We start from the raw sequence: 72,089 nt of genomic DNA, 5'->3' as shown, positions 1-72,089 counted from the left end.
GCATGCTGTACATGTTCACTTATTGTTGCAGTTAACTGCATTGCATCACAGTGGTCACCATGGTGGCATATCTGAAGGGTATGTAAGAGTTCTGCAGTATAACTAACAACCTGTCAGTGCAAGATGTGTGGACAGAGATGAACATAATGGTGGAACAAATGGCCTACAGTAAGGACATGTCTGAAACATTACCCTTATACAGTGGCTACAACAGTGTATACACCACTATTACAATGGCCACTGTTCCTGATATAATCAACAGCAAATCACAATACCATATCGATACCGTTTACAACCTGTAATGTGAGCCTAACATGAGCAATGAATGTGTAATATGGAATCATATGTTAGGACAACAAATATGGGGAATACATACCTTAACAAACACTAGAACCATATGTGTGCACACACTCCAAATAACATATTGTGAAAGCAGTTTGTGATGTGCTGACAGCATTGACTTTTCTTGAGTACACACCTTCCATCAAGTACAGGGCCTCAATGTCACACCAAGTTATGGTCTGCTGTCCAAGAAGTATATCCATGACATTTGCCCACTCACCTGCAACAGAGGCAGCCATGACTTGCACACATCTTACAAACCATGAAATGTATCCCATATCCGAAAAGTTGCACTCAGGAGTGGGAAAAGTAGCCTTACCTCACCATTGCATATACCATGGCAAACAGTGCAGACAGTCATGTATGTGTGTATGAAGTATGGGACAACACTGATGTAGAAAATAAACAGATGCCCATCCAAAAAAGATGACAAAACATGTTGAAACTGGACATGGAGGCTGCCCAGAAACATACAGCAACACTGAGGGACTTGCATGAATGTCTAGCAAGTACTGCCTTGTGCAGTACCTGTGCCGACAATTGCCTGGATTCTGCATAAGTGTGGCCTATGGGTTAGGGTAATCAGACGGAAGAATTGTCCCACAGGATACATCATCCAGGGCTCTCTACAGGTAGCATAAGCATAGCATCAGATATGCCAAAGGCATGTGTTGCAATGTGTAATGGTGTCATGAGACCAAGGCTCAAACCAACAGACAGTATTCATAAAGATGCGTGTGGTGCACAAGCAACACTTCACTCCATCTCAGGGTCACCATCCCCAATATTTAGCTTGCTGGTGCCAGTGTACATCTTTAGATTTGCTGTTCATTAGCTGGAACTAGGCCAGCACACATGGTGTTTGGAATTTGGAACACTGCAAAATAACACTCATGTGTGGCCCATAGTTGTCAAGCATCTGCAATAAGGCTGAGGATGGGGAGGGGTGTTGGCTTGAAACACAACAGTGAACTGAAGCATACATCCAAAGCTTGCTAAGAATGGCTGTATCAGTACACAGTGAAGGCTATGAATTGTGCCAGACATAACCCTGACTCTACAGCAATAGTGAAGCCACTGTGTGACCTCCAAGGGCTATGCACATGAGCTGACCTTGCAATCTGTGAGAGTTGAGGGACATTTGTAGGGCAGAGTGACCAAATAATGGCAAGTGAAATTGGCCATGCTAGTATACCCCTTCCAGGAATAGTGACTGTTGTAGTTCACTTAACAGGTGCTTCAACAAACCATTCTGTTAAGGATGTGCACACTTATCCAAACCACATATTGTATGCATCTCATTCAGCATCTGCACAACTAACACATTTGTTTGATACTGTATTGGAATGTTCAGGTCATATGTCACATATCAGGTGTGTGTAATGTTAAGAAATGCAGTATTGTGGCCCCATTGCATATCACAGAGAAACCTGGCATGTCAACATGTGTATGTACACTCCTGATATCCACATTAAGCTTTGAAGGTTGTCAGTGTAATCAGATTTTATTGCACATACATTCACTGCTAATGATGACATCTGCAATCAAAGGACATTCATTAATTATTGACATCAGTCCTCATATCATCCCAGGTATGGGTAAGACAAACACATAGGGGCTATGAGCAAAAGAGCAAATATAACTGCCACACATATACACATTCAGCAATGGTGTGTACTCTTGTGAGGTATGGTGCACAGTACATGCCAGTGTGCTGTACATGTGCACAGCAATACTGTGTACATGGGTGCAGTGTGTTCCAGGGAAGGGTCATCACCTATGAACACAACTCATGCATCACAGATATGTCTAATGTTGGTAACAAGGATTGAGTATGGCTGCAGTGCATGCTGTTGAGTGCCATATGTCATGCATGTTGACTATTGGGTAATGAGAGGTCTGTGTAATATTTTGTGCCACCTCACCTGTAAGTGTGTGTGTGTGTGTGTGTGTGTGTGTGTGTGTGTGTGTGTGTGTGTGTGTGTGTGCATACAAGTAAACCATAATGTACAGATCTTAATTTACATTTCTTGTCTGCCCCTCAGAGGTAGTGAGGTGGGTCAGGTTTCCTCCTGCAGGCAAACTGATGCTAGTGTCCATACAGACTCTGACAATGATGATAGGCAGAGTGAGGTGCAGGCAAGGTTATCAGGGGCTGAATCTGAGCCATTGGTTGACATCCCATTTTTATCCACCCCATTCCTGCACACAGTCACAATGCCCATACATACCCCATCACCAGTGGCCATAGATGAGGGACAGTTGGCACGTGGTGGCATTGAACAGGAAAGTGTGGTGACTGTGGCAAGTGTGTCTGTACACAGCAGCCATAGCTGGATGACCAGTGAGATACCACAGAGGCAGATGTACAGGGGTGCTCATAGGATGGCTGATGGCCATCATGCCTCTGGCAGAAGTGCCACAGCAGGTGTCACCAGGCAAATGTTTCAGGCCATCATGGAGGCACAGGCACATATGGAATGTTACACCAGAGATAGTCTGAGGCTCCAGAGGGCCACTCTTCCTGCTGTACATGACAAGATCCATGATCTTGCAGGTGTCCACCATTATTTTGCAGAGTTCATGGATAGACGGTTGGGTGAGATGTTGGGAATCCTCGACTGTGTGGTGTCTGTCATAGAGCATGTGATGTGAGTAGGGCATCGGCCACGTGGACGTAGGTCAGCATCACCAACAGATGGAGGTCTACGTGGAAGAGCAACAACTCACAGCTGTTCCTGTATTGGCAGTACAAGCACCAGAACTGCATGGTGGTGCTGTCCACACCACAAAGCAGCAGCCCATGTGCACATGGTCATGGCCGGTCCCAAGAAGGATGTGGATCCTGCAAACAAGTGTCATTATCAGGGGAGAATACCATATCTGTGCTTCTGCCTGGTAATGACCGTGAAACCCCTGACAGGCATAGTTCCTGTGTCCATGGCCAGACATGGTGAACTGTACACCTTGCCATGTATGGTCGGCAGCTGTCCAACAAATTCCTGTATAGGGCAGTCTCATGGCAGAAATGTGTACATATATAAACACACATCACTAACACAGCTAGTGCACTTCCATACCTGCACACACCACATTTGCACAGCCCATTTAATAAAGAGCCCCCTAACCCACATGCATGATGTTAACCAAATGGCTCAGCCCAGGCCTCTGGAAAACCCACAACACACACTGTGCATACGATGATACCTGTGCCACATCCCTATCATCCATACCATCAATGCAGGGACATGCTAATATGGTTCTGATGCACAGGGTGAATGTACTAAGGTTTAGAAATGTAATGCTGTTTAACGTGCTTTCAGCTAGAATGATTAATGCTTACACATCAGGGTGTGTAGCTGTCCAGCCATAATTCATTATAGCTGTTATTAACACTGACTGATTGTGGTGTCCATAATATAGTCTGTTTGTGTTCTAGGTGTCTATGTGTCAGCATGGTGTTTGTCTGCTCTTCTTTCCTACAAGGGGTGCGGCACTGTGGTGACACATTGACTGTGTCATATCCCAGGTACAGCTGAACACAAGTAACAGGTCTATATAACAGTTACTGCATGCGCCACATGGCTGATAGGGCTGTGGGGTGTATACAGGTGAGTGCATGGTGGCTGATGTGAGCAGCTCTTCTAAAGTGAACAATGGTAAGTGTACTAGGTGGCACACACCAAATGTTTATGAATAACACATACACAGAGGCTTTGGTGTTGATGCAATACACAGAGAATACTGTTCATATGGATGTACTTCATTTTGCAGTGAAAACATTGTGGTCTATGTAATTCCACCAAGACCAAATTGCCAAAACATCACATCAGTAAATAATCAGTCTGCCAGTTTAATGGCATTGACAATGGTACTGGCAGGGTTTATGTCATCTTCCCTAATGTACTGCAAACCTGGATTTTGTAAACATAGGTGTGCTGGTATGGGTGGCACAGCCCCTCACTTTGGAGGGTGTGGGGTGGTGTAGAAACACACATAGTGTGATTAACAACTACTTAACCTGTTAACATAAACTGTACAGTATAGCAGTACATTAAGCAGGGGGATACTCATAACAATAAGCCCAGTGTGGGTGGCTGTGCCCACAACAACCATACCTAACTATATATACCAACTCCAGTATCGCTGTACAGCTGTACAGTGTGGAAGAGGGCATTTACACATCCACTACTAGTTTTGATGGAATGTATTTCCACAAGATAATTGCTTTGAAATGTTACCTTTTACCAGTTAATTCTCGGACAAATGATCTCCTGAGACATATATTTCCTGAAAACTGAAGTAGATCCCTTCTCATACACGCACACTTACTTGGCAACACTGAGAGTAGAACCCCTACCTAGGTACTTATTGCTACTAATGTGTTTGGCCTTAATTGCACACACCACAGTGCTTTTAGGGTGAGGTGTGTCTGAGTTTCCTGTTAAGGGAAGAACATTACCAGGCCTTGTACAATATGGTAATGGGGATGTACTGGGTGTTAATGAACAATACACAGTATGACTTACTGTCATATACACATTGACAAACACATACAGTCATAGACACATTTTACAGACCTGGGTTTAGCAGTGCTAATTACCTTGTCAGTGAGTCCATTCTGTTACAGAGTTTTTGCAGACAGCACATGCATCATTGGGCTGGCTAGTGTAATCAGTTATCTATATGGCTGATGGTGACAGCAGTACTCATACAGGGGAATTTGGGACATGTACCGGGGGTACCATGGTGTAAAGACAGTATACCCAGCACCCATACCCCACATTGGATATTGTACTCACTGAAACCCATGATAATGCTCTGACATACCCACAATCACACATTGACCAGGATTGAAATACAAACCCTTGTCTTTCTAATCAGTTCTACTACAGGGATATGCATTTATTGCACATGCCACAGGGATGGAAGGGTGAGGGTTTGTCATGGCTCTCCTAATGTCAGCAACATCACCATCCCTTATAATATATGGTGAGGTTTATTGTATTTGGAGAATGTGGCCTCAGAATGCTGTCTCCTACAAATATGCACACTTACACACAATTGCACAGACATACACACTTGCCAGGACTCAGAGGGTGACCCACGCCTATCTACCCATTTGTAGAACAGTGTTATGCTGATACTGCAAGCTCCAGGTAGCCCATAGGGTGAAGAGTGTAACAAGATACATTTAATGTCAATTACAGCAGCAGCAAGCAATGGGGGGTGTAGTGGGTGAGAAGGCCCTCAGAATATTTTCAACTACAAGTTTACAAACACACAGACATTGTTATTCTCAGTAATGCACACTGACACATTTGTCAGTACTGAGGTCCATAGGTGTAGGTGTTGCTAGGTGTGTACCAGGCTAATGTCCATGGAGAGATGAGAAGAGTAGGGCATGTGGGTATACTGGTATCATGCCACCTGACATTTGTCAGCAGGCCATCTATCAACCAATGCCACTTGAGAGATCCCCAGGGTGACAGTTAAATTCAGCATCCAATCATCTGGTTTTCTCTTGCAGAGGGCAGTGAGGTGCTCCAATTGATATGTATGCAACATATATTAAATAATATGGCCAGTGTCTGGGTTAGAGACCTACACCCAAGCATTTTCTGTTGACTGTGGTAGTCTGGTTGAGGTATCCATGGCATGTGGTACATACAGGGTGAGATTTCCAAGCTGTGGCATTCATAACACAGCTGGGCAGACATGTCAGTGTCAGTCAATCAGAGATTGCCTGTAAGCAGCCAAGATGGATACCTGACATCCGCACATCTGTACAGGGGTCAGACAGAAATTAGCTAGCCAACAGGTTATGCATTAGGATGACTGTTTTGACAGATAGACGTCTGACACTGATAGGTAAGCCAGTTCTACATGACAGTAGCCTTCAATGACATGTCCTAAACACATAATAGTCTGCAATTAATATCAACATATCAGATCAATATCCAATAGGAGATACTTAATAACATACAGCTCACGCACCAAGAACACGATAGTCAGTACTCAGAGTCCAGCTTTGCATGCAGGGTGTATGATTCCAGTACTACAATCTGTAATCTACTCTTACTTGGAAAAGCACTGTTAAAACTAGTAATGTAATGATACAATACATGCAAGTGCAACTGCATATAACCTGGGATACTACCCATGTATGAAACACATACTAAGAGAAATTATTGTGGTACTAAACATGTATACTCAGGTGTCCCAAACAGTATACTCACACCCCTTGCTACTGTAATGACAGCACATAGAAGCATGTTATGTACATGGAATTAAATACACTTATTAAAGATGTCATTACCCTGCTATTTTATCAGACTGGAATGTGATCACTGGTTACCAGGGCTGAGCTATGCTTAGCAGGTGTGAGCATTGCTTAAATGTAAATGCTAAGCAGATTTCCGCACTGGTAAGCAAAGTTTACATGGTGTAAGTGCCTTTTCATTTAACAGTACGTTAGCACTGCTTACCGTCACGCAAACCCCCACAAACCCGCTTAAAGCTGCTCAAAACTGCCTTACCCACTCTGTATCCAACAGATTGTCCTGCCTAGCAACAAAATAAACAGCCCTTGAACACAGGACCCTCTAGACTATAGTCACAGCACTTAACCACTAAACCATCCAAGCTGTACAAATGTCTGTTGCTTGTTCAAATATATCATTCCGTACACGTACTGAATAGTAGTGAACAACTGCTTTGACTACTACAATTGTTCAGTACTTGTTAGTGAAAATAGTGTTGAATCAGTCATATTTTTATATCTAAATATACACATCAGATAAACATGGTGGGATACATCTGAGAAGGTATATACAACACTCATGTTTACACATATCAAGGATATGGATATATATATATATATATATATATATATATATATATATATATATATATATTTATATATGCATATATATATATATATATATATATATATATATATATATAGATATATATATATATATATATATATATATATATATATATATATATATATCTATGTATATACACACACACACATATATATATATATATATATATATATATATATATATATATGTATATATGTGTATATATATATATATATATATATATATATATATATATATATATATATATATATATATATATATATATATATATATATATGTATATATATATATATATATATATATATATATATATATATATATATATATATTGCATTTGTAAACTGGGCTGGTCCAACTGGATATATTTCCATTTTCAGCAGAGAATATATGTATATACATAGAAAGATAGATATAGATATTTATAAATTTATTGTATATATAACATATGCCCATAACATGTAGTGGAGTCATACCTCAGCACCATAACTCACAACCTGTTAGTGCAAGGGAATGTAATGTAAGTATTGCAGTTATAAATGTAGAATATTGCCACAGTAACAGGGGTTGTGTCAACAGACGTGTAGGAAGGCACTTCTGAAACTGACATGTACGCCATCAGTTACTGACAGACATAAAATCATCATAGTGAACTAACACACAAATCACAGTAATGATCCTGGGGAATACAGCAGAAATATGAACAATAACTGTGGACAGTTTAAAAGAATCTGGTCAGTCCAGAGGTATACACAGAACTCTTTAGTGCAAGATGTGTGGACCAAGCCTGACGAAGGGGTTGTTTACAGCCATGAAAATGGGGATATAACACAAACACTGTAGTAGATAAGTTCACTCAGTTGATGCATTCACACCCTCCTGTCTGTCCTAACACATATTAACTGGAGGAGCAGATGTCTCAAGCCCACATACTTCCCACTAGTTAGTGGCATACATCTTCAGAGCATCCACTGCTTTTTCAGAAATACACAACACGTATGGTGACCAGGCAACAGTACATCTGACAAATATCTGGACATAGCATCACACTAGGTAAATACACTGAGCTGCTAGGCATATCACCAAGCACTGTATAAACTACAGTCAAACTGCCACAACACTAACCCAAGTTTCCTATGGGGGAATACACATGTAATTGCAAATATAGCAGGCATTACTGGCATGTAACAGCATGAAGTAACAGACACCAGTGTGAAAGTGCATACCCACCACCAGTCTCAACACAGTCACAGTCACATTATGGTAAGCCTAATTAATAGTACAGTATGTGGACTGTATGAACAAAACCATCCTCATATTTGCCGCTCACACACTAATCCTACATATACTGGCCCAATTCACAGTGTAGTCTGATGCCTATGGGACATGTCTCAGTCTGGCCCTACAAACATATACGCTGATAACGTACCAGAAACTGGAGCAGCATGCAATGTCAGAACAGGACCAAGAACACTGACATCTACCACAGTCTGTACACAGGCCAAGTAACATATTCACAATAAACTGCTACACATTACTGACACTCTGTCAACAATCACCATAAGTACACAGACCTCACTACTGTACAGACTACAACAGAATGTCCAGGTTTTGTCCTCAAATATAAGGCTTACTATACATAACATGTCTGGCAGTCTAATATATGACTGGGTTGTTATCAGGAATGATGTCAGTAAATAATGATATACTGTACATATGCACCTCTTACTTCATGACGTATGGACAAAGGGTGACAGCTTGGGGGGCAGAGGCACAAACACAGGGCCAATATTGACATATTGCTGTGATAAACTGAGAAAATTGCTGGTGTAACAGGGTTTGTTGTGACATATCTAAAGACAGAAAATGTGTGCATAACACAACACATCTAAGACTCCAAACTCTGGCCAGTCTGCAAATAGCCGTATAGGTGAGAGTTTCCTCAACCACATAACACTGTCATGCCAGATTTAAATCATGCAGAACAGCCATATCCACAGAAACTCTGTTAAACCAACATTACTTCAAATATAGAACAGCAATACTTACATTCTGTCCCCATGTCTGGAACATCCCCCTCTGGTTTGTTGGCCTGTCTCCACAGTGTTTGTTGTAAGAGGTATTTCCAACTACCCTCTGTGATGCTGTTTGTCAGACAACCACATGAAGTCCTGCTCACGGTGAAGGAAATGGGCCAACACCCACATGAAGTGCTTAGTTATAGTTATAGGAGTGTGCTTCCATGCAATTGGCTATAGGAATGATACCACAGCTGTTCCACATGCAATTAGCAAGTGGGGGACTCCAATTCGTGCACAGGCCATCAGCTGATCTTGAGCATTACCTACAAAAGTCAAGCTGCTGCCTATGAAAAACAGATGTATTTTTCCACATCTACCAGAGAGGGGGAGAGAGAGAGAGAGAGACAGAGAGAAAGTAAGAAAGGAAGAGAAAAAGAGCCAAGCGTGTTTGTGTATAATTTGTGGGTGGAGAGTGGTATCTGGGTATTATAATGGTTGCCTATATTGTTTCCTTTCAATACTGTCACATAGTAATTGCACATGGCACTAGACATTTATTGCTGTTGATTGCCTACAACAACCTCTACAGTGTTTGAAAACTGTTGGCCTTGTAATGTGGACATTGGGACATATAGGTCCTCAATATAATAATGCAGCAAAATCCACACTGCAATGGATGCTGTTATTACACAATCACCCAAGCATCCACAAAGGATACTGATGACACACACACACTTATCAGTCCTGAGTTTCAAACCCCTACCTGGCTATGTATTGCTATTATAGTGTTACGCAGTTATCGCAAATGCCACTGAGCATACTTGTTGGAGAACTGTCCAAAGGTTTCTTTGTAGGTGAGTGACATCAGCAGCAGTGCTAAAGGAGGGGTAAGGGAAGTGTGAATGTCCACAAAATCAGGTGTCAACAAAACCTCACACACACACACTCTCTCACCCAAACACACACATTATCACAGTTGCCAGGACCAGGATTAGAACTCCTACCAAATTAGTCTGCTACACTACAGCATTACACAGTTATCACAAGCACCACAGAGCTTACAGAGCTGAAACATGGCCAAAGGGTTATTTCAGGGTGACTGATATCAGCAGGTGTGTTAAAGTAGGGCAATGGGAGGTGTAGTGAGTATGAATGGCCTTAAAATCATTCATCTCCACACACACACACACACACACACACACACACACACACACACACACACTTACCAGTACTGAGATACACACACACACACACACACACACACACACACACACACACACACACACACACACAGTTTCACAGTTGCCATGTCTGGGATTTGAACACCTATCTAACTAGTTTTCTACACTATAGTGTTATACATGCACCACAAGTGCCATGCAGCTTATAGGGCTGAGACTTGGCCAGAGGGTTATTTTAAGGTGACTGACATTAGCAGGAGTCCTAACATGGGCAATGGGAAGTGCAATGTATGTAAATGGGCCATAAATCATTCCTCTGGAAACACACACACACACATTCAGTCACACACAGCTTTACATGTGACAGGACTGGGTATACAAATGCTACATGAATACTTATTTATACTATTGTGTTACACAGTTATCACAAGCACCACAGACACTATAGGGCTGAGGGCAACCAAAAGGAATGTCTACAGTGATTGACATCAACAAATCATGTGATATCGGCCAATTGAATGTGTGGTGGGTGGGACAGGCCTCATAATGGAAATCTCTCTGTCACTGTCTGTCTCTCTCTTCCCCACATCTCTGCGTGTGCATGTTTGACATATTATAGTGTGTTGGCCTTGGATATGTGTGAGTATTCCTTTCCAATGTGGGTGCAAAGCATGAATGGTGTACAATGTGGAGTGTGTGCACAGACATCTGCGACTGACAGATATGTATAGTCCACTGTGTTGTCAGGCATGGGCTTCATTTCTTTAAGTGTAGGAGCATGCCCAGTATGACCTTTTGTACTGAGTGTGTGAATCCATTCCAGGTAGGGTTGTACTCCAGTCCAGGGTTTGGTGTTCTGCACCTACAGCTAGCAACCTGTTTCTGCAAGATATCTGTAGATAGGTTGATAATATGAAGTCACAATGGGCGGCAGATAGTGGGATACTGTAACTATTGCTGTCTGTGTTGCTTGTGTTACATGGTTGGTTTTAGCAGAGATATTCAGACATATGTACTGTTTTACACTGTGATGTATTATGTCATCAACCAATGACAGATATACTTATTTCCTGGGAAATACAAGATGAATGAAGCTGTGTCCAGTATTGTGATCTGCAGCCTACATATTCTTGCACACTCATGTCATTCTGGAGGGTTGGCTGCAGACATTAGCTGATGGATCTGTGTAAATGGTCCAGCACCTTGGTACTATGGTGACTGAGGATCCCCTTCTTGTACATATATCGACGTAGCAGAATGGCCATATCCTGCTCTGGCCATACATCTCAGCTGTACAGATTCACCCAGGTTACCCAGAGGCAGGGCTCATATATCTGGCCAGTTCCCCTTCACATTGTGTTTTATGAGCAGGTTTGTAGCCACCCGTTACTGGGTTTGCAGGCAGGGGTAGTATGGGCACACATCAGAGTTTCAGACTTCACACACTCCATGATGTCCATGCTTCTACATCCCCTCACTCTGTTATTCTATCCACTTTCTAACATTGTGCGAGCAATATCTGAGAAGTATCCCTATAGTTGGCCCTTCATCCCAGCAGTATTTAGGGGTTGGTCCACAGTTCATGCAGTAGGACATGGTGGGCATGCTACTGGGATTTGTCAACATGGCCTTGCATTTGTGTTCTGTTGACTGTGTTATGTTGTTAGTTGGGACCCAATGAGATACCATACATTGCCACTACGGGTGAGGCTCAGACCTTTGACAGAGGACTGTAGGCCATTTGGTAGTGATGCAGGCCATTGGTAGCAGGCCAGTGCATTCTTTCACTCCTATATTCCCAGGCTGCAAGCCAATGGATTCCCCTGGGGTGACAGGGTAAGTGTGCGAGGTTTTAATGGCAATAATTCCTGTCCATATTAATCTATTGGTCTGGATGCTGGCAGGGTGGTGCTTACAGCTAGCGACACACCTGCATGGGACACCTCTTCAGCATGCTGCATTCTGTGGGTATTTCCATTCAGAAGTGGGGGTCATACTGTACTCATTCCCAACAGCAAGGATATGACCTGTGATAAACCTGTGGCTGATGGTGGAGTGAGCTGAGTGCATGTGTGATATGGAATATACTTACAGTTGACTCACAGATATACATGGGATATTCCCCTTATGCTGCCTTGTGCGGAGGCATAGGCAGTCTCTCATTACTTCATAACTGTGCCTTTTGTGGTCTGCCAGTGATTGGCCAGACTACATCAGTAGACAACTAAAGTGCTGTTAACCTGCATGTACAAGTCCAAAGTTGTGTGCAGTTGACATTTACATGTTATGTACTCTGTCTAGGATACTTCCACCTGTGTACTATGTGTATGTATGGGCCCACATTCATGGCATGTCCATCTTTCAGACAGTGACAGATATTGACATCTGGACAGTGAGTATGGATGACTGCTGACAGAGGTATTGCTGAGAAGCATTGTGGATGGCACTGCAGTTGTCGGAACATGGTCCTGTCATCTAAAGTACTGCCCGTAGGCCACCAGGACACAACCCTCCATGCCTACATGCTGACCACTTCCAGACAATATTGAACACACAACAACCTAACACATGGACCCTTGCATATTGTACACATGCGACAATCTATCCTGTAGATTGGGTCAGCTCGGGTAATCTGTGCTCCACTATTATTACACCTCACACTTGCATGTTACTGCATTTCTGCATAGGATTGTGTGTGGGGGGGGGGGGGCACACCTGATGACTTTAAACATATCAGTAGAGTACAGATCTTAGGTTTTATTGGCCTACATTTCAGTTTCAGACTTCTTACCCTTCAGAACTAACATACAACTGTCAGACCTGTTGTAGTCTGTCTGTGTAGGTCTGGGGGGGGGGCTGTTAACCAGTTAACCATTGCCATCAATTGGAGGCCTTAGCCCAGCCTTTCTCTATGGTCATCTACACCTGTCCTGCTGGCTGAGGCTGCTGGTGGGTATGTGTGCCTCACTGACATGCATGTGTGTGTTCTATGGACACACATTTGGGCCACCATATGTACTGCAGTGCGATTTGTCACCTTGTCTAGTACTGCCTAATATGCTGACACAAGTATTTGTTATGGATTTCATGCTGCTCATATAGGTGTCCATTATCTGCTGCCAACCCATTCAGCCACCCGATTCCCTTGCATGCTCATGTCCATACCATAGATACAACTATCAGAACATACTACTCCAGTCAGCAGTTGATAGGAAGAGTGACTTACCTTGTGGCTGTGCCAGTATTGAGGATGGTGCTGGAGGGCTGACTATGTTGGATGCACATAGTACACTCCCTATACATGGTAAAGTACAGGTAGTGTAATGTCTGGCATCCCTTTTACTGTATATGTGAGTCAGAAAGAGGTGTCATCCCCTGGGTCCCTACCATGTCAAAACACAAAAAGTGGCACAATGCGAACAAAACTGAAACCCTGGAACACAATTTCTGCACCAGCAAAAAGCGAAATGTAAACGATTTTATTAAAAATGAGCGCTTTCGGTAGAGAGCAATCTCCCCACCTTCATCAGACAACAGCTTTATTTAAAAACAACTTCTTGTATATCCATAGCTTCTTGTCAATTAATTAATTAATGTGATTGCTACTGAAATGATTGGTTTAACCATAATTGAATCTGTTTGCTGAAAGTTGTTACAATATGAACTTTAACTTCCAACTATGAACAAATTAGAATAAAATAAATTAGAATAAAACAAAATAGAATAAAGTCAAATGGTATGCAAAAACATTCATGAATTGAGTTTTAAACTCTTTAAATGACTTAAACATATTTGAACATATTTTAAAATGCCTGACACATATCATGTAAAAATGCATACATATGTATGATGTATATATACAATATACATATGTATATATATGTGTTTATTATTTTTTATTTTTTATTATTATTATTATTTCTATTTTAATTATTATTGTTTCTATTTTAATTATTGTTTCTATTTTAATTATTTTAGCATTCCACTTGAAATACAGGTTCATTCCATAATACTTATAAAAATATATGTATATTTGGGAAGATGGAATTTATTAGCCCTAAAATGTGAATATACACAACCTATTTAAAATTGTTTTCTATCTACCTACAACTGTACATGTTTCACAACTGGTGGTGCAAAGAACAAAGGGCAAAAAAGGGGGGCAAAAAACAAGTGTGTTTTACCATTTTATATGCACATACAAAATATGTATAAGTGTGCCTGCCCCTGTCCTATCTCTTGAGAGCTTTTAATTTTAATATGCATTTGATGGACACTATCTCGTTAAGCCCTGGGAAAGTATATGATGAGGTACGAATTTGCCAAAATACCTCCTGTTCCTCCAATTCAAGTTGCCAAGGACCTCCCCTGATGGATGGCTGTACTTGTTGTATGACTGAGAATAGAAACGAGTGGTCAGAATGTTGGCTAACATGTTTTGCAAGAGCATTATTCATGTCCCTACCATGTCAGTGCATGTGCTATGCATTGCCTCTTTGCCAAGGCCTGGGCATACTGGGCACACCTCCTTCTGCCTACATGGGCAGGCTCAGGTTGTTCCTCCTCTGAGTCCCTCTGTGCCTGTGATGGTCTTGGCAATGGCGGGGGGCTGTGTGGCCTTGCTCCGTGCTGTTCCTGCTGCAGCTGTTTCTGCAGGATCATATTGCATAGAACATTTGTGGACATGTAGCTGGACAGTACCGCAAGGCTCCACTGGATATGTCCAGGCAGCGGAACTGTGACTTGACCATCCCAAACACATGCTCTATTGTGATTCTGGTTTGTGCATGTGACTCATTATGGAGTTCTTGTTCAGGTGTGTGTGCATTTCTGATGGGTGTCATCAGCCATGACTCCAGTGCGTAGCCAGCATCCCCCACTAGGTGGCCATATGGAATGTCCCCGGTGGAAAATGACTGGTACTGCTGTGTCATATGCCAGATGTGGGAGTCTTGATAGTTTCCAGGGCTGCCAGCACACACATTCAAGATAATGCCCTGGGCATCACACACGACCTGGCAGTTGATGGAGGGGAAGCCCTTGCGGTTTATGTAGACCCTACCCTGCTCGCCAGGTGGTGCTTTGATGTGTATGTGCATGCAGTCTATAGCACCCACTACCTTAGGGTATTCTGCTATTTGGTGGAAGAGACGCATATTGCTGGTCAACGCCTCATGGGTGTTGAGGAAATATATTTGCTCACTGACATGTGCTGACATGGCATCCAGGAACTGGTGGAGTACCCTGGATGCTGATACCTGTGAGATCCCCATGATGTCCCCAGTTGGCCTTTGGAAGGTACCTGTGGCTAATATTCTTAAGCCTACACATACCTTGGTATCCACAGGGATGGGTTCCCCTCTGTTGGTTCGGTGTGTGAGGTGTGCCAGGCACAGCTCAACAATTTGCTGTAGAATGTCCCTGTTCACCCTATAACATTCCACTATCTCCAGCTCATGTAGCTCCTGGTAGGTTACCCTGGGTCTGTACACTCTTCTCCTTCTCCTCACTGTGGGTTGGTCATCAGCATTCACATCCTCACCACCCTCAGCCTCTTGCTCATATTGATGTATGAGAGTGACAGCAGCCGTTAACATTTTGTTAGTTTTGTCAGGTAGAATTGCCCCATCTGTGTACACCGGTGGTGTAGAGTTTGTGGGAAAAAACAGAGTGGAAGGTGTTTGCATAGTTTATAGTAGTGTGCTAGGCTCTTCCATGTGTAATTGGCTGATTCTGATACATTTCACCTGCCAGCTATGCTAGTTCACCTTGAGTGCCTTCTTCCTGCTGTTTTCCCTTCCCATTGCCTTCCCGTTTAAGCCCCAAGGCATGGCGCACATACCCAGTGCGCAGATGTGAACAGAGCTGCTATTTCCTGTTTTTTTTTTTTTTTTTTTTTTTTTTTTAAACCCAGTGCGTGGTGCGCACACCCATTTAGGCAATATAAACACTGCTAGTCAGCCTCAGACACACACGCTTCCTTAGCTGTGCTTAGCTAAGGGCAAACACAGGCCACAGTGCTCCAATAAGCTTACAGCATGCATGACACTCCCCATTATGAGGTCATCTGCCTCTTATACTTATACAGTGGTGTTGCTGCACCTACACAGTTGGGTGCAAGCTAACATTGAGAGGAAATCTGTGATTCAGTATCAGTCCCCTCATTTGCATAAAACAGAATGCTAATTCATAGTTACCACACTCACACTGAGCCTTCCTCTTTAGCAATCACTATTCCCTGGTATTGTTGTCTTATGCATGCCATTTGGGTTTAAAAGCTTATTTCCAACTTTTTTTCTTATTTTCTGGCTGATCCCGATTGCACACCACTGCCCTAAGCTTAAACGGCCGACATCGGCCCCAAAAAAATAAAAGTTATTTTTTATAATTTTGCAACTATTTCTCATGCCAATGGCTGTATATTTGGCCATTGCCATGCCTACTACATTGAATACATGCTTTCTTTCAAGCTGTCATGCCTCTGTTTTGTAATTTGCAGAAATGTATTCGGTTAGTAACTGAATACATTTCTGCAGGTTACACTATTCCTGCACAGACCCCTGCTTTCTTCCTAGATCACTAATTCACCTCATTTGCATGTTTTTCACCAGCAGATGAGGCTATTAGCATATAGCAGTGGTGTCCATGCAGGAATAGTATAGGAGCACTGGGAAGTCGTTCCTGGATCGCTCGTCGGGCCATATTGCATGCAGCAGATCTTCCCTATTCCTGCACTCTGTGCAGAGCTTGCTGAACGTGGGGGACAGGTTATAAAAAGACTGTAATTTATTAATGTTATTTTATAAGGGACAAACAGAAACTATGAATCAAAATCTGGACACTGGAAAAATATATCTTACTGCAGTTTTTTTTCCTCCTTGGTGATGTTTTTGGTTTCATTACTTTGAGGGGAAAAAGCACATCATGCAAACACTGATGAACCCTAATCATGAGTATCATGAGCAGCTCATTTCATTTACAATGTGTCACGTATGCCACTTTTCTATACATGCACTTGTACCAAATCAGTGTACTTACTGTTAACGCTATTACAAATTCAGGGAAAGAAACTTCCTTCCCATCAAGCATGAATAAACAGAATTCTCCCACAAACATTAGAAGGACAGCACAGTGTATGAAAGTCAAACTGATAGCAGTAATGACTGACAGTAATCCACAATTATTTACCTGAAAAAAAATTAATATGTGAGAGGGTGCAATGATATTAGGAAAATTAATTTCCATTAAATGCTAAATGAGCTTCAGACATTTTTACATGAAATGGATAAGATGACTACAGGTGGAGAGCATATCAAGATTGCAGATAGACAGCAACAGGCCACCATAGTGCATGTACTAGCAGGAAAGTATTATGAGGCATGATCGAACCAAAAGCAGGATTAATTCTACTTTCAATAATAAATTAAATCACTCAGAGTAAGGTCAAACAGGGCTGAGACTGAGCGTGCATAATAACATGACATCAGCTTGTACGTACTATTACATGTCTAAAAAGCAGAATGCCCCTACACCTCCATTTACAGCAAGACCATCTTCAGCGGTAATACAGAGACAACACATAACAAATAAATAAATAAATCCACTTACACAACTCATTAATCAGAAGCAACATGTTAAAATATAGTTTTTGAGTAACAGAATTCCTCCTACCATTCATGATTTGCTAATACCTAAAAGGTCAAATTCCATTCAGACAAAATGTAAACAGGAGGAATTTCAACGAAATACAAAATCAAACAAAAAATAGAAAATTACCATACACTATTTCACCATGCCAGAATAACAGTACAAGCTATTATAGCAAATAAAGTAATGACAAGGTAGCACTAACGACAAATCATTTTAATGGGATGTGACTTGAATGACAAGTCAGCTGAAGCACTGCCCACCTAGAGTGCTCATTCTGCCACAGGTGCATATTCCTCTACAAGGGCCTTTTATTTAACCATTTTAAAGTGTCAAAACATTGCTCTAATAAATAAATAAATACATTAATTAATTAGTTAGTTAGTTAATTAATTAATTAATTAATTAATTAATTAATTAATTAAACAGTGCCCTTACAAGCTCAGTGCTGTAAGCAGCCACCTAGTTCACATACACATATGCATAAGGCCGGTCCTGTTCTCGGCAAAGGGTTCTCGGCAAAGGAAGAGAAAGGCTGATCTTCACCAGGAATATTGTTTGGAGGAGGAAATAATGCTTTAACGACCCCTTGAACCTGGTGGGCTCTCCTGCCATGACTGTTGACCTGGATGAATTGCAAATTGCCATAATTTATTATTTATTTATTTACTGACATTTGATTACTAGGAAAGTCCACCTGGGAAGGAGCCAATTTCAGCGGAGGCACAGGGAGGAAAGGTCCAAAGTATTATAAAACATTTAAAAAAATAATAATTTTACAGTCTTTAAAGATAATAAAAAAATACAGGTCTACAAACCCAGCAAATCTGCCAGGCATTGTCTGTACCCAAAGGCCTGGAACTCCTTAGCTGTATCCATCAGTTTTATACCTTCCCTCCCATCTTTCACAACCACTCTGAAAGACTTCCTAGCTAAAATTTGGCTCTGTTCTTTCTCAAAATCTGAATAAACTATATCCCTAAATGTGAGCAAGTACATGTTTCATTCCTTATACCTCCTTACATTCCCTTTTCACTTACTCCCTTACTGTTATTTAATTCTCTTCCCTGACTTTCTCTCTAAATATAGCATACGTCTATTTTTCCCTCATTTCATATTGCAGTTTCTATTTGTATTAGACTAACTTACTTTTAATTTCTGTATAAACTGTCTAAAATTTCACTAAATATTAAATGATTGTCATATACTCTGTATGGATTCTTAACTGGTGTTTTTATGTTATGTCTAATTTGTTACAATTATTTAAACCTCAGATGTTTTTGTATTATTTTTGAAGATTGTAAAATTGCTGTTCTTAAAATCTTTTTCAATAATTTTGAGCATTTTCCCCGGCCCTCCTCTGAAAATGGATTTCTTCCCAGTTGGACTTTCCAGGTAACCAAATATCAATAAATAAATAAATACAGTTTAAATAATTATACAAAATTTGACATAATATGAAAACATCAGTTTAAAGTAGATACAAGTTGAATGATGATTTAATAGAGAAATGTTAGTCATTTGATAGAGAAATTAAAGGTAAGTTAGTATAATATAAACATGATTTGCAATACGAAGTGAGAGAAAAGCAGGCTTATTGTATTTTTAGAGAGAAAGCCAGATGAGAGAAATTGATAGAAGCAAGGAAGTAAGTGAAGAAAGGAGAATAAGGAAATATAAGGTATTAATAAGTATTTGTCCACATTTAGGGATAGAGTTTATCCTTGTGTTGAGGAAGAACTGAGACAGCTTTTGACTAGGAAGTCTTTCAGAATGGTTTTAAAGGATGGGAGGGAGGATATTGATCTGATGGACAGAGATAAGGATTTCCAGGCCTTAGCAACATGGTACAAGTACAAGTAAAGCCAATGCCCAACAGATTTGTTAGATTTGTGGACAGACAGGAGTTCTTTGTCATTGGATCATAATAACCAACTAGGAACATAGTTGTGTAGAATGTTATTTAGTGCTGGACAAGCAGATGGATTCAGGATAATTTTATAGGAGGTAAGAAGCTGTATATATGTTAGAGAGGTAGTTCTAACAAATTAAGTGTTCTTAGTGTTGTATAATGGTGGATTATGAAAGGGGTATTTACTGCAAATTTATCAACTTTCTTATAGCATTGCACAAGTTTTAATTTTTGCAATGCCTGAAAGTTAGCAAGGATGACAGCACCATAAAGCAGTGAAGTAGGGACAAGTGTAGCTTTAGTTGTGTTGATGAGAAAGTTTAGGGTTTTGCATGAGTTGTGAATTGCAAAGCTATGTTTCAGTGTCTGTTAAAGCTTCCTGGATATTTTTTTTGGAGGTGTGCCATATTGTCAGATGTGCAAATGAGGGTGTAGTCATCTGCACACACTATTAGGGTGGCCTGTTGTGTAGATGTGTGGAGGGTGTTGGTGAGAATGTTAAATAGGAGGGGACCAAGAATAGAGCATTGTGGTACACGGGTGGTAACTGGGAGGTATGGGGAGAGGGTGAAGTGCCATTTTACTGAATGATACATAATTGATAGGTAGCTTTTGAACCATGGAAGGGTGGATTGAGATACCTAATGAGGACATTCAAAGTAGAACTTTACTGTGACAAACTGTGTTGAATGCTTTAGACAAGTCTAGAAATAAGGAGGAGACTAGTTTGCCTTTATCTGTAGCTTTATTGATAGTATCTGTAGAAGTTAGAAGTGCAGTGTTAGTACTATGGGAAAGAGGGAAGCTATGCCGTGTGGGGGACAGGAATTATTTCTGCAGGAGATGGATTAGCAGTTGTTTCTGAATACATTTTTCAAGTACTTTGGAGAAGAGGGGCAAAAATCCTATATGTCTAAAGTTAGTAATATCTGTTGAATTTCCTCCCTTGTTCAGAGGGATTCCTGGATTAACCTATTTATAAAGATTGAGACAGGGTAGGGGAGTGCTATATGCTGCTACTTTAAGGTATTCACTTGGAAGGTCATCAGCTGTAGTAGACAATGGTTTGAGTTTGTTTAAGAGTAATTTTATATTAGGATGTGGGCATAGGTTAAAGGTGAAAGTGAATGTGGTGATACATGGTTGGTGGGCAGGGTTAGGACTAGATGTTTGGGAATCCTTGGTTAGAGCTGCTATACTATCTATGAATTAAGATTTGAATTGTATTGCAGTTTTGAGTGACGAGTTATTAGGAGAGCGGTTAAGGTTGAATTTGTGACTGGGATGCAAGATTTCTTTAATGACTGTCTAGAATTTTTTAGGGTTCCGTTTACTATTATTTTGAAAGGTATTATAGTATAGTTTTTTGTCTTCATTAGTTTGCTTTCTAGTACAATTGCAAAACATTCTGAAGTTTTCAAGATATTGTGGTGTTTTATATTTTTGCCATTCTTTCCATGCTTTTTCTCTATCCTACATTAGCATTCTACTCTTTTTGGATAGCCAAATTTATTAATTTTCAGTCACTTCCTTATAGGAGGTGTAAGTCTATTCTGAATATTCAGCAAAGTTTTATTAAATTCATTTACAGCATTATCTAAGGGGAGGATTTTTACGAAGTTCCAGTTAATAGATGATAGATTAATAATAAGCATTTCTGGGTTATACTTGGAAAGGTTGAGGGTTGTTTTATAAACATGCTGCTTAAGTGGATATGTGAGATGTCTGGTTTTATAAATTTGGATATGATCACTTTTTGAGTGAAATTGCCTTATGGCACTATGGAATAACATTCCTTTACACTATAAACATGTAAAGGACTGTAACCATGACAACACATATTTGGAGCATACCCTAAGCCAATCGTATCCAATATTTGCTGTACAATGCAGATTCTAAACTGAAAATAAGAGGGTGCTACAAAACTCCCAAGTTATATGATTTTTGGGGGTTTGGTTTGCTCTTCACCAGTCATCATTTCATGAGTTTGTGGAGTCACTGAGCATGTTAACATGCTGACATCAATAGTGCTACAACGATGACTGCATGCAAGGGAGAGGCATGTGATGGGAGCTGCAGTTGCTTGCTGACTGTGTAAATCAGTTGTCAGGTATGTGACTACGCAGAAGGCAAGAAGGCTTTACTGGATAGAAACCAATTACAGAAATCTCATTTTAAACCATAAAGAGCAGGCTACTGAAAATGCGTTGTGATGCAGTCACATTAAAATAAAAAATGCTGCACTAAAGAAAATACATTCAGAAACTCCACTCCACAGAACTGTGACTTTTTAAGGGATTCAAGATTTGCCTGAAATTTTAGAGTTTGCATTGTATTGCCGGAGACTGCCAAAAATTCCTCTGTTTTCATAAAAGGTAAATAAACGATAAATAGAGCAAACAGCAAATAGTCTGCAAAGAGCTTGTGGTCATTTAATTATAAAACCAGCTATTGTTTATATTTTTATTTTAGTATTTTCTTTTCTTTCTTTTCTGAAATCTGACAAATGTTCACAATGTGCATGTTGTTTCTTGAGACATTGTAAACTGAGTGAAGTCCTGCTTGGGCTGTTGGTACTATATGAATTCTAAGTAAGTTCTGATGTCGATGATAGTGGGTGCAGAAGTCCTGATAGAGTAGCAGACTACCCCGAAATCAAACTATCCAGTAGTCTGGAAAACACTACACAAACTCTGATATTCTGTTTCAAAATAAGAAACAGACTATCGGAGTTTGTTAAATCGGCGGATTTACTATGCTTTTTTACAGAAAGGCATAGTAAATTGGCAGAAAGAAGGCATTAGGAATGGAAAAAAAGGGTGTTCACCATCATCACAAAATGGGCGGAACATGGATTGAAGAGGGAGTGGAAATGTGTGGGTTACAGGTGATGCGAAGGGTGTGGCCTTGGTCCGCTTTTAGCCACAATGAAAGGTGGCAACCCTAAAAGAATGAAGCATCCTCTCTCCTCTGTTTTTGGGAGACAGAAAAAAAAGGAAGGTTGATGGACTGATTCAAGGATAGCTCAGTTACCACTTTAGGTATAAAGGATAGCTTAGGCCTAAGTGTAACTCCATCCTTATGGGAGATCAGAAGGGGAGGAACCACTATAAGTATTTGCAGTTTGGAAACCCTCTCAGCAGAAGTCAGGACAACTAAAAACATATTTTTCCAAGTGCAACATTTTAGTGAAGAACTGGTAGCTGGCTCAAAAGGTACCAAAGCCAGTTTTCCCAGAACATAATTCAAATCCCGTAAATGAGAAATACATTTGTTTGGTGTCCTAATGTCAAGGACACCTTTCTGAATTTGTTTGATCACAAGATGAGAAGAAAGGGTAAATCTGTAGGCAGACAAGCATAAATGGCTCACAAATGAGTTTAACAGAAGTGTGATCCAATCCATTGTTGAGCAACTCACACAAATAGGAAAGAATAGGAATACCCACTGTAAAAGGCTCCTGGTTGCTCTTTTTTGACCACAAAGAAAATCTCTTCCATTTCACTATGTAAGATTTTCTGGCAGTAGGTTTTCTAGCTTCTTGTAAAACCTGTAGCACATCCTCAAAAAAATGGTGCCTAAAAGGCATTAAAACTCTATCACCCAAAGAGTTAACTGTAGAGTTTGGAGATGAGGGTGAATGAAAAAGCCCTTGTTCTGTGTAAAGAAATTCATCTTGTGTGGTGACTTGCGATGATTGCCCCTGACCATGTGAAAAAGAAGGGGAAAACAGTGCTATCTGGGCCAAAATGGAGTCACCAACAAGATTTTTGGCTTGTCTTTCAAGATCTTTTGAAGAATTCTTGGCAGTTAAGGTAGAGGAGGGAATGGACAGAGGAACCTCCCTCTCCATGAGAAAAACATGGCACCTGTCTCCCATGCTTGTAAATGTTTCATTTCCCAAGCCCCTGCTTGCACTTGTCAAGGGTACCAGAACCTGTCAGAGATCTGGGATGCATGGCTAAGCTTTAAAAGGCCCTTGTGGTCATTAGCATAGTAAACACCTCCGAACCACTGAATCTATGAACCTATGCCAGTGGACTTGGGTCCCCGGAACAGAACTTGTTCAGTTATTTATTCTGGAAGTAGGCTTACTGGTATAGGTATGGAATACCCTCACTGGTAAACAATGCCCAGTAACACATACTTACTTAACACCCATTCATTAGGATTTGCCCTAGATCTGCTCAAGGAGTCTGCCACTGTGTTTCTCTCTGAGAGAATATAGACTGCTTGAATAATCAGGGTGGCTAAATGGCACCTTCCAAAGCAATCAAGGCAAATTTGCAAAGCCATTAATACTTTGTCCTCCCTTGTTTGTTAACGTATCTATTCTGGTGGTGTTGTCTGTGCATACTCTGAGGGGACCTGGGCACCAGAGACAATTCAAAGTCTGAAGAGACAGAATTATAACATTCATCTTCATGCTGTTTATGTGTTCTTTTATGTCTCTGGAAGATCATACCCCCCACCCCCCATCTTGATTTTGTTGGAACAAGCTTTCTGTGCCAGAACTGAAGCATCCATGTATAGCTCATGAGCTGGAAAAGGAACAAAAAATGCAGCTCTGTATTGAGAGAGGTTTGCTTGATCCACCACAGAGAGGAATATGGAAGTCTAGTTGGTGGCAATGTTTAAACAGTACACACTAGAGGTACCACACTGTAGCTTCCTCATATGTAGTCTGACAGAACCACAGGAATTGTAAATGCCATAAACCTCATGTCTCTTAAAATATCTCTTTCTGAGGTAACCTCCAAAGGGATAAAGCTCTGAAAGAACTTAATTGAAACAAAACCTTGTATGAAGACAGAAACGTTGTCTAGACTGTTGATCTTGCATCCCAAGAAAATCTGGTCATGCAAAGTTTTCAAGCCAGATGTCTTTAGGTTTAGAGTGAATCCTAGACTGCAAAGAAGCTTTATTGTGAACTCTAGATTCTTGAGAAAAGAGGCTAGAGAAGGAGCTTGATAAGGGTAAACTTGAATATGCCAAAGTCTGCAAAAGGCTATAACAGAAGCTAGGCACTTGTTAAATATTCTCAGGGTCATAGAAAGACCAAAAGGTAATGTAGAAAGCTGATGATGAGATGAAGACACAGAGAATCTCAAAAACGCTTTGAAAATGGGATGAGCAGGAATGTGAAGGTAAGCATCCTTCAAGTCCAAGGACACATGGAAATCCTGAGGGATGACCATAGGATACAGGTCCTAAAGGGAAAGCATTCTGAAAAGCTGAACCTTGCGAAGGCTGTTTAGGAACAAAAGATCTAAGATAGGTCTCTAGAAACCCTCATTACTGGGGACCAGACACATCCTGGGTACAATTTTTATTTATTTTTATTTATTTACATTTCTTAACTGGGTAGTGTCCAACTGGGTTGAAAAAAAATTTTTCAGTGGAGAACTGGGGTGAAAATCTCCACAACAAAAAGAACATTATTAAGTACAAGCAGTAAACTTAGTTTAAGTAGTATATTGCTAAGAAATATGTAAACGAGCTTAACAAAAATATTATAGCAAAATATAATAACAGAATACAATATAAATATGCATGTTTCAAGCATACAGGAATACTATATATGTTTTTTTTTACAATATATATGAGGTACATCATCAGGTAGTCATGTAGCTTTACAAGGTGACTCACTTCTGAAAGACCAAAATTGGTCATGTAGTTTTACAAGTTAGGTTACCTGAAGGAACAAAGATTAATAAAGATAAGACAGATAGTGGGATAGCCCTACGTGGGATGAGCATTATTTGGGCTAACATGTGTGAGATGAGTGGGAAAAAATAGGATGAATATTAGTTAGGAGCAATACAGGGGCATAGCCAATTATCATTTAAATAGCCTTTCAGGGCAGTTTTAAATGTGGACAGGTTGGGTTTTTTAGTTATCTGTTGAGAAAGGGTGTTATCTTTGGCTATTTTATGGGAGTAGAGGGAGTTTCCTTGATAGTTGTGAGATTGGGTTACTTTTAGCATTAGCTTGTTGGATGACCTGAGGAGTTTACAGTTTGTTTTTGGCTGGACTAGGTTTGATAGAGCTGGGCAGTCATAAGGGTTGAATATGATTTTATGAGCAAGTGAAAATTATTTTAGTAATAATAGGTTAGGAAGTTCTAGCCAGTTGAGCTGTCGGAGAGCAGTGCAGTGGTGTGTTCTGTGGGGTTGGTTGGTGACAAACTTAGCTATTCTGTTATAGCAGGAGTCTGGTTTATTTAGGTCAGTTTTTGATAGGTTAGCAAAGACCTCAGACCAGTATAGGAGGGTGGATAGCAAGTGGGATCTTGCAGTGGCCAGTCTAGCTTGTTGTGCAAGGTAAGGTTTAACCCTGTATAGAGCGCCTAGTTTAGAGTGGATTTTTTTCATGGTCAGATAGATGTGTTTATCAAATTTTAGTGAATCATCTATGGTTTCCCCTAGAAGTTTGGTCTGAGTGGTGGGTTCAATTTTTGTACCATTGTTAGATAGTATGGAGATGGATTGGGTACTTGGGTTTGGAAGATTTATTAGAGAAAATGATGAGCTTGGTCTTATCTGGATTTAGGTTGAGTTGGTAGCTGGTGAGGTACTTTTCAATGTCTTGGAATGATGATTGCATTTTGTGTTGGAGTTCTTGTGGGGAGTGGGCTGAGCAGATAAGGGAGGAGTGAGGAGTCATCTGCATACTGGATGATGGTGGCATGTTGGGTGGCAGTATATAGGTTGTTGATAAATATTTTAAAGAGGAGGGGGCCCAAGTATGGAGCCTTGTGGTACCCCGTGGTGACTGGTAATAGTGGGGAGAGGCTGTTTGCCCATTTAGTGGCCTGTTGATGGTTGGATAGATAACTGTGAAACCATGTTAGGGGTATAGTATTGAGAATGTAAGTGGCATGTTTGTTGAGGAGCAACTGATGGGACATTGTGTCAAAAGATTTTGGCATATCTGAGAAAATGGCTGAGACTAGCTGTACTTCATTTTTGAAGTGGCAAATGGTCTTTGCAAAGGTTGTGAGGGCTGAGTTAATACTGTGTTTAGGCATGAAGCCATGCTGAGTACTGGAGAGTAGGTTGTTGGTAGTGAAGTGATTCATGAGTTCTAGTGGGTACATTTCTCTAGAATTTTGGCAAGGGGAGACAGAATGGTGATGGGACGTTAGTTAGTTATGTCTCTAGATGGGCCGCCCTTATGAAGTGGTATGATATGAAAGATTTTCCATAATCTGGGAACGTACTGTTCGGAGATAGAGCAGTTTATTAGTAATGATATGAGGTAGGTGATGGATGTGGCAGGTCATTTTAGGTATTCATTTGGAAGTTGGTCGGCAGCTAAGCAGCAGGATTTTAATTTACATAGGAGTTTTTTATGTAGGAAGTTGGAATGGGAATAAAGGAGAAGGAGTTTGCATCATTAGAGGTAAGGGAGGGGAAAGTGAGTGGTGGGATTGTTTTGTTGTCTAGGAGAGAAGTGATAGAGTTGATGAAGTGGGAACTGAATTGCAATGCTAAGGGCACAGAGGAGTTAGTAGTAAGGAGGGCAGGGGTAGGGGTTTTACCAGGGTTAAGGAGGTGGTTGATATTCTGCCAGAATTTTTGTGGATTGTGCTGGTATTTTTGTTGGCAGGTGAGGAAATAGGTTCTTTTATTCTTGATGATGTTTTTCTTAGCATGGTTTCTAAGTTGTTTGTAAAGGGTGAGATCATTGTTATTTTTGGTCATATGATATAGTGACCAGCCCTTGTCTCTTTGTTTCATTAGTTGTTTTGTTTCTTTAGAAAGCCATGGTAACTGTTTGATTTTTTGGCAAATTTTTTTGAGGGGGCAGGATTATTTAATAATTCAAAGACTTTGTTATTGAAGTATTCCACAGCCATGTCTAGTTGCAGGTTTTTTTAATGGGGACCAGTCGCAGTTTTGTAGTAGTAAATTAAAGGTGTCAGAGGAGAAATATTTTTTGCTCTGGGTGTATTTGTATGAGATGCTGGTTTGGATACATGTTTTCTTCCTAACTAGAAATGTAGGAGCATGGTCACTTAGAGTGACTGGTAGACAGCCTGCCTGGTACCCATGGTTTGATTTGTTGGTTAAAGTCCAGTCTATAGGTGATTTTTTATTGGAGTGCTTGTAGATGTGGGTGGAGTAGTTAATAATTTGGGTGAAGTTGTATACGTTTATAAATGAGGTAGGGGAGTCAGAGGAGCAGGAGAACCAGTCTGGATTGAAGTCACCTAGAATGATGGTTTCTTGGGATAGAAAAAAGATGACCAGGATAGGAGGGATTCTATGCTGTACAGGTTGTTACCTGGTGACAGGTAGATGGCTATGATGTTAATGGATTTGTGAGAATTAATTTGGAGCCGAGTGATAAGATGTTTAGCATGAGAGATGTCTGTGGGGAACAGTTTAGTTTTTCTAGATTAAGTGATTCTTTAAACATAATTGCTACACCCTCACCTCATTTGTTTATCCTCTCCTGTCTTATAATATTGTAAACATTTGTAGTAATTTCAGAGTCTTTGATGTGGGGCTTTAACCAGGTTTCAGTTATAACTGCAATGTCTGGGGAGTAGGAGGCAAGGGTGGCATGGAATTCGGGTAATTCATTTTCAAGGCTTCTGAGATTAAAGCATGTAATGAGAAGGTCAGAGTTACCGGTAATAGGTAAAGATGTATAGGTAGTGGTATCTGAGATTTTGGGTAGATGTGGAGAAACAAGAGCTTGTGGTAATGGGTAGGTTACATGGGGAGGTACAGATGGGCCCAGATTGAGATGGATATCTGACTGGAGTTTTATCTTTGTTAGAGGGTACAAAATTAGGTGCTTGAGTTTGGTTATAAGCTGGTTATACCTGTAAAAGGGCAACTGAGTGCTGGTGTGTTGTATATGTCTTGAAGGGAGGACATTATTATTAAATCTAGGGTAAGTCTTAGTGATGATATAATGATAAGGTTTGCATGGGAGGTGTGATGAGGTGTATGTGAGTGTTGGGAATGGGTGCTTGGTGAGTTTGAAGTTATGGGAGTTGGCAGCATGGTAAGCAAGGAAGAGGATGCCTGATAACAGACTGTTGTAGAGCAGGCAGTTTTGGCCTTTCATTCTGATTGGAGAGTCAGTGTGGAATCAGGAAGTGAGGTATAGGAAAGTAGAGTGTAGTATGGTACTGTGAGAGGATGAGCCCAGGTGGGGTTAGTGGGGAGGGAGTTGTGTATAAGAGTCGAAGTTAGGGGTGTGTGGTTAACTGGGGTGGGCGGAAAGTGGATTGGAAAATTGTACAGGTGGTGTGGTTAGCTTAGATATAAATAAAATGAGATGGGGTGGGTGGGAATGGGCATAGGGTAGGGGAGCAGAGTGGGCTGGGTTCGGGTAGGAGTGAGTCAGACAAAAAACAATCACTCAGTCCACAGACTGTTTGAAGGTATGCCTGTTTGCAGAAAAGGTACCTTGCTTTTCTGTTAGTTTTTGTTTTCTTTTGAATATATGCAGGAACTTAGAGAACAAAAGTACTATCTTTATTGCCTACAATGTGCTGTTTAACCAAATCAGAAACCTTGTGCTGTGTATTTGCTTTTATGTTAACTTTAGCGTGTTCGGATTAGTTATGAGTCCGGAAAAACTACTAAAAGGGTATGTGACTGTATATTAAGGATTTTTTGTAATTAAAGATTACAAGAAATGCTAGCATGTGAATAGGGGGAGGGGCAGCTGCCATCCCTGGCTTACAGTTAACAAAGTACACTAAGCGCTTAATAAAGGGATAACCCCAAAATATTGTGAATTCAGGTGCACCTACAATGTCTTTTTAGTCCTTTTTTGTTTCAGGATGATTGTTTCCTTTTATTGTTTAGTGGCCAGGTTCATAAAGATGCTAGAGCAGGTAAAAACTGCTGTGGACAAATAGGAGGGGAACGGCCTAGCAACCCATTTGCAGGGGCTGTGGAAATAATGCTTTTTTAGTCCTTTTTCTTTCAGGATGGTTGTTTTCTTTTATTCTTTAGTGCCATAATGGGACAGATGAACTGGTTGAATCTCAAACAGTTACCAGAATAAATCAGTTTTAATTCATGATAAGTGTTTTGTTCACCAACTGGACTTCATAAGATCAATTTTTCAATAACAGCTTTAACCCATGGAAAACTAATATATACATAAAAAACACAAAGGATCATAAATCATGATTAACAATCTCAGCTAAGCTCCTAATATCTGTAAATATTAGGAACATTCCTCTATGTCTGTTTCATCATTGTCATGGAGTATTTTACAATGTCATCCTTGATTAGATATTAAGGATTAATATGTTGCCTTTACTAATATTTTCTTGCATTCACGACGTATCTAAAAAGTTTTTATTGTAATCTTATCTAAATATATCCTGTTGCTTTATTTGTACTTGTATAATTTTATGTTTTATGTGGAGCTTTTCTCCCTGGGCCTCCACTGAAAAAGGACTTGTGTCCATTTGAATCTTTCAGGTTATCAAAAGTAAAATAAAAATAAAATACAATAAAATAAATAAATAAAATAAATAGATAGCAATGAACCTTGCCTACAGTAAAAGCTAGCCTGATATAATACAAGTCATTGTTTACAATCCAAACTAAAATAAGAAACAGGAAGACTACTAATGAAACAAAGTCCAAATAAACTGAAGCGCAGAACTAGTAATTAACTCCTAGTCTGTTTCCAGACAGGGGCAAGGTGTTATAAACTTCCCTTTACTAAAGGCTTTTTAGCACCAAGGTGACAAGAAAATCCTTCTAAAGGAGTAATAAATTAAAACAATAGAAAAAGAAACAAAACAAAGAATCAGTGAGCTGAAGTGAAGGAGTGTGTGTGTGTGTGTGTGTGTGTGTGTGTGTGTGTGTGTGTGTGTGTGTGTGTGTGTGTGTGTGACAACAGGGACATGAATCAAGAAATTAGCAACCAGTGTAGTAACCAATTAAAAGATGCAAAATAAAGAAACATTGCAGATAAAAATATAATCATAATAAAAATTATAAACATCAGTGCATTAAAAATGCAAAAGAAAAGCACTTTCACTCATAGGGCTTCATCAGATCACTGTTAAAACTGAGCCACCATAAAAAAAATCATATACTAAAAATGAAAAATGCAAATTACTATAGACAGATCAGAAGATTAATTTTTATAGAGATTTTTTTTGTTCATCCGGGACATTAAAAGTCTGTCAGGTTTCTTAGGAGCCAAGGGCTTGGAGAGAGAGAGAGAGAAAGAGAGGAGAAGTCTTTTTCTGATGCCACAGCCACAGGAGAGTGGCTCTGTGAAGAATATGCTAGGGAATCTTCATCAGAGTCCTGCCTCACCTCCTCAGAGGAAGTGTTCCTGCTTATTTTCAAAGGAGTAGAAAAACAAGGAACCCCAACAGCAGGAGGACCCTGGAAATACTGAGGAAGTTTTATTGACATAAGCTCTTTAAAAAGCCCTTCAGTAAAGTCCTGCTGTTCTTCGGGGGCTCTTTCACTAATTGAGAGGGAGAGGAATGCTTAGTGTTCTGCTTTTTTTTCTTTTTAGCAACATCTGCCTGCATAAACCTGGGAGGGAGAGAACCCTGATGAACTTTAAATAAGCAACTGGTTATTTCCTCTCTGACAAGGATCTGAGAAATGCCTGCCAGTCATTGGTACTGACCAGCCTAGATTCCTATTCATGTCTGTAACAGACATCCGAGCAACCCCATCAGAAAAGAGAATGGCTTTCCCCATATTGGCTGCCAACAGGGTCATGTTGGTGGGGGAAGACTGTAGGAAACAGGTGATCTGAGGTCTCACCATTGCACAGTGGAGATGGGATGGAGAGGTGCAGCCTCAGGTTTAGGTAACTTAGCCTTCTTTGGAAGGGGCTGGACATCAGGGAAGAAAGACTTAGCTGACATTGTGTTTTGTGCAAGAAGATTGAGGCATTGGTTTTCCAAGTTAACTGCTGAAGAATAAAGACAGTAATGAAGGGTCTTAGGTACAAAGATTGACCAACCATACAAGGTCTTTGTGTGGAATCTGTCTCCGACATCCTCATTTTCCTTTTCTGGATGACACGTACAAAAATTATATCAACTAGTAAGAAAGGAAAGGTTGTCAACAGGGTACTTATTTGCCCAAATAGTTAGGTAACACCAGACACATGACCAACAGACCAAAGATGATGCATTGTTCTGCTTTGATACTGAAGGTAAAGAAGTTTGTTTTTTTACACCTGTACAACCCTTATATGCATCCCTCCTTCAAGTTTAGGTCATACTTCAGATGTACTGCATGTGAAATTGCCCAGGTTTTGGTATGTGGGCCAGACATACAGCTATCCTTGGCAGGAAATATGACTAGTTAAGAATACTGAAACAATGATCATGAAGGACATCACTATTTCAGAAGTAAACTGCTAGATTTTCAAGAAATTAAAGTTAGATTCTGCATACAGAAATATATGTCACAGTTCTTGAATGTGATTTTGTTTAAGTATATTAATGCACCATGTAAGTATTTTGAAGTAATCTTTGGAATACAGCACTCCTCCTGCAAAAGTGACAAATATAGTTCTGACAAAAAAATGTTTGCAGGAAACCTGGAATGGTTATTTGTTTTGCAAGAAGTAAAATTTTAATTACCCACATTGCACTTGTGAAGAAAGTGAATCATAATAAAAGACAACAGAACTGTATGTCACTTGCGGCATTAATGTGCCTCTCACATTTGCCATCACTAGCAAACAGACATACTTAACATTTGTTAGTGGATAAAATGCAACAGGAGTGTCACACAGCTTCAGTAATATGTTTTATGTAGTGACATAAAATTTGTGATGGGTAATGACAAATAATATTCAAAAATTATAGAAATGCATTCAGACTATGGGAAACCTCCCTTCAGATACATTTACTGAGAATCCCCTGCATAAACAAATATTATTTAGGATTTTATTTATTTTTACTTGAGGCCAAAGTATTACAAAACATTTTAAGAGCAATAATTTTGCAGTTTTTTTAAAAATAACACAGAAAAGAAATACAGTTTTAATAATTATACCAAATTAGTCATAACATAAAAAATGGTTAAAATATATACAAGATGTATGACAATGATTTAATAGTTACAGAATTTTTATCCAGCTTATAGAGAAATTAAAGGCAAGTTAGCATAATACAAACAGGAATTGCAATATGAAGTGAGAGAAAAAGGAGACTTATGGAATGTTTAGACAGAAAGCCAGAGGTGAGAAATTGATAGAAATAAGGATGTGGGTGAAGAAGGGGGAGTAAGGAGGTGTAAGGTATGAATAGGTATTTGTTCACATTTAGGTATATAGTTTATCCTGTGGTGAGCAAGAACAAAGCCAGCTTTTGGCTAGGAAGTCATTCAGAATGTTTTTGAAGAATGGGAGGGAGGGAATTGACCTGATAGATAGACATAAGGAAGTTTAGGCCTTAGCAGCATGGTTTGAGTAAAGACAATGCCCAGCGTTTGACAGATTTTCAGACAAACAGGAGTTTTTGGTCACTGGATCATAATGAGAGAGAAGGAGCATAATTGTGTTGAATGTTATTCAGTGCTGGACAAGAAGATGGATTCTGGATAACTTTATAGGTGGCAAGAAGCTGAGTATATGTTAGTTGATGGGATAGTTCTAACTAATTAACGCCTTTTTGTACTATACAGTGGTGGGCTCTGAAAGGTTTATTGGCTGTGAATTTGGCAACTGTGTTGTAATATTGTCCAGGTTTTGATTTTTGTGATGCCTAAAGGTTAGTAGATGGGAGCACCATAAAGAAGTGTGAGAAGGAGATAAGACGTGACAAGTTTTAAGCAAATTCTTTCCCAGGGAAAGAATTTTCTTGGCCGCTTCTGTTACTTTGCTGTTTTCGGCACTGTAGTGCGATCTCGGAATTGGTATATTTAAGTGGGGGGGGGGGGGGTATGTATTGTTTCAATTTTTTTTTTTTTTTTTTTTTTGGAACAGTGATTTTTTCCCCTTGGAAAAAAATTGCTGTTCTGAGCTTTTGAGATTGTAAGCTTTCATTTACATGGGGTCGATTATTCATCGTTCACTTTTTTAAGCATTCAGTGATATAATATAGACCCTCATAAGTAAGGGTATCTCATCCAGGAACAAGGAGGTCATAACATCCCGGTATTCTTCCCTTATAAGGCCTATTACTGAGCACAATGCCACTTTCGGCATGTACCTCGCAAAGCACATGCAGTAGCTGGAGAGACCACCGAGGTTCTTCACCAGGAGAATCCAGGGCCCCAAACATCTACCATACACAGACAGGCTTAAAGCCCTATCCCTCTATTTGGTTTCATACAGACTCCTCAGAAGTGACCTCTGTCTGGCATACAAGGTGATCACGGACCCCACCTTGATGGGACTGCTGCATATCCGCAAGTCAAGCTGTACTCGAGTAACCTGCATGCATGGCCTCAACCTGGTGTGTGACATCATCAACAAGACTTGTTGGCGGGACAGATTTGTGTCCCAGAGACTCCCCCATCTATGGAATAGACTCCCTCTCCACATCAAGCAGAATACCTCTTTACTCCTCTTTAAGTGCAACCTGGATAACTGGATGGAAAACAGAAAATATACCCCTGGGATTCATAGGTTCATAGGTGTGTACTATGGTATCGACCCTGGAGCCTATGTAAGCCTAGCCAAAAAGATTACCTGGCATCTTGCTGCCCGGCATTAGATCCCAGTGCCCCTATCAAGCAAGGCCACTGAAGTGATCCCTGGGGTGAATTTTCTATTGCCCAGACACTTGTCAAGATTTCACTTGAAGAGGGTTAGTGAGGTGCTCTGCTTGATGTGAATGGGAAGTCTGTTCCAGAGCATGGGTAGTCTCTGGGTTAGGAACATGTCCCTCCAGCATGTTCTGTTTATTGTGGTAATGAGGTTGAGGTCCCTGGAGCATGTGGCACAGAGGGATTGGGATTTCTTCAGATGTAGCATACCTAACAGCTCTGGGTCAGACATGGCTTTGTAGGTCAAGCAGAGATCACCTTTAAGTAGGCGATATGAGACAGAGTTTAGCTGGAGCTTTTTGAGTCTGTCCGTATAGGGCATGTGTTTAAGGCCCAGGATCCTCTTAGTAAGGTATTTTTGTGGCCTTTCCAGTTGTTGTAGGTGTATATTGAGGTACATGCCAAATGGGGTGTTGTATTCTATAATAGATCTGATGAGAGACGAGTAGAGAGGGACTATGACCTCTTTCTTCCTGGATGAAAAACCCTTTGTAATGAGATGTGCCACATAGAAAGACTTTCTGACCACAGTGGCAATGTGGTTGTCAAAGGGGAGGTTGCTGTCAACCTGCGTCCCCAGATATCTTATCACACCTTCGGTGTTTAGTGGACTACTGTCAATGTGGTAGTTCATGGGCACTAAGTTTTTCCCAAAGGGAATGACGATGCATTTTTTGGCATTGAACATAAGGCCATGGTTCTGGCACCAGTCATTGGTCACAGTGAAGCCCTTTTGAAGAATGTCTACATCAGTTGGAGAGTCAATAACGGCTCCCAGTTTCCAATCATCTGTGAACTTGGTCAGCCAAAGCCCCTTTATATTGGTTTCAACTTCAGAGAAGTAGATGCCAAACAGGAGAGGACCCAGGACTGATCCTTGTGGGACTCCACTTGTAACTGGTTGGTAATCAGATTTGGAATCCGCTACTTTCACAATGTGGGTTCTATCAGTGTGTCAGTTTGTGATCCATCTTGTGACATAGGGGTTTATGCTTAGTTTAATGAGTCGATTTATGATTCCTGAGTGAGGGATGGTGTCGAAGGCCTTGGCAAGATTGAGGTAGGCTGTGTGAACTACCTTGCCTTCATCCACAGCTCTGGTGACAGACTCAAAGAAGTCTATCAGGTTGGGCAGGCATGATCTACGTTTCACAAATCCAAACTGCGTGGGGACCAGAGTTTGGAGATTCCCTATATCCCTATTTATAAGGTCCGTGATGATGCACTCTATAGCCTTACATATAAGACTAGTCAGACTAATGAGGCAGTAGTTCCCAGGGTCTGTAGTCGCTCCCCCTTTGTGGAGGGGGATGACCATAGTGGTGCGCCATTCAGTAGGAACAAAGCCTGAAGTGAGGCTGTGATTGAACAGGGCAGTCAGGTGTAGTCTAAAAAAGCCAACAACTCGTTGGAATACACACGGCAAAACAACACTTTAATACAAAATAGTATAAATATAAAACAGGTGAGCGCTTTCACGGAGTCTTCTCTGCTTCCTCAGACATACTACAGTAACTGCTGCTCTTGTTTAAATAATGATACATCTAGTTCATATCCAATCAGTTAACAGCATCTTGATTGAATAAATAAAAGTTAAAGGCATACACTATACAAACACTATATAAACAATCAATCATATAAATAGTGAACTAAAAATATATGTAAAAAACTGTAAAAACACACTCTATAAAATTAGATAGTGGTAAAACTGTAAAATACATGTACAAATATTAGAAGATGTGACCAAACATAATAATCAATGTTTCAAAGCCCTGTTCCTAAGAAAAGGTTTCAGTGAAACCTTACTATTTAGTAGAGGTGGTCTGTCAGCCTGAAGCCTAATTATCCATTCTTGTTCTGAGGCTTCAGTCTTGTTGTTCATGTTCCCACATCTTTTATTATCCTGTATGATATGTAACACTAGAAACTTGAAGGTGTGTGTGGCTCCCTCCTTTATAACATACATCGCTAACACACTTGTCTCTTTTTTATTTTTAATGTCCCTTATATGTTCTAGGACTCTATCTTTGAGTAGCTGATTAGTTTTGCCTACATAGTAGGCAGGGCATTTTGTACAGAAACCAAAATATACAACATTCTTACTATAACAGTCTGTATAAAAGCGTGTATCAATGCTAAACTTTCTAGTTGGGTGTGTATACTGCCCTCCTCCAAATATGAAGGAGCAGGCTGTACACCTTCTACATGGAAAGGTACCTAGCCTATCAGACCATGCATAGTGGTCTCCATCTAACTTCTTATAGCACAACTGTATTTTTAATGACATGTTGTTTTTGAAGGTAAACAATGGTGTAGCCCCAATAACACCTTCTAGTTCATCCACATTTAACAATATGCCCCAATTATTTTTAATGATATCACAGATTGTACTGATATTACTCGCAAATGTTAATGGAAAACGTAATACATCATTCTCTGGATTCCTGGTTACTGTGGTACTGGTGGCATAGTTACTTTGGTTATCCTGGTTGGTTCTCGTCCTATCATAATAGGGCTTGTACCTCTCTCTTTTCTCATTCCAAGCCACTTTTATTTGTTTGTCTATATCTCTGGCTTTATATCCCCTGTCAATAAATTCATGCTTTAATAGGGTAAGTGCCTGGGACAAACTATCATCATCATTATATAGCCTCATGCATCTAACTATCTGTCCCTTTATCACATTGGTTTTAGTGTAGCTAGGATGAATACTACTACTATGTTCATAGGTTCATAGGTAGAACATTATTCTTTCTAATGGGTTTCCTGTACATGGAGGTATGAACATAACTGAGTGTATCTCTTGTAACTTTTACATCTAGAAATTCTATTTCTCTATTTGAGTATTTGTATGTGAAATTCAAAAAGGGGGCAATGGTATTAATGAAATTTAGAAATTGCTGCAAATTATCTTCGTTATCATGCCACAACAGAAAAATATCATCAACAAAACGTTTGTACCATATAATAGACTTAACAAAAACGTTACCTGTCAAAATATTCTCAGTTTGCCATTGTACAAAACCACAAGTACACCGAATGCCCAAAACCGCAAAATTCAAAATCTCAAACCGGCATAGTTGGCCAACCCCACCGCTCGCTACATACTACCCACCCAAACAAAATAAATAAACCACATACATACACTAACCAAAACCCTATTTCTAACCCTACACACAACCTTACATACACTCGTGGTTTGCACAATATGTGTCAACGTTTATGTATTCGCTTAAACGGGCTATCACGGTTCTAATATAGACCCGGTATTGAGATAGGCCCTTTAGGGGGTGAAAGGGGGGGGTAGAGTTCACACTGAACCTATCGGCCAGTTTATTGGCAATATCATTTGGCTCGGTATATGTGTTGCCATTGTGCTGTAGCTCAGAGCAGATCTGAGTATTGCCATGTAGGTTCTTGTCATAACTATAAAATGCCTTGTGGTTGTCTTTAGTATCAGTTGCAATTTTGTTTTCATACCTAGCTTTAGAGGATTTGATGCGGGATCTCAGTTTTTTGCTGAGGCTAACAGAGTTTTTCCAGTTTTGGGACTTCACCTTTCACTGCATCAGTTTCTTCCTTCTGTTGTAGAGTTTGTTTATGGTAGGGGACCACCAGATTGGCTTCATTTTCTTGGAGGAGAGCATCTTGGTACTGTTTGGTAAGGTCCATTCCATGCACTTGCGTATGTGTTCATACAATGCATTGGTGTCTGATTCAGCAGTCATGCACCTATTTTCCATTTGCATGGATGTCGTGAAGTTGGCCACCTCTGTTTTTAGAAGCCCAAAGTTAGCTTTGGAGAAGTTTTTCATGGTGGTTTCCTTTACAGGGGGTGAAGGTGGGCTGTGGATATCCATGGTGATTAGCTTGTGGTTACATCTGACCAGTGAGGAGTTAATTACTGGTAGAAAGCAATGGTCGCCCATGTTAGTAATGACCAGATCGAGGATGTTGTTACCCCAGTGAGGGTGAGAATGAGTTGGTCCCATGCGTTGGAATTTATGAATTCCAGAAAACGTTGAGCTAGAGTGTTGGTACATGATTAATTTTCCCAGTTAATGGAGGGGTAGTTAAATTCCTGCAGTATAGGGGTATTGGGTTGTACCTTAATATTTTCCAGGGTGTTTAGGAATGTGTAGTGGGAGTCTTGAGACATGGTGGGGGATCTATAGCAGGCTACAACCTGGATTGCAGTCTTGCCCAGTGTTAGTTGTACCTGAAGTATCGCTGATGCGTTATGTTGGGCTACTAGTCTGGAGGTGTACATATCCTTAATGAATATGGAGACACCACCACCTTTAGAGCTTTGGTCCAGGTTTTGGGACGGAAAAGTGTGGCAAGAGATATAGCCTGGTAGTGCAAGTGTGCTCTGCGGAGCCTTGAACCAGGACTCTATTACGGCACAGATGTTGATGTTCTCCATTTTAAGGAGTGCTTTGAGCGAGTGCATTTTGAGATTTAGACTTCTAGCACTGAGTAGCATAACCCTCAGATTATGCTTGCTTGTATCTGTTACGGTGGCAATTTTGTCTTCAGGACATTGCCTAAAAGGCACTATAGCCTTGGCTAGTATCCAGAATCCCAGGGGTGATAGGTGCAGCCCATCTCTAGCAAGGCAATGAGGTCTGTTGATCATATCACCCCAGGCAGATAGATACTGGATCCCCTTAGAATGACACCAGAAACTTAGACAATTGTTAAAGTCAATCATTTTCTGCTTATACTAAATAAATATAGGGTCATACCTGCCTGGGCTACAAGATCTGAGAGCTCCTCCATGTCTCTTTTCATGTAGTCCAGGGAGGTATATCTCAGGTCATTCACACCAACATGAACCATCACAGAGTCATATTTGTACCTGTTGTGGAGTGTCCTAAGTGCATGTGTTATGTGGCGGATCTTGGCACCCGACATGCAGCTGACTGTAACTTTCTCCTTATTCAACCTAGTGAGTGGGACATCAGTGTGCCTTACTATTGCATCACCTATGACTAGTGTATTGGGTAAGCTGTTTTGCCTTAGGGGCTTTGGTTGAGTGGGCTATGTGTCTCATGATTTGTGCTGGGATGTGATGGTTGCTTGCATTTCTGCCACGGAGGTCTCTGTTATTTGGGTAGATTTTTAGTGACAGCCTCTGCAAAAGTGGGTGTGTGTTTTGTGTTACTATGTGTGAGTTGTGGTGGTGTATGTTCTGGAGGGCTATGTGTTCCATGTGGTGTGGTGCAAGTGTTGACCTTCTCCTCTTGACTGGCTATTCCAGTCTTGGCTGGAGAGTGCTTGGCTTCCAATTTGGCTGTATGTGCATCTCACACAAATCAGAGTGTTGAGATGTAAGAGGAGAGTTTTATCTGTGTACATGAGGCAGTTGTTACATTGCCTCAGGATGCCCAGGTTCACTAGGTTAACAGGAGAAAGCACTGGGAAATAACCTTTAGACATGCCTGGATAGGTGCTCAATTTATTAAGTACTGAAGCTGTTTTTTTTTTTTTTTTCCTTTTATGTAGAATTTAGTACTGGTAGCAGTATATATGCTACAGTAAATGCTACAAGAAGTTCTGAGCAAGTGTTGGACTTTAATAGTCTAGTTTGAGAGCAAAAAGCTGAAAATGGCAAGATCTAAGAGAAAATTTGAAGAGTAGACTTTCTGGCACCAGTCAGGAGAGGCCTAAGGTCAACTGGTGCCCTAGGCAAAAGGGCTCCATGGCATCCCCCACCACACTACCCGGTGCCCCCATTCTGGTCTACCTACACCAAATAAATACTGGAAAAGTGCCCCTGCTAGATCGGCACCCTAGGCAGCCACCTACTTGGCCTATGCCTAAGGCAGGCTATTATGGCACTGGTAATAGTTTACTGCGTCGCACAAACGCAGATTTTTAAGTCATAAAGTTAACAGGGATAGAAAGCAGCCCAAAACAGCCAATAAGGTACTATTTCAGAGCTGGAAACCACTCCTCTATTGGTAGATAGGCTACTCAATGCTTACCACTCCCACTGATAAGCAGAAAAGCTTCCCTCTATCACTGTAAGGTCTGGGAAACTCAGAAACTCCAATACATTCTAGTTTACAGAAAAGGTGAGCAAAACAAGCAAACAGATAGTTTTTTTGTTTTGTTTTTTTTTTTTTTTTTTCAGAAAAAGCAGTAGAAATACAGTACATCAACAGTGAATAAACGTTTAAACACAATACAGGCTAGCGCACTGGAGTGTGTAGCCACAAACAATAAATGCAGTTAAAATAAAGGCAATAACTTAGAAAACAGTTAAGGTAAAGTGCAATAAATGATTTTAAGCAAATTTATGTAAAAACAGGCAAACATAGATGCTTAGAATCACTTAAAGTCTCTTTTTTCCTTTCAGCTGCCCTTGTAGTCTGCATGATGCCAAAATGGCATCTGCTGAGCTAAAACAAGTGCAAACCCACACAAACATGAGTTTTTAAGTCAGAAAGTGAAAAGGAATAGAAAGCAGCCCAAAACAGCCAATAAGGTACTATTTCACAGCTGGAAACCACTCTTCTAGCAGTAGATAGGCTGCTCAATGCTTACCACTCCCACTGATAAGCAGAAAGGCTTCCCTCTATCACTGTAAGGTCTGGTCAACTCAGAAACTCCAATACAGTCCTGAATTTAGCAAATCTGAATCTGGACTATTCTAGCTTATAGAAAGGCAGGAGAAACGATCAAACAGATTTTTTTTTTTTTTGCTTTTGTTAGACAGGGGCATCATGTGCTGATTTGTCTAAACATGGGCTAAACTGTTTTGGCTAGGCTTATAAGGGCCTCAGGGCCTATAGCCTTGTAACCTCCTATGATCCCATGATCTTATGGGTAAGGGAAGAACTCTGTTGCAAATGGATGGGAAGCCTGTTCTATAGAAGGGGTAATCTCTGAGACACATACTTGTCCCTCCAGCATGTCATGTTTATGTCACAAGCAAGGCTTAAGCTTCTAAATCAGGTAATTCTAATCCTATTTGTTTTGCAGATAAGCAGAAGGCCCATCAGAGTGGGATCCATGGATGCTTTGTATGCCAGGCATATATTTTCCCTCAGTAGTCTGTTGAAGACTGAGTACAGGGATAGGGCTTTGAGGCAATCTTTGTAGGGCATGTTGTTTATGCCCAGTATTCATGTAGTGAGGAACCTCCGTGTACATTCCACTTTCTGCATATTCCTGGTCAAGTCTTTACCAAAGGGGGCATTATACACAATGACTGATCTGATGAGGGCCAACTACAGTAGAATCATGACTTCCTTGGACCTAGATATCATACCTTTGCTGAAGCTACATAACATAGAAAGATTTATTTACTATTGCAGCCAAATGATGATTCAGTGCAAGGATAGTGTCTACATCCATCCCCAAATCCCTTACTACTGGGTGTACCCAAAAGGATTTGTCATCATTTAGATAGTTTCCAGATGTAGTTAACTTCTCAAAGGATGCTATTATGCATTTCTTGGCACTAAGTTTTAGACCATGGTTAATGCACCAGTAGTTTGTCTTTTTCAGCCCATCTTGGAGAATATTAGTGTCTTTGGGGATTGTATGGCTGCATGTCATTTACAGTCTTCTGAAAACTTGGTCAGCCATTGGCCCTTGATGTTGGACTTGACTTCAGAGAAGTAGATGCCAAAAAGGTGCGGACCCAGCACAAAGCCCTTAGGGGCTCCATTAGTGACTGGCCTCTTGGTGTAGGTGAACTCCTCTATCATAACTTCTTGGGTCTTATCAGAGAACCATCTGGCTATCCAGCAGGTGACATAAGGGTTATATCTAATTCCAGCACTTCGTCTGCAATGGCACAGTGGGGTATTGTATCAAATGCCTTGGCCAGCTCAAGGTAGGACACGCACGCCTTTTCCCCCTTATCCATTGTTTTGGTGACCTTCTCAAAGAAGTCCACAAGGCTGAGTAGGCATGATCTGCCCTTGATGAAACCAGACTGGGTTGGACCCATGTCTAAAGATTTCCTTTGCGATTGTTTATTATTTTTATGATTATGCTTTCCATGGCTTTCCATATGAGACTAGTCATACCTATGGGTCTGTAGTTACCTGGGTCCATAGATGGCCTGCCTTTGTGTAGATGGATGACCACTGTTATTCTCCATTCACATTGCATGAAGCGTGTCTGATGCCTATTTAAAAACACTGACTGTAATGGTCCTGATAGGTCATGTTTTATGCTATTTAGGGGCCATCTTTTATATCATTGAGGTCCATTGATTCTGTACTCTTGGCCTTGGAGAGCACATGGAGGACCTGCTTCCTAGTGATACTTGGGGGAGTTATGTTTAGTGGTATTGCCTGAGGGGTGTCTGGGAGGTGAGAGGGGTAAAACTGAAGACGAATGTGTTAGCCAGTAGATTTGCTGTGTCTTCTGGCTCAGTGTAAGTGGCTCAATTTACAAATAGTTCTGCACATTGTTATGTACTGCCTTTGAGGATGCAGACATAACTAAAAATAAAGCCTTATGGCCGTCTTTGGCCTGGAAAGCTATTTATGGCTTTAGTTGACTTTATTTTCCCTCTGAGTTGCTTGTTTAGGTCAATGAGAATTTTTTTTATTCTGCTGCATGTTGCACTCCCTAATATTTGCCATGACTTTCTTCCATTTGCTATATAACCTATTGATGTTAGACCACGGTGGCTTTTTTTTTTTGAGTTTGTTCTATGCTTATTCCTGTAGGACACATCATTCTGTATGCATATATTAACATGATTTTACATGACCTCTGTGAACAATTCCATATAGTCAGCAGTGTTGTCATGGTTGTTGGGGCTTGTAATTTTGCCATTTTATCACTTATTAGTAAGATATTTGCCTTAGAATAATTCCTAGATGTTCCAGGATTAACAGGGGTCCCATGTTTATTTTTATTTCAAAGGAGACAGCTTTACGGTCTGACCTTACAAGAGAGAACATTACACTAGGGTGGTTACAGCACTTTCCTACATTAGTGAGGACCTGATCCAGTATGTTTGTACCCATTGTTGGATTCTGGACCATCTGATCCAGGGTGTTTGTGTTGACAAGGTCCATGAATTTCTGGGCCTGCCAGTTTAGGGTCATGTATGGTATTGGGTTAACTGAGTGTCTCTAGTTAGTTTGAATAAGTGTTACAGGTTTCCTGAGTCACATAGTGGGAACTATAGCTTATAAGAATATGGTATGAGACTTTGACTGTGGTAATTTGTACATGGAGAAGCTCAAATATATCATCCTGTTTGACCAGTCTTGAGGTATGTTTGTTTTTGATGTAGATCAAGGCACCTTTGCTTGTAGTCCCTGCCTGTGTAGTATCTGGTCTAGATGTGTGGAAGACATTGTAACCCTGCACTGCAGGAGTTCTCTCCACTGCTTTATACCATATCTCGATAAATGAATAAATGTCTCTTATCCAGGGTAAATAGAGCTTGGAGTGAGTTTCTTGTTTAGACTACTGGCATTGAGCAGTAACACCTTTATATTTTCTAGAGTTGGTTTTGCTATGTCTGAAGGTTTGTCGGTTTGGTATTGTCTAAAAATGTAATTGTGTTTTCATACTTTTTTAAAAAACACTTTTATTAAATCATCACTTTAGGCAAACATGCATTAATAGAAAACAAATCATATTAATGTTTCCATTTGCATACATTATACAACACATATCTTTTTTTTAATTTGTAATTATCATCAGTCCAACATGACATAAATTGCTGAATCCCTGCTTTCCCTTAAACCTCACTCCTCCTCCTGGACATTACTTTGCATGTATTGTTCCCACAATTCCCATTTATTTCCATGTAATTTGATCCTTCCATTTTCTAAAGATCCCTTTCCATTTCTTCTCTCTTATAAAGTTCATTACCAAATACAGTTGGTTTAGACTTTGATTACTATATTCTACTAATTGATTTTGTACCAGCCAACATAATTAAACTTAGTAAAGCCAAACTTTGTTTAGGCAATTCAGATGCAGTGTCCCTCCTCAAGAAATCATATCCTTTTTTAAGCCATTTTTACTCATCCAATATTTCTGACAAAGTACTCGATAGGGAATTTTTAAAATCTGCTAATGCATTACACTCCCAAAACACGTTCCCAGTTTCCTCTTTCTTCCCCATCACACTTCAAACATTTGAGAGCTAACGGAGGAAAAATTATTTGAAGTCTGCTTGGGGTATAAAAAACCTATGCAAACACTTCCAAGAAAAGATCCCAGACCTTCTGGATTTTGTTGCTTACTTCAGAGCCACCCATATGCCTTCCCATTGTTCTATTGTAAATTGTTTTTCCAGTCTCTCTTCCCAGTGTTTTCTAACCTCTAAATCTAATAGTTACCATGCAATATTTTACATGCTCTGCTAGTTATCCCCTTCTTAACAGTAACTTCTATTTTAGATTTGACTGAAAACCCCACCAGAGTTGGTCTTTCACTTAAGATTCTCCTATCCCTTTCTCCTTGCCGATACACTATCAATCCTTGGTAGGAAAAGCAATCCCCGGCCTGCAGTCCATATGTCTTCTTGGCCTCATCCCATTCTATTACCTTTCCCTCTCTAGTTATTTGCTCCCAATACTTTGGTTGCTTTGACAATTTTCTCCAGTAAATTCCACCCCCTCTGTACCCCTAAGTGAAGTCATCCCTACTGACAAAACTTCCTTTCTTCATTCTTGTGTTGGTTCTGTTTTTAGAATATTTTATGATACTTCCTGAATATAATATTCTGCATGGCTATTACACTCCTTAAGGATCTGCATCAGAAATCCCACTCTGTCTTTATTTCTTGAACTTCTCCCTTGCTTCATCGTCATCATCCTTTTCCATTCTGAATCATAAACTTCTGCTTGTGATAAGTATATAAGCCTTAACTGTGTAGCTCTAAAATAGCCATTCAAATCAGGTAATCCTAAACCATCTAGGGACAATGATTCTTTTTATGGATGACACAGTGGTGCAGCAGTTAGCATTGTTGCCTCACAGCAAGAGGTTCTCCACTTCGATTCTCGGCTGGTGTGGCTTCTGTGCAGAGTCTGTATGTCCTTCCTGCATTCACGTGGGTTTCCTCCGGGTGTTCCAGTTTCCTCCCACATTCCAAAGACATGTGTTTTTAGCATTTCTCCCCAGGCCTCAGCTGAAAATGGGCCCTTTCCCAGTCAGATTTTCACAGTAAACAAATGTTAATTAACTAACTAACTAACTAACTAACTAACTAACTAACTAACTAACTAAATTATCGTGCATGGCTGGAAGGATCACCTTATCCCACTTAACTCTTGCCCTCTTTCCTTCTCAGATAAATTCCTTCAACTCTTTATTAATTATTGTCCACAGCTTCTCCACTGGTTGATAGAAATATGCCTGACCTGTAAATAAAATTAAAGAGACTAAAAACATTTTCACTATTTGTAACTTAATACTCATATCCTTAAACAACAGCTTCCAGTTTCTCAGTTTCTGTATTATCTGTTTTTTTAGTCTCTTCCCACATATCCTTAGCTGCCATAACAAAAGTCTTTTTAATCCATACTGTTAAATACTTCATCTTATCATGTCCTTATAAATATGGGTATTGCTGAACCAATTTTCTAGGTCCCTATGATACATCCTCACTATTGCAAATCAAGTTCCAGTCCCCACCTAAAGTAATATTCCCTTCTGAAAGCTAATTATTTCACCAGTTATTGGTGGCATATAAATACAAACCAGAGTAATCCTCCCCCCTTGCCAACAGCCCCTTACTACCACAAATCTACTATTAAATCACAATTGCAAAAGTACCATAGCTACGCATACATTAACAGAAAAAAAACATAGTGATATTTCTCATTTTTTTCATGCAGTATACATGTATGATTTCTTTTTAACCATCATCATAGGTTCGTAGGTTCTTAGTTATATACTAGGCAAGCAACCACCAGGACCTTTATAAGTCTTGCCATGAAACCTAACCCCATTGTGTTCCCATGTACCTTAGGTGCATGTTTGAAGGGGTATGTTGGCTTTGTATGTGGGAAGGGTGTTAGGTAATATTTTACTTACTGTCTGACTCTGCTCATTAGAGACATGGAGGCCAAACTGGGGGTGAATTTATGATTTGCCATCCAGTGGTCAAGGTGACATTTGAATAGGGTCAGGGATAATCTCTGTTTAACAGGCAAGGGGAGTCTATTCCATAACGCAGGGATCCTTTGAGATGCATATCAACCTTGACAGCATGTTCCATTTCTGTCATAAGGAAATTTTAAATCCTTGGATCTAGTGTTTCTAGTGCTGTTCATTTTGTAAATGTGCAAAACATTCATCAGTGCTGTATATAAGGATGCCTTATATGCCAGGCATGGATTACCTCTCAGTAACCTCTAGGAGACTGAGTGCAGAGAGAGGGCCTTAATCCAATCTGTATAGGACAGTGTGTTGATACTCTGGATACTTTTGGTGAGGAACCTCTGTGGGAATTCCAGCTGTTGCAAATGCCTGGTCTGGTAGATTCAGAAGGGGACATTGTACTCAATGATGGGTTTGATAGGAGCCAAGTAAAATGGTACTATAACGTCTGTGGATCTGGATACCATACCATTACATATAAGTTGGTCAATATAGAATGACGTTCTTACTATCTTGGATAAGTGTTGGTCAAGTCTCCTTCACAACAGGTATTGCTGAATCAATTTGTGTGTGGCTACATCATTTATGGCCATTGCCTTTGTTTTATCTTCATTAATTTTATGTCATGAAATTACTTGAAGCTATCTCCAAATGTTTCAAAACACTGAGATGTCATTTTCTTATTTTATAAGGAAAATAATATCATCTGCAAGTAAAGTCAACTTTTCTTAATTATCATACCATTGATATCCTTGCATTTCTGACTCCCTTATTTTCTTTGCCAGTGGCTTTAAATATAAACCAAATAATGAAGGTGAAAGAAGACAGGTTTAGATTACGGTCTACATATTTTCCCAGATCCCTAACTACTAGGTCAACTCTTAAGGGTGTTCTGTTGCTGGAGTAATTAGCTTGTGTGGATGTTTTCCCAAAGGGCACTATAATGCACTTCTTGGCTTTGAGTTCTAAACCATGGATTTGGCACCAGTCATTTGTCTGGGTTAGGCCCTCTTGCAAAATGTTAGTGTCATTGGGAGAATCTATAATAGCTCCCAATTTACCGTAATCTGTGTACTTGGTGAGCCAGTGGTCCTTGACATTAGCTTTGACTTCTGAGAAGTAGATGCCAAACAAGCTTAGCACAGATCCCTGAGGTACACTGCTGGAGGCTGGTCTCTTCGTTGAGGTTGTCGCACCAGTTCTAACTTCATGGGTCCTGTCTGTGAACTGGCTGGCAATCCAGTGAGTTATGTAGGGATTTATGCCTAGTTTGCTGAGTTTGTCAACAATACCAGAATGGCGGATCATATCAAGTACTTTAGCCAGGTCAAGATAAGCAGTATTCACCATCTACAACTCACCCGCTGCCTTGCTGACCTTCTTGAAGAAGTCTACCAGGGTAAGTAGGCAAGATCTTCTTTTGACAAATCTAAACTGGGATGGGTCCAGTGTCTGTAAGTTGCCAATGTCCTTGTTCTCCATGATAATTTCCATGGCTTTGCATATTAGACTTGTCAGACTGATGGGTCTGTAGTTTCCAGGGTCAGGTGATGAACCTCCCTTGTGAAGAGGTATGAACATTACAGTCCTCCATTTACTTCGTATGTTACAAGCTTTAAGGCTGTAGTTGAAAAGTGTCTCAAATGGTCCTGATAGATCAAGGTTTAAGCTATTTAGGAAGCAACCTGGAATATTATTGGGACCCACTGTAGCAGTGTTTTGCCTTGTCAAGTATAACCAAGATTGTCTCCCTGCTGATAGTTAGTGGCATATGCTAGAAGTGATTTCACAGGGAGTAGCGGGGGGAAGTAGGGGTGAAGTTTGAGTTGAATTTGTAAGCCAGCAGGTCCACTATGCATCTCTGCTCAGTGAAGTTGGTGCCATTTACTAGCAATTCAGCACTCTGCCATGTATTACCTTTACTGTTTCAGACATAGCTGAAGAATGCTCTGTGTCTGTCCTTAGCCTGAGAGGTTATCCTGACCTCTTAACTGGCCTTGTTGGACTTAATCTTCTGAGTTCCTTGATTAGTTTAATCCAGTGAGCTCTTGTCTTTATGAGAGTAGCTTTTTTATCATTTTGGCCATTATGTTTTTCCATTTTGTTATATACCCTGTTAAGGTTGGATTCCACCAGTGTAGTTTGCTTTTGGTGTTTGTTATGGGCTTAATTCTGGTAGGTACAGCAATCTCTATGCAGCCATTCACATGTTTATCAAAGGGTTTCTTGCAAACAATTCTGCATAGGTTGCTGTGATTTCAAGGTCCAGGGTACAATGAATTTTGACAAAAAGTTGCTCAGTGGGATTTGGTTTGCTTTAGAATAGTTTATTTTACAGGGTTAGCTTTTTTTAATAGGTGGAAGAACTCCAGGGCATCATCCTGTATAACCAACCAGGAGGTATATTTTTTGCTGATGTAGATCAAGATGCCTCCACCTTCAGAACCTTTCTGTGCTGCTTTTGGTCTAAATGTGTAAAAGGCACAGTAGCCTTGCACTGCCAGAACACTTTCTGTGGCTTTAAACCAAGTCTTATTAATGGCACAGTCATCTCTCTCTCTCTTTATATATATATATATATATATATATATATATATATATATATATATATGAATAGACACACACATAGTATGTATATATCTCTATATACTGTATATATATATATATATATATATATATATATATATATATATATATATAAGGGAAAAAGACCTGTACCGATTGGCTAGACAGAGGGACCGAGCTAGGAAAGATGTGCAGCAGGTAAAGGTGATAAAGGATAATGAGGGAAACATACTCACAAGCGAACAGAGTGTGTTGAGGAGATGGAAAGAGTACTTTGAGGGGCTGATGAATGAAGAGAATGAGAGGGAGAGAAGGTTGGATGATGTGGGGATAGTGAATCATGAAGTACAATGGATTAGCAAGGAAGAAGTAAGGATAGCTATGAAGAGGATGAAGAATGGAAAGGTTGTTGGTCCAGATGACATACCTGTGGAAGCATGGAGGTGTTTAGGTGAAATGGCAGTGTAGTTTTTAACCAGATTGTTTAAACAAATCTTGGAAAGTGAGAGGATGCCTGAGGAATGGAGAAGAAGTGTTTTGGTACCGATTTTTAAGAATAAGGGTGATGTGCAGAGCTGTAGTAACTACAGAGGGATTAAATTGATCAGTCACAGCATGAAGTTATTGGAAAGAGTAGTGGAAGCTAGGTTAAGAAGGGACGTGATGATTAGTGATCAGCAGTACGGTTTCATGTCGGGAAAGAGCACTACAGATGCGATGTTTGCTCTGAGAGTGTTGATGAAGTACAGAGAAGGTCAGAAGGAGTTGCATTGTGTTTTTATAGACTTAGAAAGCATATGACAGGGTGCCTAGAGAGGAGTTGTGGTATTGTATGAGGAAGTCGGGAGTGTTAGAGAAGTATTTAAGAGTGGTACAGGATATGTATGAGGGTAGTGTGACAGCGGTGAGGTCTGTGGTGGGAGTGATGGATGTGCATTTAACGTGGATGTTGGATAATGTCAAGGATCAGTTCTGAGCCCTTTCTTATTTGCAATGGTGATAGACAGGTTGACAGACGAGATCAGACAGGAGTCCCTGTGGACTATGATGTTTGCCGATGACATTGTGATCTGTAGTGACAGTAGGGAACAGGTGGAGACGACCCTGGAGAGATGGAGATACGCTCTAGAATAAAGAGGAATAAAGGTCAGCAGGACTAAGACGGAATATATGTGTGTGAATGAGAGGGAGGATAGAGGAAGGGTGAGGATGCAAGGAGTAGAGGTGGCGAAGGTGGATGAGTTTAAATACTTGGGATCAATAGTTCAGAGTAATGGTGAATGTGGAAGAGAGGTGAAGAAGAGAGTACAGACAGGATGGAGTGGGTGGAGAAGAGTGTCAGGAGTGATTTGTGACAGATGAGTACCAGTAAGAGTGAAAGGCAAGGTCTACAAGAGGGTAGTGAGACCAGCTATGTTATATGGGTTGGAGACAGTGGCATTGACAAAAAGGCAGGAGTTTGAACTGGATGTGGCAGAGTTAAAGATGTTAAGATTTGTACTGGGTGCGACGAGTGTGGACAGGATTAGGAATAAGTATATTAGAGGGTCAGCCCAGGTTGGAAGGTTTGGAGACAAAGCCAGAGAGGCAAGATTACGTTGGTTTGGACATGTGCTGAGGAGGGATGTTGAGTATAATGGGAAAAAGATGCTAAGGATGAAGCTACGAGGTAACAGGAAAAGAGGAAGACCTAAGATAAGGTTTATGGATCTGGTGAGAGAAGACATGCAGGTGGTTGGTGTGACAGAGCAAGATGCAGAGGACAGGAAGAAATGGAAACAGATGATCCGCTGTGGCAACCCCTAACAGGAACAGCCGAAAGAAGATGATGATGATGATGATATTTATATAATCTCTCCCTCTCTCTCTCTCTCTCTATATATATATATATATATATATATATATATATATATATATATATATATATATATATATATATACAGATATATATATATATATATATATATATATATATATATATATATATATATATGTATATATATAGTGCTATGCTGGAAGGGAAAAAGGGTTCTAAGGGAATGGAGAAAGTTTTAGCCAATATGTGAAAGTGCGGGGGGGCAGCTGTAGCCCATCCTTGGTAAAACAATGTGGTCTGTTATCCATGTAGACAGATACTGAACCCCCCCCCAGAATGACACCAGAAACTTAGTGAACTGTTAAAATCAATTTTTTTTTTGTTCATACAGTGGCATCATCCTTGGTGAAGGTAGAATGCTGCTCAATGTAAGTCATATATCTGTCTAAGGCACATATTCTTGGAGATCACTAATGTCTATTTTTGTATGGTCCACTGAGATATATACATATATATATATATATATATATATATATATATATATATATATATATATATATATACACACACACACACACACACATATGCAGTGACTTTGGTGTGTGTAATATTGTGGATCCCGGCTCCTGATAAGCAGCTGATAATGATCTTTTCCTTGTTTACCCTGGTGACTGGGGCATCTGTGTGTTGTACAATGGAATTCCTATGGCAAGAGTCATAGGTAAAGTGTTTGCTTGCCTTATGGGCTTTGATCTTCAGGCACCACTGGGGATGGCTAATGTGTGTGTTTTTATTGTTGTTTTTGGTGTGTGTTTTAGAGATTGCTGAGGATTTGTGTTGCTATTTGTAGGCTTAGGAGGTTCCAAATACTCCCCATTTATTGCTTTGTATTTATGTTTCCTAGATGATATTTTTGTCGTCTGGAGAGGAAGTAAAAATGAATTGGATGAATATGACCAGATTTTTTTTTTTAATTTTCTAGCAATAAAGGGGAAGATGAGATTCACTATTTGAGTGTAACCCTTCTTAAAGATCTTGATAATGATTGCTTTATATCTAGACTTTACAGAAAAGAAAACTTCTCTAATTCCTGTTTTGTTTGCAATAGTGACCATCTCATGCACCGGAAGAAAAACATTGCTAAGGGACAGATGGTTAGAGAAGCACACATGACATCTGTTTAAGAAAATCTAGTAAAATAACTGGATACCTACAGGAATGTTTTTTAGAATGAGGTGACCCTGAGAACATAGTTAAAAACTTTACAATTGATAGGCATGCTGCTACATGCCCCCAAAATAAATTTTTATTTGGGTCCTGGAACAGATTGATATTAAACCAAGAGGAGAGTCATGAGAGACCTTACTTGAGTATCGTGAAAAAATGTGGCAGTTCTGATTAAATGTTTGTTCTCCACCAGGTCTGAATGACCAACTATCCTTAGTTCTGGTCCTTAAAAATGACAATGACAAGGTTACAAGTCCATCCATGTTAAAAATATGCACGTAGAAAGTCCATTAACTTTACATTTTAAAAATTTTCATGGAGGAGATGCCACTTTATTAGGAGGGTCTATTTTGGAACAAATGAGTGTGCAAACTGGAGAAAATATAGATTTAAAATATAAATTGTTGTGTAAAGAAACTATTTACATTTTAAAATATAACACTCTGGACCCTGTGGGCTTGAACAAAGATTTCAATTGGAAGTATGTCATTAATTGAATAATTAGTGTTTGTCTTGTTAATTATTTTATTGAATTGTGTATATATACACTTCTTGTGTTTTACTGAGTGTTTACTCCTTTGAAGGCTTTTAAGCCAGGGCACTAGAGTTTTTATTGTATTAAAATATTTCTTTGGATCTATGGCAGTGGTTCTTTTGTTTTATATTCTACAGTGTGGTTTATATAAGTTCATCCATGTTAGGTGGAGTGATTCAAGTGTGTTATGTTCAAATCAAATTAAAATATTTAGTAAAACTTTTACATATTTTTTAATACTTTTTATGGTTATAATTTTTTGAATTAACTGGCAACCAGTTCATTCTCAAATAAACTTACAGCATATGGTATGTGAGAGATGTATTTGCACAATGTCACTGAAGGGGAAGCTCTCACATAGAATTACTCCTAATGTCAATAAGGTTGTCAATAGTACACACGCTGCACCCATCACACACAATTCAAAGCAGACATATAGACCCACATATGCTGAGACACTTAAATGTAACCTTCCTAATCTGCAAAGACCTTTGCGATGAAGTACACATAGCAAATACCCTCAGCATCTCTGAATTCACTCTTTCAAAACATCACCCACATCAACACATACAGCCACATATCATATTCTAAGCCCATAAGGCAAGCCACCACACATTCCAACATTCTGGTTATTGAAGAATCCATTGTGAGACACATTCAAGTTCCTCTCACCAGGCTGAGTAAGGAGAAAGTCACAGTCAGTTCCTTATCAGGGGTTGGGATCCGCTACATTATGCACACACTCAGGTCAATTGACCACAAGTACCAGTATGACTCAGTCATAGTCCATGTAGATGTAAATGACCTGAGACATACCTTCCTAGACTATATGAAGAGAAACATCATGGAGCTCTAGGAATATTTTTCTCAGACTGGTATGCGCCTAGCATTGAGCAGCATTTTACCATCTAAAAAGATGATGTCAAAATACAAACAAAAGATGAATGATTTTAATAATTGGTTTAGTTTCTAGTGTCATTCTAAGGGAGTGCAATATTTGTCCACATGGAAGAAGATGGTCAACAGATCATGCTGCTTTGCCAGGGATGGTTTGTACCTGTCTCCTCTAGGCTTTTGAATATTATCTAAATCATTGTCTTCCCCATAGTGCCTTTTTTTAGCAAATCAAAGCAAAGAAAATCTAAAGGTATTACTGCTCAGTTCTAGGAGTCTAAACAAAAAATTTCACTCCCTGGAAGCTTTCTTCACCCTAGAGAATGCTGAAGTCTGTGCAGTCACTGAGACATGGTTTAAAGCTGCAGAGAGCACACTGATAAATCAAAGTTATAATACCTTCCACACATTTAGACCAGATACTACATAGACAGGGAATAAAGATGGAGGCATCTCAGTTTACATAAAAAATAAATGTACCTCAAGGCTGGTGAAACAGGACAATGCACTTGAGCTACTCCATGTTCAAGTCGCTACAGACAAAATCCATTACTACTTCCTTGCAAGTTATAGGTCCCCTTCTATGACCCAGAAAACCCATACCATGTAGTTAAACTTATTGGAAACACAAACCATCCAACCCAATACCATATTCATGGGTGACTTTAATTACCCAACTACTAACTGGGAATCCTATATGACACCAAACATACAAGCACAGAGATTCCTGGATTTTGTAAACACAAACTCCCTAAACCAGATTGTCAATACACCAACCAGGGGTGCAGTCATACTGGATCTGGTCCTCTCTAGTATGGGAGAGTGCTGCAATTTCTTGTCTGGTAAGGTCAGACCACAAATGGTCTCCTTTGAAGTAAAAATAAAACCTGGACCCCAGCTAACCCTGTAATATTCAGGAGCTACTCTAAGGCTAACTTCCTGCTATTAAGTGATAACCTGGCAAAAGTTCAAGCCCTCATAAACCATGAGAACACTGCTGCCTATACAGAACTCTTCTCAGAAACCATATACAAGCATGTTAATAGCTGCATAGAGGCAGCTTTACCCACCAGGAAGAAGAACAGTACTAACTCTAAAAACAAACCACCCTGGTGGAATCACAAAATTAATAGGCTGTATAACAGAAGGAATAAAATTGTGGCAAAAATTAGGAGGTGCCACATAAAGCAGGATAAAAGCACTCTCATCAAACTAAACAAACAATTCAGAGAACAAATAAAGTCTACCAAAATCAAATTTGAGGTAAATTTGGCCTCTCAGGCCAAGGACATGTGGAAGTTGGTTTAATGGTTTAGATGTTTACCTTATAAACAGAAGGAAGAGGGTTTGATTCTTACCTCTAGAATGGGACATTTGGCTAGGCTCAAAATGTCCCATTAGGGCAGATATCCTAGTACTAACATATGAACACTGTACTTAGGTGATCAGGTTTCTCTACATAGCCCTTTCTCAACTATCTGTCTGATTGAAAACATCACTGTCCAAATTTCTGACTCATATTTTGGTCCTTTCCACATAAAATATGCAGTTTCCATCTTCTAGTAATTGTATTTTTTTTGGTAGCCAATAACATTAAATTTAGAATTCCTAACTATATCCAGACAATTCAAATCCTATGACTCATCTCAAAATAATAATTTTCTTTGCTACAACAATTTGCTGTCATAACATTTTTACTTGTAAACTGGTGGCAGGTAATACTCATTATGGTCATACAGCAGTACCCCAACACCACACATAAGAGTCAGTTGGGTCACTATTGTGTGCTTTCAGCAATGCCACCAATCTTAATATCCTATACCATGCTGCTTATGTATCTTGCTTTATTGGACATGCATCACTCCACTGAATGCCCATCCATGCACCACTTCAAATTGGCACACCCTTGGAATTCGTACATTTCAACATCTTTATCCCATAATAAATATCAGCTTCCATTACAGCAGTTGTCCACTATATGCTGACAGCTGCTTGTGTTACCACCACTGTCTTGTTTGCCTTTGGTACAACCCACTGAAATGGTATACCTGTTGGCCTTTGTAATTAGTAACATCATCTACCTCCATGCACCTTTTCTTTATTACTGTCCCATATAGCATTCCCAAACCAGCACACCCATATGCACCTTCCATGGCCTCTTATGGCCGACAGTACCCCATACTAGTAGTAATGTCACATATCCCCAAAAACCCAACTGGTACTATGCTATTGCACCCAGCGTCATATGATAATATATGACATTCTGTACGTAGTCATCTTTATGGGTTTTGGAATAACAGTGGAGCTAACCGATGGTCAGGCACAGACATGATAGTGATACTTTTTTCTTTCTATCTTTCTTTGCCATTATCCATCTGTTATATTTTAATTTGATGTTTGTTGTGTTATTTGTCTACATTTATGTTAATATTTTATGCAGTGTCAGCTACAGCTGTACCTATGGTGTGGCAGCACTGTCAGTTCTGTCACCCTGCCCTGCGTTCTCCTGCCAAGTTACCATCTACTTCCCTTGTCTGCCTTTCCTTCAGATGACAGAGATCATGTTCCGGGGAGGTTGACCTGGAGGTATCCTTGGTGGCCACTGGCAAAAGCTCACCAGAATGCAGTATTGTTCCTTTCACTGGTGAAACCACCAATAGGTAATATTTTCTTTCTGGCAAGAGTTACTATCAGAATTGAAACACTGCTTTGCATGGCCTAGTGTGATATTGGAGGCAGGACCTGCTATGGTGGGCAGTCATGGTGGTGACTGAGCTCTGCCTTCATCCTACACTAACAGGAGCAAAGGACCACTCTATGCCCAGTCATAGTGTTCTCCTTACTTGTTTGTGTTGCTAGTGCAACTCCCCCCATCACAGCTTGCCCTCTCTTGTCAGTATGTCTGTCTATTCATTGTCAATCCCTTTGTTTGTATCCACACTTCCCTGTTATTCACTGTGTTTTATGTTTGCTTGTGTGCCGCTGCTTCCATACCTGTACCTTCTTTCCATTCTTTTGACTTCCCCAGCCAACTTTTTTGAAAAAAATGGGTACCTGCCCTGAAAAGATCCCTTCAACTATTTCCCACTTTTCCTTCCATGTATGTTTCTGCATGCGCCTCTGCTTGCTGCATCCCCTTTCTGATATTCCTATGGTCATTTTCAGCTTGTGCCTATTGAGTTTACCTGGTTAACAATAAAAATAAAAATAAAAAACAAATATCTGACTGACAAATCATGTTTCCTTTTGTAGCTAGAATTATTATTTCTATTTTACTGGCATCAGTGCCATAAAAATCATAAAAGCTGCTGCTCTTTCCCTACTCTCTAACTACATGATTGTCCCTATATTAAGAAAGAGAGCAGAAATACCACAAAAGGCAAATGACATAAGACAAAAATAAAAAAAAACTATTGAATAGACATATCAGAGGAGTGTACCATCTTGGCATTGTTTTTTATTTCTTGGAGGTATGATAAATAAAGGAATGAAAATGAGTTGCAAAAACTCCTAGTCTATCAGGGATGAAAGCTGGAATGGTACTTCAACGAACAGAAACAAAAGAAAAAATAAAACACCGAGTCAAGTTTTAAACCAGTTGTGGATGACCTGCTAGTGTTTCTGTCTCTTTGCTACCCTATCATTAATTTGCTGTTTCACTGGCATTCCTACAGACAACTGTAACAACTTCATGAAGTGCAGTGTGGAAGGAACTTACTGATTGTTCTGATAGTGAGAAGGAAAATGGCTGACATTGTTGGAATACTACAGTCTCTTCTATATAGTCATCTGATACATCAGCAGCAACTGGAAGCAGGAGTCGTCTCTTTTTGCTTATTTATTGCCTTGTCATGGATGCCCTTACCTGAATATGAAGATGACATTACCCTTTATACCTTGCATCATTTGTCTTTGTCACCCATGCATTCCTGTCCTGACCATTTTCCTACCATTTATGGACTTGTATCTGTTGACTCAAGGTTCAGAGCCATTCTAGGGAATGGTAATTTTACCCCTGACTTCATAGAAGATCACTTTCTTTTCTTTATATAGTCCTTTCTGTACTAGGTGCAATTCTCAGCTCACCCTGCACCATAAAAACTGGCCTACACCAAAGAAACTTTGGATATGTTATTGCTTTCAGACATGCAGCTACTGTGCCGTGCATGTGGTCTTTATGCCGCAGAGTGCTGCTTGGGCTACTATTACATTTGTTGCTGCTTATCCTACTTGTTTTGTTATGGAGTTGTCCATCTACTGCTGATGGGGCTTGAGGACTTAATTTGTTGTAGTCCTCAAGGTGATTTGGGTGGGAAGGCATACCTCCGTCCTGCTGCACTGTGCTGCAGGTGTCAATAAGGTGGATTATTGCATCTATGTCAATGCATCAAGTAGCCAAATTGTCAAAACCCATATGGTCAGGACGATATGGTCAAAACACAGTCAGTTGACAAACAAAATAAACCCAAACAACACACACAAACAATGCTTTTGCAGGGGGCAAGCCCCTCTGAACCCCCAAACCCCTGCAAATTATATACACCAACTTTGAGATTGCATTACAGTGGGGAAAAGGGCAAAAACCCTGATCCCCATTCTACCACAATCTCAGTCAGAATGAATCAATGGGTGGAATTGTTGTACATATGGTCTCGACCATATGGGTTTTGACAGTTTTGTCATTTGATACTTTGACATGGACCCAGATTACTTTGCTGCATCTGAGCTTAGAGGTGATAAAAGGTCGCATTTCCAGTCTTTCCCCACTAGTGCTTCTCCTGGATATTCCTGTACCATGTTGCTTCTACACATTTCTCTTTATATCATAAAAAAAAAAAAAATCAGCAAATGAGATGGATAAAAAAATGTAAAAGCATGGACAGGTCCATAATGATTCATTGCATCCCATTGTTTTCAAGACCTAGCAATCATAACTGAACTTTTGACTGTTCAAACCATATACAGGCCAAACATTTGCTAATCACATAACATTCAAGAAAAGCACAAATCCACAAAATATTTTTGCAGAGTAGTTGTGCCCCAAATATCTTCAACATGGGATTTCAGCCATACACCCTGGATGTCTAACTACATTGACTTCAAGGCTGTACAACCTTAGTGGAAAGAGAAAACATTTTTAAAGAATAGTTTACCTTTTCTCTTTAGTCTGATTTGACCGGCTTTGAAATAAGTTTATACACATACACAAAATACCACCAGAACCAATGTAACTCATCATCAACAGTCTGTTGTTATGCTATAGGAAAATTAGTTCATTCAGTCTTGTTAAATAGAGACATGATGAATGAGGGTTGTAAACTTCAAAAACAAACAGACAAGTGCAAAAAATCCAAATACTCCCCCCCCTCACACAGACATACACACATACACACACACACACACACACACACACACACACACACACACACACACACACACACACGCGTGCACACACGCACACGTGCACACACATGCACACATATGAGCACACATACACACACTCGGTCCCACACACACGACACATGGTACATACTGTTATTATACAATAATCTGTCAGAAAGTCCTTTATAGTCAAGTCTTTTTGTCAAGACTTCTCTCCAAAGTCTTGTTGCTTATACATGCCTGAAGTATAATGTTTATAGAATAGGTCATGTAAAAGCCACACGAAAAGTCACATTTGGGCACCGACTTCACCTAGAACAGTCAAAACTCAAAGATAATATTTTAGGCAGACTTCCACAATGTAACTTATTCCTCCTTATGTTTGGCATTTCTACCAGCCAAATGGAATTCCTGCCTATCTTTATCTAACAACACCATCTTCATGGCTAATCTATAAATAAAAATCACTTAGCATTGCTGGTTCCCAACTAATGAGATTGCTATGCCATTTGCATTCTTAATAAATAATACATGCCACGTCACATAATGTGACAATGTAATTACATGCCTTTGCTGAGCTGAGTCATGCATACCTGTATTCAGAATGCTTACAGTGTCAAGAAAATAAGCCTTTTTAATAAAACACAGACCTTGAAATGCCTTACAGTAGTTATTAAATGCAATGAAGCATGCAAGTACCTGTAGACGTGAATTAGTTTTCATGAGCAATCATTTTATCTACAAAGTTGTGCATGTATGATAATTGTATTTAATATACTTTCCTTGATAGGATTTTAGCATTTTCTGCATTAATTTCAAAATATTGTTCTTTTATAAAATATAATTTAAATTTTGATCATAAATATCTATTTTACTATTGTAATACAGCTTTTTCATCTATCACCACTATCACATTCCTATTTCCTCAATAAAAGTTAATTGTAGCTGCCTGCCCTAGATACATTATCTGAGTTTACTTGTCTTCCTATTGATTATATTTGTTGAAACATAAAACCTGTTAATAAAAAAGATGGGCATAACTGCTATCTGACAGCAATGTTTATTTTTCTTCTTGCTCAAGAAATATCTAACATTTCATTCATTTAATTAATTGTTCAGTTACCCACATTTCATGGTTGTGAGGGAGCCGGATCCTATCCTGGCACACATGGGCACAATGCAGAGAAACCAATCCTGCATCAGATACCACTTTATCATTGAACAGAACTCACACATGCACTCATTCATTCATGGTGCACACACCTGTAGACAGTTTGCACCAATGGCTATTCACCTAAGGCACATGTCAGGGATGGGGTAAGTGGTACAATGGTAAAGTGAGTAGCACCATTGCCTTACAGCATGAAGTTCTGTGGCTCAGTTCTTAGCTAGAGTGCCTTCTGTGTTGAGTCTTCATGTCCACTCTGTGTTTCTGCAGGCACCCCAGTTTCCTTCCATATTCAAAAGACATTCAATATGCACATTGGTGATTTCTAAATTGTCCATAGGTGTGTGTGTGTGTGTGTGTGTGTGTGTGTGTGTGTGTGTGTGTGTGTGTGTGTGTGTGTGTGTGTGTGTGTGTGTGTGTGTGTGTGTGTGTGTGTGTGTGTGTGTGTGTGTGTGTGTGTGTGTGTGTGTGTGTGTGTGTACAGATCTACTTCAGAAGCTCAAAGTTTCAAAACATCGAACTTCAAATGGCCAAGACCATCAGATCAAAGTTCTGAAACTTCAAAAACATAATAAAAAAAAGTAAAAACAAAAAAAAGTTTTTTGCATTTTTGTAGGGATGCAAGCCCCCCTGCATCCCCACACACCCTAATATATAAAAATACCAACTCTGAGATCACACTACTGTCAGGAAATCGGCAAATATCCAGCTCCACTCTATACGGCGATCTCCATTCAAAACGTTCAAAATTTCAAAACTTCGATCTTATGGTCTTGATCTTTTAAAGTTTGAAGTTTTGAAATTTTGAGCTTCTGAAAGGGATCCATGCAACATGTATGATATGGAAGAAAGTCCTGTCAATTTACTTGCCTGTCCTCACTAGCCTAGTAAGCTTTCTGGATGGTAGTGGTTGTTCTAGGCAACACTATAGCAGTCTGCTGTGACGTGAAATTGTGAATAGGTGGTGAAAATGGAGTATGTGATAAATCTACAGTGTACAGACTCTGCACATAAAGTGACCCACCTGTGCAATTTTACAGGGGTAAGACAGTAATGCAATCCGCTTCATTGTGTTGCCCACCTTCTACATTATAGTATTCCAGTATCTGTCCATTAAGGCCATTCTATAATGCATGATTAGTAGTAAAATGAATAACTTTTTTTTCCTGTATGATTGGAGGACAACAAAGATGCACAATAAAGACCAACCAGGTAATTGAAATACAATCAAATCTTCCCTAGGCTAGGTTAGCAATGAATCATTTATAGCACGGCATCAAGTTTGCCTTCTTAGCTATCATTTCTGATATCTTCTGAAATGAAATAATGTAAAAAAAAAAAACTAGAAGGATTGTTTGAACTCTTTTCATAGTCTATGCTTTCCACTCTACCTGAGATAAGCACACTACATGTCACATTATATCACTGAGGGGTAACCCATATCCATTGCATGGGTGAGGATAATGTACCTCGAATCATGGACTTCAGCAATCTATGGAAAAAACTACTAAGCTAGTGACTTTGGCAGAAAATCAGTGTCTTGATATGTCGGAAACCACAGAAATGTGATATTCAGAGAGCTACAGTCAGTGACACCTAAAGGACAGGCAAACTAGATAGATGTCTAAGTTGCGTGTAGCTGGGAGCTACCTTCTTGCCCAGTTTTATTTTATTTTTTTAAACCAGGCATTGAGCTGGAGAAAGTAATTTATTGTGGATACATAAATTTGAATTGCTATGCTTTTTTAAGAAAATTTTGATTAACAGAGTGGGTGGCTTGACCTTTGGTCATTCTTTATAGTTATCAGTGTTCCTTGTTGGCCTTAAGACCTGCATACCAGCTTAAAACTTATGAACTTATTAACTTATTTTGCCAGCTGCTTTACCGAGCACTGCAAAACTGTAGTTTCTTTCTTTTTTTCTCTTTTTTTGTGACTGCAGCACCAAACCTGCCCCTTAACAGTACACTAGGCAGTCACCTAAGGTGCTATTATCTTTTTTTACCAGAGCAGGATATTTATTTTTAAAATGTTTTAAAACATTTGCCCCTAGATGAAGCTGTTGCCTACTGTAACAATAAATTCCTTACCATCCTCAATTCTCATGCTTCCGCTCGCTCCACTAGGGTGAAAACAGACATTGCCCCGTGGTTCTCTAAAGAAATCTAATCAAAAATCATAGCCAGAAATAAGGCATGGGCAACATGGTGTGCTACAGAAGCCCCTCTAGATCAAACCAAATTTCGACAACTAAGAAATGAGACAAAACAATCCATTTTTCTAGATAAAAAAACTACTACTTCCATCTCCAGCAAGGAAACCAAAATAACCCTCAAAAATTCTGGGCAGGGATAAATAAATTACTGCACCCAGGTCAAACCACCACTCCACCTCCCTCAGCCTCTACTGATAAACTACCAGAGGATGCTGCTAACACCTTTAATAGTTTCTTTACCAAAACTATTCAAGCCCTTGTTAGCCAATTACCCCTTAACTCCTCTAACCTACTGGATACCATTCTCAGTACCCAGCCCTTCTTTAGCTTCCAACCAGTCTCTATATCTTTCATTCATTCACTACTCAAAAAATTAAAACCTGCTGCCCTAGCTGCTGACCTTCTCCCTGCTGAATATTTGCAAAAAGCTGCAGATACTATAGCGTACCCCATTTCCATTCTAATGAATCAGTCCATATCAGAAGCCTCAGTCCCCTCTAGCTGGAAAATATCTCATGTCATAACCCTCCATAAAGGTGGTAGCTCTACTGAATTATCTAATTATTGACACATAGCCATCTTGTCCCCTCTGGCAAAAATTATGGAAAAGTACATCCATAAACAACTTCTGTACTTTCTAACCCAAACCTACTGGCTAATTCTCAGCATGGCTTCACGCCACATCATAGTACTACCACAGCCCTTCTCACCTTCTCTAATGTATAAACTATAACAGGAAAACAACAAGTTATCCTCAGCCTTTTTTTTGGATCTGTCTAAGGCTTTTGATATGGTTAACCACCATCTACTCATCCACACCCTGGCAACAATGCCTCTAGGCAATCACTCTCTCCAATGGTTTGAATCCTATCTGCACAGCAGACAACAAGCCGTCTTATGGCAGAACAAACTATCAAACCTCCTTCCTAACACCCTAGGTGTCCCCCAGGGGTCTATTCTGGGACCACTTCTGTCTTCCATTTTTATTAATGACCTCCACACTGACATCCCAAAAGCTAACTGCATTCAATATGCAGATGATTCCATGTTGATCTGCACTGGCACCTCACAAACAGAGCTGCTAACAATTACTCAGAGTACTTTTAACTTAGTTGAAAATTGGCTTGCTGCTTGCTGTCTGATTCTAAATCCCAACAAAACAAAGCTCCAACTTTTCTCCCCCACCCAAAGATCGCTGGCATTATCTCTCTCCATTAAGTCTAATAATGGTACGATAATCTCCCCAGATGCCCATATGAAACTCCTAGGAGTTATCGTAGATAACAATCTTAAATTTGATGTGCATGTCAACAAAACTATCAAAACCATTAATAAAAATCTGGGCTCGCTATATAGGATAAAGACATTCCTAATCCCACCTGCTAGGACTGCCATTGCCTGCTCCCATCTACCCTCTACCCTCTTCTATGCTTCCCCTTTAGTGCCAACCTAAATAAAACTGAACCTAACAAACTCTCAAGCTGTTATAATAACATAGCTAGATTTGCCACTGGTCTGCCTATAGAATGCATCACCATATAAACCTAAATAATCTCGGAAGGCTAGAGCTTCCCAGGCAGGTTCAGTTTAAGCAACTTATTGTGGCTCACAAAGTACTTCACCAACCTGAAAATACACCGGCACTGAAAAACATCATCTATCCCCACTCCACCCTCAGATCACTTCGCTCATCTAATAAACTGGTAGTGCAAACCATCAAATCCAACAACTCAGCCGGAGACTCCCTGTTCGCCAATTCTGTTGGCAAAACTTGGAACTCACTACCTGCTAACATTACCCTAGACACCACCCTATCTCAATTCAAGAAAGCTCTCAAGCAGTATTTCAAGTCTCAATGGTTATGTCCCTGCTTCAAGCCTGACTAAATCATTAGTCTTACTAGTGTACCAATACTATTTTTGTAAATGGAACTCAACTGTGTTTTTAATTGTTAAGCCAGATTAGAAGTTTGTGAGAGTGTATAAATTTAACTCCTCAGCTGAGTCTGTAAGTTGTGTTTTATTTGTACTATGTTATGATGACTCTTGTTTTATCTGTACTTTGTTAAGATTGCTTATGTAACTACCTTTGGAGCTTTTCTCCTCGGGCGTCCTCTGAAAATGGACATGTATCAAGTCAAGCTATCCTGGTTAACAAATGTAAAATAAAAATAAATTTAAAAAAATGTTGCGTCTCATCTCATCCTGTCATAAGAAGCTTATTATTAAAGTAAAACTGAGTTAGTTTCCATTTCCACCTTGGACCATACCCTACAACATATTGTTTTTGCATTGTTCATATGTTTAAAACTTCTTCTTTTTCTTTTGGCTTTTCCCGGTTAAGGGTCGCCACAGCAGATCAACTGTCCACTCTGATTGGCAGTGGAGTTTTACAGTGTTGAGTTACCAGCCCGGCACCCAACCTTCCACGGAAGGCAAACACACACACACACACACACACACACACACACACACACACACACACACACACACACACACACACACACACACACACACACACCCACACACATTCACACCTAGGGCCAATTTAGAGTATCCAATCTGCCTACAGGTTCATATGTTTAAAACTAAATGAGTTTAAAAATGCAGTTATTTATTTATTGACATTTCTTTATTGGGAAAAAAAAGTTCTAGCCACACTACTAGAATACAAACTGACCTCAGTAGCACTTTCTGGTTTGTAGATGTTAAGCATTTGTTTATCATTTGATTGAAGTGGACAGTTTGGAAGAGAGTATTGAAGTATGAGGCTAATTGCTGGGCAGCTGGATGGGATATGGATGATTTTGTGGGTTAAGATGAGCTGAGCATAAAATAGGTAGCAAGGAAGTTCTAGCCAGTTAAAGTCTTTCAGTGCTAAACAGTAGTGGGTCTAATAAGGTTTGTTTTAAGCAAATCTGGTGACTTTGTTGCAGCATTGTTCAAGTTTATAACTAAGAGTGGCTTGTAAGTCAATCATGATAGTAGTTCCATATAGGAGATTGGGTAAGAGTTAAGTGGTAGGTAGAGTTACCATGGTAGAGATTGTAAGACATTTCTTTACACATTGTAGGGTACCTAGTTTTTGGTGTTCTTTATGCTATTTTGGATATGTCAATCAAATTTAAGATTGTTAATTGTCATGCCAATTATTTTGTATGTACAGAAATTTCTATCCTGGCATTATTTAAGGAAGAAATTTTAAAGTTGTTATTTTGGTTGAAATGGGATTATGAAAAAAGAGAAGTAATTTAGTTTTTTTGGGATTTAGTAACAGGTGATTATCATGTAGCCTAATTTCAACAGTGTTATAGGCGTCTTCCATAATTCTCAAAAATATTTGGCTTGCCATGTGCAGATGACTTCACACTTGCTTGTGGTGATGATCCTGGAAGAAATTAAGCAAAGTGTAAGGACACCATTATCACAATAACAATAACACAGGGGGGGACATTTTTGGCTTTTATATCTACATAAACAATACATTTAACTGAAACATGGATGACACATCCACCCCAAGCCCATGTGTAATGAACCAGAATGTATTGTTAACTGTATCAATCTATAACTAGTCCCCTTCGCACAAAAAAAAAAATATTAAACCAACTTAACTGTTACTTTCAGTATTTTACTACACAAGAAATATTTAAGAATTGACATTGGTAATCCTACCTGGAAACTCCTCCTGGGACATACATGTCCTCCCTGAAACAGCAGCGCCAATATCAAGGACATGCTGTTGTGCACTTTCCAGTGAGCTGTCTGGATCCCTAACAGTGGATAGGAACTTTTCATTTAATGCCAGTGGTGGCTTTGTAGCAGCCCCCCCCCATAGCCAGCTGTCAATGGGCCACTGCAGCTGCTCTCCTCCGAGCTGATGAAATCAGGTCAGTGGCCCTATGACGCACCTGATGATATGTCCTGCTGCATACCCCAAAAGTGCTCACATTGTTCCTATCGAGTTCCAAATTTGCATTCTTCCAGACATATCCCCACATCCTCTCTCAAACAGAAAGGCACCATTTGCCAAAATGCTTGCATGATCACATCTTTTTCTGAGTCACTGAAGGGCTAGGGTTGCAAGGATTGGGATGCTTGGGTGCCATACTCCTAGGTGACATAAAACACAACAGAAGGATACTATACATAAATATCACATAAATAATAGTCCTACTTGGATATAACACATATTATTAGTTTTTTAGTAATACCCACTGGAGAAACAAAAAACTTTCAAGATATTCAAATATAAAAAAGGGTTATGTGGTTGTAACATATCACAGTCACACACAAACAAAGGTTTGATCCAAAACAGGGAGTAACAATAGCAAAGCAAACCTCTGTAAAAACATTTTGGTTGTTCCAACACAGAAATTGAACTTGGCTCCCCGCCTCCAAAACAACAGGCAAATGACATTTTTGTACCAAAAAAAGGAATAAAACATCAGTGAATTATTATAAGTGCTATCAAACTGTCCCAAAAACATGTATACACATTTACCACAGAACACTTATTTTATGCCACTGCCAGTCACCTCTACCTGTGTCACTGATAATATAGGACATTTACATTTCACTGAAATATAAACAGTTGTAACATTAACACTTGTGATGAAAGTTAACAAGGCTGTATATCTGAGAACGTAAAATGCTCTCACAAAAATGCCTATGTCATCAGTAAACTTCTGAGAAGTGCATACAAATAAAAGTAGCATTTGCTAATGCATATATATTATCTATATATATATATATATATATATATATATATATATATATATATATATATATATATATATATGTATATGTATATATATATACATATATATATATATATATATATATATATATATATATATAGATATATATATATATATATATATATATATATATAGGTTTATAGGTTCATAGGTAGGTACTAGGCTATCGGCCCAAGGGACTATGTAAGCCTAGCCAACAAGGTTCCCTGGCTTACGCCACCCAAGAAAGTTATTTTCCTGTGCCACTGTTGAACAGAGACACAGAAGTGATCCCCAGGGTGTATTTCCTATTTCCCATCCACTCATCCAGATTTTTCCTGAAGAGTGCTAATGAAGAACTTTGCTTGACATAGATGGGTAGCCTGTTCCAGAATATGGGAAGTCTTTGGGACAGGAATCTATCCCTCAAGCATGTCCTGTTTATTGTGGTGACAAGGTTTAGGTCCCTAGAGCGTGTAGCTCGGACGGATTGGGATTTCTTTAGGTGTAGCATGTCCAACAGCTTTGGGTTTTGACATAGCTTTATATGTTAGGCAGAGATCAGCTCAGAGTAGGCGATATGCTACGGAGTAAAGCTGGAGTTTTAAGAGGTGGTCAGTGTAGGGCATTTGTTTGAGGCAGTAATCATCTTTGTGAGGTACTTCTGTGGCCTTTCCAGCTGCTGCAGAAGTCTTGTGAGGTACATTCCAAAAGGGGCGTTGTACTCTATAATAGGTCTAATGAGTGTCGAGTAGAGGGGAACAATGACCTCTTTTTTTCCTTGATGAGAACCCTTTTATGATGAGGTGTGCCACGTAGAAGGGCTTCCTGACTACTGTGGCAATGTGACTATCAAAGGAGAGACTACTGTCCACCTGGGTCCTAAGGTCTCTTATCACGCATTCAGTGTTAAGTAGATTGTTGCCTATGTGGTAGTTCATGCGTACAGAGTTTTTACCAAAGGGGATGACACTGCACTTTTTGGCATTGAGCTTGAGGCCATGGCTCTGACACCAGGCATCTGTCTCAGCGAGGCCCTTCTGTAGGATGTACACATCATTTGGGGACTTGACTATGGCTCCTAGCTTGCAGTCATCTGTGAACTTCGTTAGCCAGAGGCCTTCTGTGTTGGCCTGTACTTCAGAGAAGTAGATACTAAACAGGAGAGGTCCCAGGACAGAACCCTGTGGTAGTCCACTTGTCTCTGCTTTGAGGTCAGATTTGGAGTCTGCAACTTTTACAGTGTGGGTTCTGTCAGTGAGCCAGTTGGCAACCCATCTTGTGACATAGGGATGTATACCTAGTTTAGTGAGTTTAGCTATAATTCCAGAATGGGGGATGGAGTCGAAAGCCTTGGCGAGGTCAATATAGGCTGTGTGAACCACCTTACCCTCATCTACGGCTTTGGTGACTGCCTCAACGAAATTAATCAGGTTCAGGAGGCATGATCTGCCTTTCACAAACTCGAACTGGGTGGGATCCAGACTTTGGAGGTTACCGATGTCTTTGTTTTTGAGTTCCATGATGATACGTTCCATGGCCTTGCAGACCAGGCTCATCAGGATAATAGGTCGATAGTTCATTTTTTAATGTTTTTGTAGTGGGGCAAACCCTCTGCACCCCCACATCACTTGATAAATATATCAACTCCGAGATCACACTGCTGCAAGGAAAATACTAAATATCCTTTTCCGTGTTGTATTGTGATCTCCATTCAAAATGTTCAAAGTTTCAAAACTTCAATCTTATGGTCTCATCCTTTTGAAGTTTTGAAAACTTTGAGCTTCTGAAGGGGATCCATATATATTTATATCTATATTTATATATCTGCATATATCTATCTATCTATCTATCTATCTATCTATCTATCTATCTATATATCTATATATTTTTTTTCCTAGTGATATGAGCAAATCCAGTGTATAACTGAAAAATGCATTCATACCTTATCAAGACTAGTAGTACAGATAAATCCAAAGTAATAGCAATCTTCTTCTGTATTAGCCACATAAGCAAGTCTTGTCACCTTCAGGTTCCCTACCTACATGGTTACCTTTTTATAGTGTAAATTCAAACCTGTGGGCATGGCAAAGATGCATATGAGGCGTGAAGTTATTGCAATTGCTGAATCCCAAATTCTAGGCTCTGTGTAGCACATGTAAACATAGTGCAGGCACTTCCTCAGTGTTTGTTGCTAATAGATTGCAACTGTGAATGATTACTGGTAGGAAGAAGGAAAACACAACAACAATTCAGACTCTCTTACCTCCAGTGGGTGTGTCAGCCAGGTTAGACTTACATAGTGTAGAAGTAATTGTATCAAGGTTTTAAATGTAACTAAGCAGCACACATTTCACAGTTTCTGTTCAATAATATGCAACTGCCCCTGACTTTGTTGAAAACTGTATATTATTGCTATTTAATATACTCACACATTTTAAGAAGAATAATAGAAAATGCCTTACGTACCGCATGCCTAAGATTAATGCTCAGATAAGAGAAGAAATAACACCATACAAAGATAAGACAAAGCTGTACTTCTGCAAACAATAGTCATAAATGGTTGTGTGATCATTCATTGCACTACATCTGAAGTTAACACATGTATAAACAACTCAGAAGTGTAGAAATGCCATATGTCTTATTAATACTGTGGATGATTTTGGACTTGCTTGTATGCACAATGATTTTCATTCTTGCTGCAAAGGCACCCTTACTGTGTTTATAGGTTCATTGCTATGAGAGTTCAAATACAGATTTGTTTAAAAGTCTTTCAAGTGTACTAACATTTATTTTGTACTGTTCATTTTACACACACACACACACACACACACACACATTTATAGATATAAATATATATATATATATATATATATATATATATATATTAATATAGCAGTATTTGTGCGGTCCATGGCTTAGCATAAATACAGGAAACGGATAAATACAACAAAAATTATGTAATGTACTTCTGTGATAACTGATCAATAAACTTCACTTGTGTTTGTAGCATATCTGCTAAATATGGAAATGCACATGGTATATACTATCTATGGGTCATGTTTCAAGTCCCACATTTGTCTTTTAAGGATGAAACCTAAGAAACACTGCTCATAAGGATAAAAAAAGTTTAGCTTTGCTTCTCATGTTTGCACATCACTTACAGTCACGCAAACCTGGATTAATGGGCCACACACAAACCAGACAGAATGCAGACATTCAATTTAATGACTTGGAAAGGCATAAGAGGGATACAGTCAATCAGTGGCTTGATGATTTCAGGACTTGTGATATCCCAAAGTTGTGTAAGTATACTGATAGAGAATTTACAGTTGATAGAAAGCTTCATATAGGCAAGACTGGTATGCATAATGCATTTATTTTGTTTTCTTCTCTTTATGCTACAGTTAACCCAGAGATTATGGTGAATAGAGAGGCCTATGCTAAGCATTTAGAGTGACTGAGGGAAGCAAGCAGTATGTATGCAGCACAACAGAACTATTGTTTTAGCTAAATTATTTATTTTCTCTACAGTTGTAGCAAAGTAACTAATTGTAAAATGAAGAATGCATGCTTCAGTCTGTAACACAAGCAAACTGTAGGAGTCAAGTGTAATCCTGCAGTCAGATGTTGTGGGTACAAATATCACAAATAACAAATATATAGTAAACTCCTTTAAAAATGACATACTTTAATTTCAAAACAAGTGACTTAAATGCCATGCTGTTAACTTAATCTGTATAATTGGACCAAGCATATGTGCAATATATGCACATTGCAAGGATTACTTTGAGCAATCCTTACTTTTAGCTTGTAGCTGTTAAGAAGTATACTTAAATGTAAAAGCAGAGATAAAATACTGTTTGTCTTTTATGTTTACACCATTCCTCCTTCTTCATTTGTTTGTTTGTATTTGCTAACTAGGAAGCTCAATGTGACATAACCTGTTTTCAGTGGAAGTGCTGGGTTGCTCTCCACATAATTACATAGACAGTTGACTTATTATGAGTTTGATATCAATCACGATTGATGATTCAAGTCACTGCCTGGCTCCCAATTTCTTTACTTAAAATGGTTTCCCTGAACGTAGAACTTCACTTCTTTCTCACCTTTCTAATTGTTCATTAGGCTGTTGTCAAAATGTATTGCTTACAGAGTATGGTATAGTGAACTGCTGCAGTTTATAGTACTGCTCTTTCTTGGCAAGTTGTGCTCCCCATTAACCTTTTTATTTTGTGTTTCTTGGGAAGCACACTCTTGAGCTTCTAATCAGTGTAGCCAAACAAATGCTGTTGGCTTCCTTTTTTACACAAAGTTGTTTTTAAGCACTTTTATTGAATTATCACTCCTGACATAGGCAAACATATATTTAGATTTCTGCAGTGGTACTTGCATTAAGCACTGTGTCCTCTAAATTGCATAGCTAGATAGGTAGTAGGTACTAATCTCATGGCAGTCAGTGTGTGTGTGTGTGTGTGTGTGTGTGTGTGTGTGTGTGTGCGTGTGTGTGTGTGTGTGTGTGTGTGTGTGTGTGTGTGTGTGTGTGTGTGTGTGTGTGTGTGTGTGTGTGTTTATGGCATTGTGCAGATATGATCTAAACTACTGCTGTCCACAGTACAGTAGAAGACTGCAGTTAACAACTTGGTGGGAGTTTGACATAATGTTTTTGGTGTTTACCTTACAGACACAAGGTACAGGGTTTGATTCTCAAATGGAATAATAG

This window comes from Protopterus annectens, chromosome 1.part1 (genome assembly GCF_019279795.1).
Source record: "Protopterus annectens isolate FY-2018-M chromosome 1.part1, PAN1.0, whole genome shotgun sequence".
Classification (NCBI taxonomy): Eukaryota; Metazoa; Chordata; order Ceratodontiformes; family Protopteridae; genus Protopterus; species Protopterus annectens.
This window is presented reverse-complemented; position numbering follows the sequence as displayed.